This window comes from Malania oleifera, chromosome 13, assembly GCF_029873635.1.
Source record: "Malania oleifera isolate guangnan ecotype guangnan chromosome 13, ASM2987363v1, whole genome shotgun sequence".
NCBI classification, from domain to species: Eukaryota; Viridiplantae; Streptophyta; class Magnoliopsida; order Santalales; family Ximeniaceae; genus Malania; species Malania oleifera.
The window spans coordinates 16,698,359-16,766,406 of NC_080429.1; the positions used below are offsets into that span (position 1 = coordinate 16,698,359).

At 35.5% G+C, this 68,048-nt stretch overlaps 1 protein-coding gene across 1 annotated transcript; it reads right to left on the reverse strand.

Annotated features, from left to right (window-relative positions):
- Positions 1-2,861: 2,861 nt before the first annotated feature.
- LOC131145445 (glycosylinositol phosphorylceramide mannosyl transferase 1-like) lies at positions 2,862-56,929 on the reverse strand. The gene is made up of 5 exons (XM_058094524.1): positions 56,451-56,929; positions 39,743-40,139; positions 7,534-7,697; positions 7,329-7,399; positions 2,862-3,252 (listed from the first exon to the last, which is right to left on the reverse strand). The coding sequence occupies exons 1-5, from the start codon at positions 56,720-56,722 to the stop codon at positions 3,092-3,094; spliced, it is 1,065 nt and encodes a 354-aa protein (XP_057950507.1). The 5' UTR covers positions 56,723-56,929; the 3' UTR covers positions 2,862-3,091.
- Positions 56,930-68,048: the final 11,119 nt, after the last annotated feature.

Genomic DNA, 68,048 nt, shown 5'->3' on the forward strand with positions numbered 1-68,048 from the left:
GAAATTGACAACACCTTTTTTTGAATGGCAAGTGACTTTCCAAATTTAAGATAAAGTAGCGTGAGAAACTTTCAAAATTGTTTACTTAGGCTCCAAACTTTGTATAAACTTGGAAAATACTAAGTAAACTTGGGCAACAAGAAATTACTTTTAGAACTCTATAAATACATGGCAAACCAAAGGATTTTTACACACAACTACTTACAATCTAGCAATCAAAGTCTCTAATTCTCGAAACTCTCTTGCTCACACATCTTTACAGAAGATCTACTGAATTCTTACTAATACAACCACTTGGTTCTTGTGCTCTTACTAAGTTTCATTCAATCTAAAGAAGAACCCGGTGATTAATTTCTTGAACTTCAAATTCATTCTTTATTGTTAAGCTCTATTGTGAGAATGTCTTTGTATACAAGAATTTATTCTTATTTCTTGTTGTTTTTTACAATTCAGATTGTTGAATCGTTGGTTTACCAAGCATGGGATATCGCTTGAAGATGAGCGCTCTATCCTATTTGAAGGAGTGTGTAAAAGGTTTGCTTCGCCCGGTTAAGGGAGCGGTATAGTGAATTCTTGGGTGGTGTACCTAAGGCGAGAACGTAGGTGGGTATAGCCGAACCTCGTAAAAATCTTGGTGTCACTCTCTTCCTTATTCTCTTTAAATTATAGCACATATAAACTGCATGGATGCTTATTTGAATTGCTGGATATTAATTTGCTTTTGAAAATTATGAAAACAGTAAGGTAGTACGTTGATTAATCAATATTATTGCAAAAATCACAAGGGAGTACGTTGATTGATTAATACCAAAGCTCATTAATATATTGGTTGGTTGGTTACATACTTAAAATCAAGATACTTATTTGATATCGATATTTGAATTTTGGAAGTTTGGTTGAATTTTCTATTTTTGTGATATCAAACTAACTTCATTGATTGGATTGAATACAATTGTAGTTGGGAAGTTGTTGTGTGTGAAAAGTGTGATTGCAAATTAACTCAAATTGAAAAAGGAGTTAACTCTTAACTAAATGAACTTGTAAAACAAAGGGATTTCAAAAAAAATTCTAAAAACTCAATTCACCCCCTTCTTAGGAGTACACCTAACTTTTCACAAAAGAATTAGATAATCTAAACTATCTTCATTAGATGTATTGTTTTCCCATTTCAAAATTTAGAATAAATTTATATGTGATTTTATTAAGCATGATGCCAAAATTTAGAAACCAATGATGCCTAAAAAGAAAATACAGCCAATGATAATGTTGCATATGTTTGCGGCACAAGATATAATGATTTGCTATTATTATGTATCCAAAGATAGAGAGAAAAAAAAAAAAAAGGTTTATTCACACTCATAATCAACAAAAGCTCATTATTAAAGCTAAAAAATATTTTGTGCCCTGCACGTGTACATGTCTGTGTAGGCTGTATATATTATTCCAATTATTAAGAAAAGATTAATGGGTTGGCACTTGGCATTGGGAAATCCTTGTTCATTGAGAAAGTCAAATGATGCATCCTTTGCGCCCTCATCTTCAACTTCTATGGGTAATGTGTCCTTTGATTGGACCACCAGTCACCACCAGCTATCGATTAGAATAGACATAGGATAGGATAAACGTCTCCCATTTCACATGCTTCTAGAGGAAAAGTGCCCTGTGCCCCCTACCTAAACTTTGTTATATTATAGATTTTAAGGGCACAGGGAGGCCAAATTGACATAATGACCTACCCCTTTTGTCCCTTTCCCTTGCCAACATGTGGGTCAAGTGCAAAACCTAACCCATCTACGTACTTTTTAAAAGCATGCTCACCCTTTTCTGTCACACCACACCAGCCCTCTTCTTTTTTTCTTTTTTTTTTTTCTTTTTTTTTTCTCCTCTTGTGAAGTGAAGGGGCTATAGAGGGTAGACCTGCAAAATGCAATTTTTTTTTCTGTGAAGGAGCAATTTTTTTTTATTTTTTATTTTTACTTTTTTATTAATAAGTTTGATTAGATGACTTCTGGGTGGGTTTGGACTTTCTGAGATCTCCAAATGTCATCCATTTCAAATCCTTCCCATTTCAGGTGGTAGATGACTTCTGCTTGTTCCAACTAGCATTCCTACTTATGGTGGCAAAGTGAAACACAGTGAAATATGAGCTCTCAAAAATGAACTCTCATATTGGGGATGATGGACTACCAACCATAGCAGAAGTCAGAAGAAACCATATGTTGGTTTTTTCCTTTTCTCAGGCTCTCATTAAAAATCTTATCTTATATACATGTGTACATGTGTGCATATATGCGCGTTCGTTCATATTACGGATATTTGCCTGTCCTAGTACTGTGTTCAGAATGATATTGAGCTTATATCCCAACACACTTTCATGACACTTCATTTTAGGTTTAACCAGAATCACTTATTTTTAGTTATCTAAACAACAATCTCACCTTGTTCTGGATAAATATGTTTGTTCATCAATGCCAATCCACATATGGAACTCCAGTCAAGTTTCAACCTATTAACAGAGAATCCTAAGTCTCAAATATTTTATGCTCAACCAAAAACAAACTTTCATGATTGATACAGAATCATCATATCCATATAAATAGAAAAAGAAAAAAAAAAATGCTGGATCCAGTATCATTGATGCCCAAATAATATTTAAGTACTGTCAAAAATCTTTTGACGATCCTTGTTCTTACTCTTTTCGAGCAGGCTAAACCCACTTTACATTCCTAGCAATCACTATCAATCTGTCTCTTTCTGGCTCTCATAAATCATTTGGCACGATCTCATTGTATTGATAACCATTGTGCTTGATCAGAAAAAATAAATGGATACAGAACTATGACTTCACATGGACTAAAGAATAACTAGGAAGAATACATACATTATTAAATTAATTAACAGCAACAGTTTTCACAATCTAAATACAGTTTGTGCTTAAAAATAAGAAACACGTATACAGCAGGAAAGAAACAGCAACAGCATCAAATAAAATACAGTTTGTGCTTAAAAATAAGAAACACGTATACAGCAGGAAAGAAACAGCAACAGCATCAAATAAAAGCAAGACGCCCAACAAGTTGAAACAGTTCAACTACCAAAATGATTCATGTCTTGCATCCACAGCTTTTACATTGGTTGGTACAAGAGGCAGAGTTCCATAAAGAGAAATGAAATCATTGAGGCAATTGTTTCTTAATTTAGTATGCCCTTTCAGACTGCTTATGCCTGATGATCCAATTTCATATATCTTCCCTGCCACAGTGCATTACACAAATGTCTAGTCAAGAGGAGGAATGCATGCACCATGACATTTGGAATAAGCAATCTTGTAACAAGATTGATATCTGTGACTTTACGATTTGGATTATTCTAGAGATGTTATCTCAACATTTTTCCTATAAATAAGACTAGAATTAGCTGCATGAATATTGAAAATATACCTGGAAAAAGATAGAAAATTACAAGCACATGGCACACTTCAAGATATTTCTACAAGTCATGCCTCAAAAACTTTTACCTTCCCAAGTACAAGTTCATCTGTATAATGGACTGTGCCTTTATCTTTTAGTTCGGAATAAACAGAATAACCCTAATGTTTTTTAACTGCTACTACAAAAGTTACATTGTCCTTTTACTAATCTAAAGCTCCACCCACACCCAAAAAGGAGGGGAGGGGGTGGGGTGGGGAGCAGGAAGAATAATGATGCCATTGTGTTTTGTGAGAGAATATCTCTGAAGCTTATGCATTGATATTCATGATTTTATTGCCTCACAGGCACATCCTTATTTCATTAACCTATTCTGCCCTAACAAGCTTCAAAGATAATGATGACGGATGAAAGTTGAAATGTTGAATATGGTAAAATGAGCTACAGCATAATGGCTGGACAACTGGGTGGCATCCTGAACAAAGCTTTTAAAAAAAGATAGCACTACATAAATGCTGGCTCTGAGGTTGCAGTGACAAATGATAGACATCAGAAGTATGAGAAGACAAAAGTGATTTAGTTTTCTTTTTGGGAGAAAATTATCCAAATTAAGTCTAGTATATTACATGACTGTGCCAAGATGTGTAGCATTGTTCCATTCATTTACAAGCATTTAAATTTTGAGAAGCAACTGACCAGTCATATTTCAGAAATCTAAAAACGCAAAACACAAAATATTAAAAGAACGCATAGATAGCACACCAGAAAATCATCATTAGTTCAATGAGTTTAGAGTCGCTTGTGCTGTTGGAAATGCACACCAAGAATATACTATAAAACATGGTAACATATATAAATTTGAAATGATGGAAAACAATCCATGGAAATAATAAGAGGACCATCCAAGCTTCTATAATGTATATAAATCATTACCATTCATAGAAAATGCATTTGAATCATTAGTGAGCAAATTAATGTGGACTAGTATGGAGGTTTTAACTTTTGTTAGAAAGGAAAAGAAATAGAGTGATATATTGGAAAATGATAGTATAACACAGAATTTGTTTTATCATAGTGCTTCAGATGAATTCCATGAACAATTTAGTTATGTTTTTAATTCTTCTGAACTCTAAAGTACTTGGGAAAATTCTCAAGTGCCTCCTTCTCAGCTTGAAGGTTTGGAATCTATTTATTTTTTAGGAAGGAAGTTGGAATCAATATGTTTGTTATGGTAATAATGAACGTAGGGATGGGATTTTACCCACCCATGTCGAGGAGGTTAGTGCAAAAGATGGCGAAATTCTGAAGTTGTCGTATAAGATGGAACTGTGGCTGGCTGATCCTGGAGGGAAGAAGTTCGCTTGGATGGTGCTAATAGTAAAGCAAAGAAAGGGCAGTGTGAATTAGCAAATTTCTAGATCTCTATCAACTACGATAGGACGGGTTTAAAGAGGGGTTTTCTTATGTGGAGCTTATCAGGTTTTGTTTTTTTTTTTTTTGTCTTTTATTTCCTTCTCTTTTTCATTTTGTCTTCTTGCTTCGAGGATCTCTTGCCCTCTCCTAGGTTGTAATTTTCTCTCCACTTTCTTAAATTTATTTTGCAATAAAATATATGCTTTCCAGAATTTTAATAAAAATAGAATACACGGGGACCAAAGGTTATGAGTATAATCAGTTATTGCAAAGAAAACTGATGTAGGACAAAATATGGAGCAAATCAAACTGATATCTCGATTCTTATTTGCAAAGAAAAATGATATAGGACACAATATGGAGCAAATCAAACTGATATCTCGATTCTTATTGATTTTATTGCAATTTTTGTAGCCATTACTAGGGATTTCATTTGCTGATTTTTAGGTATTTTCAGAGTTTTAGTAGTCAAAATAAAATCCTAGCAGGATATGGTATGCGCCAGGTTGATTCGGTCTATAAAAAGGGCGACTATGGGGTAAAACGAGATACGCTAATTGGTTAATAAAGTTCAGTTTTTCATAATTATCTCTGTTCCAAGAAACCCTGGAACTGATCCAAGACAGGATTAACTGCTTCAGAATTAATACCTCAACACCCTACGCATTTGTACAGAACCAATTGAAAAGAGCAAGCTTAACCTGACTCTGACTGGTGACAAAAAATGGAAGAGGAAAAAACAATTCCATACACAACAATGATCTAAAAGAATCGAGTTCATGGAATATGTACAGCAGAATAAGCAAATGGTGCAAAATCTATAAGCTATGATGAGTGTTGACAAACTGAGAAATTTTGCATGTAATACGCATATGAGTGTTGAGGGACATAAGGATTTTGATTGCTATGGTAGAGTTAGTAATGATGGGATAATTTGTAAGATTATGTAAACTGATTATTTGATCTAGAAGAATTCTTTTATTATATGAATATTCATGAAGAAAAAAAAGTGATTTTTTCAAATAAACTTAATCACCATGCAGTTGATTGGGGGTATTGAAAACAACTTCAAAGGGTTTGTCAGAGCAAAGTTAAAATTAAATCATGGTGTCAAATAAAAGGATGTTGGCCATGGAATTTTTTCTCATGATTATCATGTAATATTGTCTCATACAAATCAATACCTATGGCCAATTTGGGTGTGGGGAGTTACCTTGATCAACGATATATTAGAGCACCAATTGAAGAATCAGATTTGATGATCAAGGATGCAGAGAAAATCTACCCTCTGAGAAAATCTCCAGTAAAGATTCAAATGAGCAAGAAGCTAAAAGTACTTCAACATGTTTCTCTGTAGTTCATGAACTAAAACTTGAAAATCATCATCTTGATAATTCTCCGGAGCTATTGCACCAGTGATTCAAGATCAGCTAAATATTCAGAAATTAATTGAGATCAACTATGGAAAAAAGCCCATAGCCTTCAAATTTCAATTCTTGTGTAACATTTTCGAATACGAATTTGAAACCATGATTATGAAAAGAGTGAGTTTGAACAAATTTTAATACAAAATTGTATAATTTTATTCATTTACGCAATTTCAGATTTGCAATCTCATATTGATGTTTCCAATTGCAACATTAGAAATTTCAACAAATGAATCCATTGATTTTGTCGGGATAATGGGATTGACACATTTATTTGAAAATGATAACAATTAAAAGGATCCAGTAAAAAAGTCGAAGATTGACTGGAAGGATATTCTTTTAGATTGACCAAAAGAATATTGGATGCACATATGTTGGAAAGCAAAGTGAAAAGAAAATTTAGAGTTTCCAAATATTCTAAATATCTTTTTCTGGTGGAGCTCAACTGATAATAGACTCATAAATGAGTTTCCTTCAAGTGGAGGAATCCAATGTAGGACACAATATGGGGACAAATCAAACTCATATATTGATACATATTGTTAGAAATATTATAGAAGGATTCTTACTCAGCATGCAAGTTCTATTAGGTCTGCCAAATAGCATCTATGGTGTGGAACAAGATACACAGCTTGATTATTAAACTTCATTTTTTTGTATTATCTTTTGCTTGCAGGAACCCTAGAACTGATCTAAAACGGGACTACTGGCTTCAACTTTAATATCTTAACACCCTAAGCTTCCATTCAGCGCCAAAAGCATAATGCCTACATGCATTAGACAACATTTTTTTAAATAACCGCAATTATTGGTATTTTAACTCATAAAACTTAATTACAATAATATCATCAATTTGTTAAAAAGAAATCTAAACAATAATAGAAATTATTCAAATACGACATATAGTATCGAGTATTGATAAATATATCAATTTATAACATTGAAAATTGAAAAAATAAATAATCAAAATGTAATTTACTCAATATTATTCACTCGCAATCATGTGCAGTGAATATGACAAATTCATCAATAAAATAAAATAATAAAATGGAGTTGTTACCTTTCACCCATACTGGCGGGGCACCAGTGGCATTGGCAACCAGCAAAGACATAGCAATGTCTTCACAGTTTCTGCATTAAACACAAAAATAAAAGTGAAAAAAATAAGGCTCATAGAATATGCTTTGTAAAGGATTCTTGGCATGAAAACTAAAATTGGAAAGAAAAAAAAAACAAATTAAAGGGAAATCAATAATTTGAAATACCTTTCTGTGGTTACGTAATCACGAATTGATGAGGGCATCTCAAAAGTATACAAATCCAAGTACTTCCTGTGAAAGAATGCTGCTTTTGACAGAACCATGCTGTATGTGCCCATCCACCAAACTGACCACCATCCTCCATATTTGACATATGTAACACCATTCTTCTGCATTCAGTCCAAAAGTAAAACTATCAAGCACATTCAGGAAAAGTAAAGACAGTTTTGGCAAGTAAAGGTGACATGCAAATGCTTTATTTTCCAGATCTTATTAACAAATGAGACAGATGGATAAAAAGAACTTCAGAAATATCCCATGTGGAAAAGCATAGGCATCTCTGAGTTCCAAATCTGCGGCAGTTTAAGATAATAATCCATTGCGAATACTTCAATGAATAAATAACACAATTACAAGAAATAAAAGCCCAAAAGCAAGGAAGACAGTCTCCAGGCCCAAATATGGTAAAATCTCTGGGAATAGGCCCAATCCCTTTAATCTAAAGACCCCAAATTCTCCTTCAGCCAAAATTCAATATGGGCTATTTCGTGTTGTTAAAACTCATAAAATTAACAATAGAAGTCAGGAGGTATTTCATAGCATTTGAAAGAAAGCTTCTCAGTCCCTTTCTAGCTGGGCCTAGTAACGTTAATGGCAGCGGAAAGGCAATGCAATTAGGTTTTTAGATGCAAAATGTTTTTGAAGGAAAACGACTTCGCAAGTCTCGTACTATGAAAGCTTTAAAATAAATAGAAAAAAAGGTTTTTCTCTTCAGGAGAACTCAATTGATGTTAAGAGTGGATCAGCAGAGAAGGAACAGTGGTTTGTCAATGAGATGATATACTGCAGGTGATGGTTTTATAGCAAGCGTGGGGAACATTGCAACTACCACAGGTAACTATTCTAATTTTGTGTTTTCCAACATTAACAGTTAGATTTGTGACCTCAGTGAACTATGAGAAAGGGGGTAGATGCTTGGGGATCGACAGTGATACCAAATGAAGATTTTATCCTGGAACTTTAGAGGTTTAGTGGGGTTAGATAAGAAAAGAGTTGTGATGTAGGAAAGAGTTGTGATGTAGGAAGAAAAAGATTTTATCCTGGAATTTTAGAGGTTTAGTGGGGTACATATAGGGCCCAACTAAACACATAATGACATAATTACAAATACTAAAAGAAGTCACTAAAAAATATAAAGAGGTCCTCCATACACATATTTCCTGAACCTACGCCTAATATACGTGTGCCGAATGGGTAGCCTAGGGGGTATAGGTGGTCCTCCATCATTCTCCCCTGGCTGAAAGGAACTCCGCACTGCAGAATGGGACAGCAAATATGACTCCAGCAAGTCAGGAGCCCTGTCATGAACATCATCCTTGGCAAGCCATGTAGCATCTGACTCTGGTCGACCTCTCCACTGAACCAAGTAGCGATGAAAACCACCATGATTAGACATCACAAACTCGTCATCCAAGATAGACTCCACTGTTTCCTGTGGTCGAGAAATAGAGGGAGGCATGGGCATCAAATGGCAAACCAAGAGGCTCAAAAGTGCCATAGTAAGGTGTCAAATCCTCGACATTAAAAACTGGACTAATGGTCATATGAGTAGGTAAATCAAGTAAATATACATTAGGTACAAGTTTCTTAAGGATGAGGAAAGGGCCAATGGCACGACATGGAGCTTTTTAAATGAATTTCTAGGCTAGCGCTCAGGTTATGTGAACCATGACACTATCACCTGCATAACTCTATGATGTATATCTGCAGCAAGCTTAGAATCCATATTACTCGTAGCAAGTTGCCTAACCTCAGCATGTGCAGCAAGATCAATGGGTGCATGGGGTTTGTAACCAAATACACACTCAAAACGACTTACCCATGGACGGTGGACCTATTCACAGAATTATTATAAGCAAACTCAACAATAGGCAGCACCAAGTCCCAATTGCCCTGTTTTTCTCCCACCACACACCTAAGTAGGTCACCAAGGCTACAATTCACAACCTCAGTCTGCCCATCAGTTTGGGGGTGGCAAGCAGAAGAAAACAGCAAGTGAGTCCCACACATTTTCCAAAGTGCCTTCCAGAAGTAGCTAGAGAACTTGATATCTCTATTGGACATTATGGAGGTTGACAACCTATGCAATTTGACGACCTCTCTAAAAAACAATTTAGTTACGTGAGATGCATTAGAAGTCTAATAACAAGAATGAAATGTGCCATCTTGGAGAATCTGCCAACAACAGCAGATATGGAATCATGTCCCGGGCTGTTTTGGGGAGTCCAAGAACAAAATCCATACTTAGGTCTCACCAAGGCATGTGTGGCAATGGTAGAGGGGGTATAAAGGCCAGTGTTGTGTATCTTAGCTTTGGCTAAATGACATGTGCAACACTGAGACACTATCCTAGCAACATCCCTCTTTACGGAAGGCCAATAAAACCTATCCTCAACTAAGGCAATGGTTTTATCCCTCCCTAGGTGACAAGCTAACCCTCCGGCATACAATTCCCAAACTAAAAGATCTCTAAAAGAAGTACAAAGCATGCATAATCTATTACCGTTAAATATGGATGATGAAATCTACAAAATTCCCTACAGCGGCCCTCACTCACCTCTTGAAAGATAATCCCAAAATCAGGGCAAATGGAGTAATAATCCTGCAAACAATCAAGCCCAACGAACTCAGCTCTCAAGATATGGAGAATAACTGCTATCCCACTAAGGCCATCAGCCACTTTATTCTCAACAATAGAACAATGCTTAAGAATGTTGACTTTTTGAGTCCGATCCCTGTTTTGATGCTGACAAAGCACTTGGAACTTATGTGTGTACTTAGTGCATGAACAGGTTTACATTCCAACACACACATAAGGCAAAGGGAAAATGGAAGCCAGGACAAGACTTAAAGCACATACACCTAGCGTATTCAATGAAGTTGAAGAGCAAAAGAAGAAGAGGAAGACTTATGATTTCAAATTTGTAATGCATTTTTGTCTTTCATTTGATCTGTAATAATGCATTGCATGCATGATATGAATGATAAGCTCAAATGACCATAGATTGACCATAGGGCATCGAACAAAGGCCATAGACTGACCCTAGGACACAATACCCTTAATTTAAAATACTATAACTTATTCACAAGGGTTTTAAAATGAATTTAGGATCAAAATTGGGGTCGGGTTTTTAGGCTTAATTAAAAGCCTCGATTGACCGAACTTTCCAGTTCAAATCACTTCAGTCAACCGACCCAGGAAGTTGACCAAAGTCAAAGCCTCAGTCGACCGACCCAATTTGAACTCATCTTCCCTGGTCGACCGACGCGTGTATGCTTGCTTTCCAATGCCCACGGCCGACCGATGCCTTCTGTTCAAAATCCTGATGGTTGACCAAACCACTCGAGCGGCCGACCGGTCATTTGCCTTGGTCGACCGAACCCACAAAGGGTTCCAGTTCGCTTGTCTTTAGGTCGATCAACCCAATTTCAGTCAACTGAGCTAAGCCGAAAAACTATTATCTTTGTTTTGAACGGTTGACTGACCTGAGCTTAGGTCGATTGAACCTCTCGGGTTGCTAGATTTTTACTACGGTAATTAGGGTTAAAATTTTAATTTAACATTTTTCAAAATCCCTAATATGTCCCTAAGGGTCATATTTTTCCCCAAGTCTATATATAACTCCCTCATTACTCAGATTTTAACAAGAGATCAGATTAGAAAATCCCCTCAAATAATTTTTTATTTTAATTCCATACTCTTATTCTTTTTGTATTAGAAATCTTTTCAAGAGAGAAATTATTTTGGGCATTGATTCTTTCATATCAAAATCTCTATATCCTTCTTCCCACACTCATTTGAAAAATTCTTTTGAAGGATAGCAAAACCTTTGTGGGCATTCATTCTTCATCCAAGGCATAATACTCTCTCTTGTTTTACTTGTTGAAAATCAATTTTGAGAGTATAGCTAGAAGTTTCCCCATATATTTCACTTGATAAATATTTTTGGGGATAACTAATTATAGCTTGTGGATCTTAGCATACTTATTGCAAGATTCCAAAGCTTATCTTGTGTTTATTGATAATATTTTAAGATAAGCTAATTTGAAATATATCTAGTGCTTCATATTTGAAAAATATATTTGAGATATCATATAAGGTATTTGGATCTTTGAAAAGCTTGCTTTGTGTTTTTGACAATATATTTGTTAGCAAGCTAAAACCCTAATATCTATTGTGCCTGATATTTGAAACTTTCTATTGAGATATTTGCTTAGGGTTGTAGAGAATCGTTGAGTATTCATATTGTTATTATACCATCTTGAATCAAAGATCTCACTCACTCACACATATACATAGTGATACACATACTATTGTGAGTTAATATATTGTATTTACAAGATCTCACTTGAGCTTTATATTCATATCATACGTGAGTGCGTATTGTGCTTTATTAGTGTACTTATCTGCTTAGTTAAGAAGCACTGTATAGTACACATAATTTGTGCTTATTGATTATTGTATTCCAGGCGTAGCCTGAAGATGGTGTATTCTACCCTGTGAAGGAGTGTTTGTACGGTTGGGGTCAGCCCATTAATGTGACCTGGGGTTTCCCTTGCCCAGTAAGGAGAGGGAACTTGTAACGGTGCCGCTCCACCCGTAAGTGGGCAAAGTAGTGGAAATTCTTTTGCTTGTGAGCTTGAGGCGGGGAAGTAGGCATTGTTGGCTGAACCTCGATATCACATCGTGTGTCACTTTCTTTTTCCCTTAACTCTTTAATTTCCGCACATTTATGATTAATTATATATTGTATTAATTGCCTTTCATACATGCGTTAATTTGTTGGGAAATACTGAGATTGAAATATCTGCTTTTTACATTTGCTCAGTTTAATATTGTTGGGTAATTGGCATTCGTTTAGACAGACCTTAGGTTGTGAAAATACTGAATTGTGATTTGGACCAAACCTAGGAGAAATTTTTAATACCCAATTCACCCCCCCTCTTGGGAATACACCAAAGTCAACAGAACAAAAGTGCACTTGTTGAGAAACTCTACCCAACTAGCATGCTTTGCACTCAACTTCTTCTGCGAGCTCAGATATCGCAAAGCAAGGTGGTCAGCGAAGAGTACAAACTCTTGGGGTAACAAGTAGTATCTCCAATGTTGGAGAGATCTCACTACAACATAAAACTCTTTATCATGTGTGTTATATTTTTGTTTGGCATATGAGAGTTTTTCATTGAAAAATGCTATAGGATGTCCCTCTTGACTCAAGACCCCACCTACACCTATCCCAGAGGCATCACAAGCTGCTTCAAAAACTCTACTAAAGTCTAGATGCCTGAGTACAGGTGCTTCGGTCATCTTCTGTTAGACTTCTCTAAAAGCTCTAGTAGCTAATGGGGCCCAATGAAACTCTTCTTTCTTCAAACACTTAGTACTAGGAGCCATGATGGTGCCAAAATGCCCTATGAATCGCCTATAGAAAGTAGCAAGGCCACGAAAACTACGAACCTTAGTAATAGTCCGAGGCTGAAGCCACTCTCTAATGGCTCTAACCTTTTCTGGATTAATGGCTATTCCTGCACAAAAATCACAAACTAAGAAAGAGCACACTAGACTGTAGGAAGTTGCATTGCTTGAGGTTAGCAAACAACTTTGCTTCCCTCAAGGTGGCAAAGACCTCATGAAGATGCATCAAGTGCTCCTACTGTCGACCAGTATTTCATCAAAGAATACCACTAGGAACTTTCCTAGAATGGTTGCAGAATATGTGTCATAACCCTAAAAAAAAAGTGCTAGGAGCACTAGAAAGTCCAAATGGCATGATCAACCACTTGAATAAACCATGTTGGGTCTTAAAGGCCGTTTTCCACTCATCTCCCGGTCTAATTCTAATTTAATGATACCTACTATGTAGGTCAATCTTGGAGTACCAACTAGAGCCAGCTAGCTTGTCAAGCATATCCTCAGTCTAGGGATAGGGAACCTATACTTGATGGTGATTTTTTTTATGGCTCTGCTATCCACACACATCCTCCAAGATCCATCTTTGTTTTTTTTTTTTTTTTTGGTGTTAGGAGAGCTAGTACAGCACATGGACCAAGGCTATGTCTCACAAAGCCCTTGTCAAGGAATTCTCCTACCTACTTATTTAATTCAGCACACTCTTTAGGGTTCATCCTATAATGTGGCAAGTTAGGTAGCTATGAATCTGGAATGAGATCTATGGCATGTTGAATGTCTCACATAGTTGGTAGCTAATGAGATAACTCACTAGGCACAACATAAGAGAACTCAGCTAGCAACTCTCCTACCTCAAGTGGGCATTCACATAAAAACTCTTGATCCTTAGAAGGAACCTCTCCAGTGATGACAACTAAAATGCACCTATCTAAGCTCTCTCGCTCAATAGTCCTATGATCAAGCAAGTGAATATTTCTTTGAACTAGGGCTTGACGGACTATCTTGTTCCTTAACTTAGGATCTTTGGGGGTGGGCTTGGGGGGGGTCAAAATGATGTTCTTATCTTTGGGCCTAAACACACAAGTTTTTTCCCTACCATGATTAGTGACATCATGGTCAAATAACCACGGTCGCCCTAACAAGGCATGGGCCACATCCATAGGGAGTACATCACAATAGACCCTATCCTTATATTCTCCCATCTGGATGGGTACAAGACACCTCTCGGTAATGGGTAGATTTGTCCTATTTACCCAATTCACCTTAAAAGGCTGAGGGTCAATAACGTATAGATTTGTCCTGTTTACCAAGTGCAGCTTAAAAGGTTGAGGGTGTGGCTCTCCTTTAAGGTTTAATCTTCTTAGAGCAGCCTTGGAGACCCATCAATAACAAGCTTACATGTCCTCTCTCCACAACAAATGAAAATGTGGAAAATAGTGGTCTGTTTCCCCTTCTCACTATCCATGGTAGCAGATAAGACACACCTAACCACACTATCCAGCAATCATCCTCCTCAAAATCATCTACAAGCTCACGCTCATCTCTCGAGTACTCAACAACATCTACAACCTAATCCTCACAATCAGGCAGATCATCAGTCTCACGCTCTAAAGATAAAGCTCATTGCAGACAACGGGCAGCAATATGACCACCAGCATGGCAACAATGACACTCCACAAATGAGCTACTAGCTTGAGGAATATTGGGTCCACTAGAGCGAACAACATGATGTGACTCCAATTGCTTCGCAAAACTCCCTCTAGGGGTAGACTGAGGGAAGGGAGGTCTAGGGTGAGGAAAATATTTGGACTGATGTGACTCACTCACTTGAGATGAAGACCTATGAGAGCTCTTGAGGTACCTGGCGATGGCAAACACTTTTCAATAGGCTGCCTCTAAAGATTGAAGAGAGAAAAGATATTTTGGGACTGCATTATTTTTACAATCTTTAGGTCGCTTTGGCTGGAAAGGAATGCTAGAGTTTTAAAAGATCAAAAGACTCCTCCAAGATTGTTTTGGGAGAAAGTTATTTTTCTTGCTTCTTTTTGGGCTCACTCTTTTGGGGAGTTTTGGGGGTCTTTGGCTGTCCAGCATTCAAAGGGGTTGGAAAGCAGCTTTGATGTAATTTGTTAGTTTTTAATCCTCTTTTTGTCGGGGGGATCTCTTAGCCTCATTTCATTGTCTAGAAGTGGAGAAGAATTGAAATAGTATTTCTTCTTATTGTAAAATTAGGTACAATTTGAATGTTATATAGACTATAAGGATAATCTAAAAGGAAAGAATAGAAAAAAGGAAAGAATGACAAATGCTAGCAAATCTCCTAGAATATCTCCTAAGAATATATCCTACAATATCTCCTAAGATTATTTACATAATTACATAAACTTCTCCAATAATCAAGGAGAGTTGACTAGATAAATTTTGAAACTTTCCAACACTCCCCCTCAAGCTAGTTTGAAGATGTCTTCCATAGCCAGCTTGCCGATCAAATTTTCAAATTGCTTCTTTGGTAGTCCTCTTGTAAGTATATATGCTACTTGTTCAGTAGTAGAGATATAGGGTAAACAAATCAGTCCACTGTCAAACTTCTCATTTATAAAATTCTTGTCGACCTCAACATGTTTTGTTCTATCATGAAGCATTGGATTGTGAGCAATGGCTATGGCATATATGTTATCGCAATATAGTCTCATAGGTAGCGGATTAGTGACTTTCAATTCTTCTAATAATTTTTTAATCCACAACACTTCACAAACTCCATGAGCAACTGCTCTAAATTCTGCCTCTGCACTACTCCTAGCTACCACATTTTGTTTTTGCTTCGCCATGTAACCAAATTTCCACCAACAAAGGCACAATAACCAGAAGATGATCTTTGATCGGTTATAGTACCAGCCCAATCTGTATCAGTGTATACCTCAACTTGTAGATTTCTATGATCTTCAAACAATAGACCTTTTCATGGAGTTCCCTTTAAATATCTTAGGATTCTATAAACTGCATCAAAGTGGCCAAGCCCTGGTGAGTGCATGACTTGGCTTACCATACTGACAGCAAAGGCTACGTCAGGACGTGTGTGTGATAGATAAAGTAGCCTTCCAACCAATCTTTGGTACTGGTCTCTATTGGTTACTTCCTCAAGCTTGGCAGGTTGTAGTTTAAGATTAGGCTCTATAAGTGTCTCAACTACTTTACACCCTAGTAAACCTATTTCTCCAAGCAAGTCAAGCACATTTTTCTTTGTGAAACAAAATACCTTTTCTTGACCTTGCAAATTCCATACTGAGAAAATACTTCAAGTCACCCAAGTCTTTAATCTCAAATCCATTAGCAAGCATCTGTTTTAATTTCTCAAGTTCCTTGCTGTCATTACCTGTCAAAATAATATCGTCAACATAGACAATTAGAATAGCAACCTTCCCTTCACTTGAGTGCTTATAGAACATGGTGTGAACAACTTGACCTTGGCTGTAACCATGACCCTTAACAGCCTTCCCAAAGTGTTCAAACCAAGCTCTTGGAGATTGCTCGAGCCCATACAATGATTTTTTCAATTTACACACCTTATCTCTGCCAAGATTACCTTCAAAACCTGGTGGTAATTCCATAAACACTTCATCCTCTAGATCTCCATTTAAAAAGGCATTCTTTACATCCAACTGGTGTAAGGGCCAGTTAGAATGTACAGCTAAGGAGAGTAACACTCGGATTGAGTTTATCTTGGCCACTGGAGCAAAAGTTTCTTCATAGTCAATTCCGTATGTTTGTGTAAACCCTTTTGCAACGAGTATTGCCTTATATCTCTCTATATTGCCGTCAGCCTTGCATTTAACTGTAAACACCCACTTGCAACCTATAGTTTTCTTTTCCTTTGGCAAATCAACAATTTCCCAAGTACTGTTGTTCCATAGTGCATTCATTTTTCAAGAACTACTAACTTCCAATCCAGATGATCCATAGCTTCCTGAATGGTCCTTGGAACAAATAGGTGAGAAATATTGGATGTAAAGGCCTTATGATTATGAGAGAGTCTATGGTATGATAAATATTTGGCAATGGGGTGTGTGGTACAGGTTCTAACTCCTTTCCTAATGGCTATAGGCACATCAAGGTCAGTAGATTGATCAACCGGAAGTGTAGTAGAAGGATTACCTGGGATTTCCAAATGACCACTTTTTGTAGGTGATGATTGATTCTGCTCTAAAATTGTGGGATGATCCTTAGTATTAGAACGATACCTACCTCTAGTATAAACACGAAGCTTGGAAAAGGGATTATTCTGTAGCAATTCTCTCCCTATTTGTGATTCCCTTATGCTTTGTACAGGCAGATTGGGATTTCCATTTTTTTCACTATTTAATTTCAATTCCTTGAAGGTTTTGTATAGGGATGTCAATGTCAAGGAAAACATTAGGCATTGGTATAGAAGTTTGCCAAAACTGATCTTCACTACTCTCTTTCTCCCCCTGAAGATAAGTTTGGTTAAAGTAAGACTGATTTTCAACAAAAACGACATCCATACTGATGTGAAATTTTTTTGTTTTTGGATTCAAACATTTATACCCTCTCTTATTGGGAGCATATCCAAGGAACACACATTTTTCAGCCCTAGGATCAAGTTTAGATCTAAGGTGAGCTAGAATATGAACAAAAATAGTGCATCCAAATACTTTTAGAGGCAGATCAGAAATTATCCAATTATCATGAAAGTATTTTTTTAGGCATGCACACGGGTAGGCATTCTTAGGGGTGGAAAAACAGGTCAAAATCCGACGGGTGACCCGTGACCTGCCCTTTTAAAATAGGTTTGGGTTTTATATAAGGCGACCTGTTTATAAAAGGGTTAACCCATGACCCGCCCGTATATAAACGAATCAACCCTGGTTTGGGTCAAGTCACCCATTTACATAAAATCCTATTCCACATTTTCACTTGGCATCTAGCAATAAGAGCAAAGCCCAAAAATTCTTCAACTAAATTCCTAGAAAAATACCAAAAGCATTGAGGAAACGCAACAGGCAATCGCACAAACAACAGCAACAATATTAATTGTAGGATGAGAAGTCAAAGAAGAAAGGGGAGCAAGAATTGAAGAAATGAACTGTGAGGGTTCAGACCAGGTCACCCGCGGCAATTCTTCTTCTTCTCTCGCCATGGTTGCCTCTCTCGCAGTCTCACACTGGCGACACCATGGTCACCTCTCTCTTGCAGTCTCGCAATGAGCCCTTGGCCCTTGCCCTTTTGGTTGTCTGCCCAGCACGCCTCGCGATCGCAATTCTTCTTCTTCTTTGGTCGTGGTCACCTCTTTCGTAGTCTCACGCCGATGACGCTGTGGTCACCTCTCTCTCTTGCAGTCTCGCGAATCAAACCCCTTCTTCTTCCTCCTCAACCGAGAGAGAGATCTATTCTTTTTAATCTTTTTGCTTTAAAATTTTTAAAACAATAATTTTTTTTAAAATGGGCAACTCGTGACCCGCCCATTTAATAAACGGGCGGGTTAGGGTCTACATGGTCGTAACCCGTTTAACCTCGACCCGACCTGTTAACGACCCGCCCAAACCCGGCCCGTGAACCCATTTTGCCACCCCTAGGCATTCTATTAATAAGGTAACAAGCAGTTAGAATAGCATACCCCCACAAATATTTTGGAATATGCATTGAAAACATTATAGCCCGTGCAACCTCAAGTGAATGACAATTTTTTCTTTCAGCGACGCCATTTTGTTGTAGGGTGTCACGACAAGTGGATTGATGTTGAATCCCTCTTTCTTTCAAAAAATTTCCCAAAACTTGGTTGAAATATTCTGTACCATTATCGGTACGAAGTATGCTTATTTTTGTGTGAAATTGGTTTTCGATCATACTATAAAAATTCTTGAATAATATTTCAACTTCAGATTTTCCATTCATCAAATATACCTAACAAATCCAAGTATGATCATCTATAAAAGTCGCAAACCATTTTTTTCCAGATAAGGTAGCAACCTTAGAGGGACCCCAAACATCACTATGAATCAAATAAAAAGGTTTTGATGCATGGTAGCCTTTTGAAATATAAGGAACTCGATGATTTTTTTATTAATGACACACGTCATAATGAAGAGAAGTACAATTCAAATTTTTAAACAGATTAGGCAACAAATATTTTAAATAAGAAAAACTAGGATGCCCTAATCTAAGATGCCAAAGCATTATTTGATCACGCACAGGGATTGAACTAGTACTACCACTCAAGCCCTAAGCTTGTTTATTGCTGAATAGGGGTATCATCAAAATAATAAAGGCCATCGATCATCCTAGCACTGTCAATCATTGCCCCCGAGTTCTAGTCTTGAAATTCACAGTGAGAATCAAAGAATATGATACGACAGTTAGAATCACGGGATAATCTACTAACAAACAGAAGATTGCAAGTTTAGGAACATGAAGGACAAATTTTAATTCTATTTTCTCGAAAATTCGAATTGAACCTGCTCCTGCAATGGATGAAAGACTCCCATCCACAATCCTAACCTTTTTATTACTCGAACAAGGATAATAAGATTGAAACAATTGAGATATACTAATCATATGGTCGGATGCACCTAAATCAATAATCCATTGTGCAAAGGCTAAAGAACTGGAATAGGCACTCGACATATTACCTGACTGGGCCAAGGAACCAATAGAAGTACCAGATATCATATTAGATTTCAGCAGTTGAAGAAGCTGATCCATCTGCTCTGAACTTAGAACATTGGTCTAGGCTTCATTTGCTTTAGGAATCACTTGGTTGTTTCCAGTTCCAGGTATGCTGCTCTTCCAATTTTCTAGTTTTCCATGTAGTTTCCAACAGGTTTCTCGGGTATGACATGGCTTATTACAATAGTCACACCATACTCGAGATTTTTGATTGGGATATGACCGTTGTACAGAGGCATTAGCAGTAGTCAAAATAGTAGGATTAGCAGCAACCAAAGCCGAGTTCTCAACTATTCCATTAGCCCCTTTTTTCTTTAGCATAACATTCCAGCAACAATCTTCACATCTCACTTCAAAAAATACCTCTCTGATTGGAGGCATAGGTTGTCTACCAAGAATCCTCCCCCTGACCTCATCTAACTCATCATTGAGTCCAGCCAAGAACTTAAAAATTCTTGCATTTTCCACCATCTTCTTCTTGTAGTTGCAATCATCAGGGCTCTTCCATTCATAATCGTTCAATAGATCCAAGTCCTGCCACAATCCCTTAAGGACATTGAAATACTTGTCGCACCGTCCCGGACCCTGCCAGAGAACCACTCTAGCAAAAATGTGGGTATGGCTGCAAATTGGAAAAAATGGATGTGTGATTTTGAAAAAGTATTTTTCGTGAAAAATATTGTGTGATGGAGTCAACACTAACCTTTTGAAGTGCGGTTAGAACACTTGATTGCTACCCCGTTAGGGATAGAATCGGCCAGCATTACCAGAGTCGGGCTCGGGAGTATGATTACGCGAGGGGAAGGTATTAACACCCCCTACGCGCCCGTTCTTACGAACGGTACTAGATTAATTGAAAATTATCCCAAAATAAATCTAATAAGCATTTCAAATTTACTCCCTTTCAAAAAATCAAAGAAAATGCACAAAACAGATACTATATAGGTATTCCCACAGAACCGGGGCAATCCAATACTCTGAAGAGTCCATATTCTTTGTTGCAATTATCGAGATGGAAAATCAAGAAAATAGGATACAAAATACGCTCCCGAAGTTTTGAAATCTGTAAGTTTTTTTAAGTAGGAAAATATTATTCCGGGAGATTTTCTGAAATTTGTTCGAGATAGAAATGATTTTCGGTGCCTAAAAAAAACATTTTTGTGATTTTTTTCAAATGTGAAAATATTTTTTATGATTTTTCCCGAACTTCAAAATAGCACAAGATAAAAACCATAGAAATCAAAGTATGAAAATATTTTTTGGGATTTTCTAGAAATTTTTTGATTTTTTTGAATTTTCTAAATATCTAAATAATAAACAAGTGAAATGGAGAAAACCAAGATGTGAACCGGTTCAGGGAAGGAGCCAGTTAAGCACTAACCGGACCAGGGAAAAACTAGTTTAAGGTCTTGGTCGGGACCAGCAAGCCAACATGCGGTGATTTTTGTGAGAGTGAGTGTATCGGGATGACAAGGTACCGGGGATGGTCTTCATGTTCCGAAATATTTCTTTTTTCTTTTTTCAATTTTTATCTTTTCTAATTTTTTGTATTTTTCCATCTCTCTCTAACCTCAAATATAATTAAAAATAACGAAAGCCAAGTCTAAAAAAATAATATGATACAACTATAATGTGGAAACCTATGACTATAATATTAATCACCCAACATATATACACTAATCATGACAAGATTTAACTCATATGTTAACAAATTCCAAGCAATAAAAATTCTACCATAATAATAGTCATTATTTATTATTTACGAGCATCACAACTATAAGGCATAATAACAATATTAAATCGCTAACCGGTATCACAACAAGAAAAACCCACAAATACTGCAAAATAAAAATAACAAATTAGCATCAATAATATACAATAGTGACAGCAAAAGAAAGGCAAAATAAAAACATGGATATTATTATTCTAAACAAATACTAAAATAAAAAAATAAAATGAGTGCATGTGCTTGTGTGTGTGTGGGGGTGGCACGCATGCATGCGTGAGTGGGTGTGTGTGTGAGTGTTTGAGAGAGAGTTACTGGAGGGATATTATATATGCATGAAACTATGAGTGGAGGAATACTATATGTATATACAAGGGAGTGTGGGTTCTCTGCTGCATTTGATGCAGGGTCCAAGACAATTTCAGATGGGTATGCACAAGCAAACAGGCACATGCTCTGCCTTCTTACATGACCTAGGTCATCTGTAAACAATCAAACCACATCCCTTTTTCTCCTTTTTGATCAGACTCAACAAAACTACAATCACCTCATTTTGAATTTGAATGTGAGATAAAGAAAACCCCAAAAAGTTCAGATCATATTCCTGATAGAATATTTGCACTTGCCGAAGGGGTTTACCATACGTATCATCACTGGAACCTCCACCCGCACAACCACTGACCAAGCTCGAGTTCCTCTCCTTTGTCTTTGGTTGTTCAACCGTCCCTCACACACAGCAGAAAAACTCCATACCCAGCATCTTCATCATCATCACCTTCCTCTCTCCCCCTCCTGTCTCCCTAACCACCTGCACGGGCCCTCTCCATCTTCTCCATTCTATCCTATCTCTATCATCTCTCTGACTCTCCGTTCTCCCACTTCCCCATCACCCTCTTCGCGACAGATCTCAACGACCTCACGCAGACCAGCTCACCAGGGCACAGATTCTCCCATATTCTATTTCATGCTCATCTCCTTCATCATCTCTCTCTAACCTCGTGACCACCAGCAACACCACAATCATCTCCAGGCAAGAGCAAACTAGCAGCCGAAACAAACATAGGGCCAGCAGCCCCCCATGACTACTCTATTTCCGTCAAACCCCGCCATCCTCTCCGTCAACCCCACCATCCTCTTTGGCGACACCAGCAGCAGAACTCCAGCACCTCTTGGGTTCTAAGACGGCTGGCAACAGCTACAAGAACACTCCCGACGAGCCACCAACTCCGACGTCGCCTCTCAGCTCTCACTCACCCCAGCAATCACCATCGGCTCCTATCATCAGCTCCGGCGACCTCACTGTAAGTCCCCTGTCCTCCCTGGTCACGCACGTTGCACACACTCGTCCTCACATCTGCAGACACTCATTTTTCACACCTACAGTACACTCTAATGCAGCACACTGTTACACTCAGCCACACACACATGTAAACACACGCTGATACACTCGCCTAAGCACCACAGAAAACCCGCGAAACACACACTGCAATACACAGCAGGGGAAGGCCCTCGCTGCCTCCCTCTCTCACGCGAACTCATCATCCCTGCAAGCATGCCCAAGTCCTCCACCACCACCACTGTTCCTTACCATCTCCTTCACTAGCAGACCCTCTGCTACACTCCATCCCTTCGCCGGCAGCCCCAGCAAAACCCCATCTCCCTTGTCGTCATCCCTCTACCATCTCTCTCAATTCCTCACGACAAGCCGAACTTGAGGATCCAGCCACTACCAGAGTCGTCGTCTCCGTCTCCCATTTTCTCCGTCGCGTCGTCTCCTGTCGCTGCTCCGTTCATCTTCCCTAACTTCATCCTCATCTCTCACTCTCGGAGCTCCAGCAACCTGAAGCCCCCTTGTTCGCAAACTTCACTCCTAGCACCTACACTGCCAGCTTCTCTTAGAACAAATGTCGGTGTCATCACCTTCGGCAGTCCTCGTCAACTTATGCTCCGTTACCATGACAGCGACACCCGTGTCCTGGCCATCCATCCTCCCCTCTCTTTGTTCTCGCTTATAATTTCACCAGCTCCAGTCACTTTCTAGCAAAACTAAGTTTCAGTTTTATTTATTTGATTCTCTGGGAGATGCCGATGATCATAGAACTCACGTGACGACGTCGGCCTAGGTCTTCGTTCAGCTTCATGCAACCACTTTGGCCTTGCCGGCGACAACTATTGTTGAGATATCCTTGTTGCGATCTGGTTGGTTCAAACACTCCTTCATCGGCTCTTCTGGCCATAGGTAAGTGGCCTAAAACCTTGGCATTTCTTCTACCTTCCTCAGTTATTATCGTTCAATCAGTGGCCTGGGTTTTATTTTAATGCATTAAAAAGTGAATACTTACGGTTCCGGTCATCACAGAATGCCAAAACCCTTCTGCAAGTGCAAATATTCTATTAGGAATATGATCTGAACTTTTTCGGGTTTTCTTTATCTCACATTCGAATTCAAAATGAGGTGATCATAGTTTTGTTGAGTTTGATCAAAAAGGAGAAAAAGGGATGTGGTTTGATTGTTCACAGATGACCTGGGTCATGTAAGAAGGCAGAGCACGTGCCTGTTTGCTTGTGCATACCCATCTGAAATTGTCTTGGACCCTACATCAAATGCAACAGAGAACCCACACTCCCATGTATATACATATAGTATTCCTCCACTCATAGTTTCATGCATATATAATATCCCTCCACTAACTCTCTCTCACACACTCACACACACACCCACTCACACATGCATGCGTGCCACCCCCACACACACACAAGCACATGCACTCATTTTATTTTATTATTTTAGTATTTGTTTAGAATAATAATATCCATGTTTTTATTTTTCCTTTCTTTTGCTATCACTATTGTATATTATTGATGCTAATTTGTTATTTTTATTTTGCAGTATTTGTGGGTTTTTCTTGTTGTGATACCGGTTAGCGATTTAATATTGTTATTATGCCTTATAGTTGTGATGCTCGTAAATCACAAAAAATGATTATTATTATGGTAGAATTTTTATTGCTTGGAATTTGTTAACATATGAGTTAAATCTTGTCATGGTTAGTGTATATATGTTGGGTGATTAATATTATAGTCATAGGTTTCCACATTATAGTTGTATCATATTATTTTTTTAAACTTGACTTTCGTTATTTTTAATTATCTTTTCGATATTTGAGGTTAGAGAGATATGGAAATTACAAAAAATTAGAAAAGATAGAAATTGAAAAAAGAAAAAAAATGTTTCGGAACATGAAGACCATCCCCAGTACCTTGTCATCCCAATACACTTACTCTCATGCACTCTCCCAAAAATCACCGCATGTTGGCTTGCTGGTCCCAACCAAGACCTTAAACTGGTTTTTCCCTGGTCTGGTTAGTGCTTAACCGGCTCCTTCCCCAAACCGGTTCATTTCGGTTTTCTCCATTTCACTTTTCTATTATTTAGATATTCAGAAAATTCACAAAAATCACAAAATTCCCAGAAAATCCCAAAAAATATTTTCATACTTTGATTTCCATGGTTTTTATCTTGTGCTATTTTGAAGTTCGGGAAAATCATAAAAAATATTTTCACACTTGAAAAAAATCACAAAAATGTTTTTTTTAGGCACAGAAAATCATTTCTATCCCGAACAAATTTCAAAAAATCTCCCAGAATAATATTTTCCTACTTAGAAAAACTACAGATTTCAAAACCTCAGAAACGTATTTTGTATCCTATTTTCTTGATTTTCCATCCCGATGATTGCAATAAAGAGTATGGACTCTTCAGAGTATTGGATTGCCCTGATTCTGTGGAAATACCTATATAGTATCTGTTTTGTGCATTTTCTTTGATTTTTTGGAAATGAGTAATTTGGAAAAGCTTATTAGATTTATTTTGGGATAATTTTCGATTAATTTGGTACCGTTCGTAAGAACGAACGCATAGGGGGTGCTAATACCTTCCCCTCGCGTAACCATACTCCCGAACCCGACTTTGACAATGTAGACCGATTCTACCCCTAACGGGGTAGCAATCAAGTGTTCTAACTGCCCTTCAAAAGGTTAGTGGCGACTCCATCACACATTGTTTTTCACGAAAAATAATTTTTCAAAATCACACATCCATTTTTCCCAGTTCGCAGTCATACCCACATTTTTGCTAGAGCGGTTCTCTGGCAGGGTCCGGAACGTCGTGATAGCTTGGCGACTCCGCTGGGGATAAAGGTTACTGAAGAAAAAGGTATGATAAGACTCAAATTTTGTTGATATTATCAAGGGTAATCATTGGTCAAAAATCACATATGATGTATGTCGCCTAATTTCCTTTTTTTTTTCTTTCTTTTTCTACATCTTCTTCTTTTTGCTTTCCCTTCTTGGAAGAGTTTTAACTTTACTCTCATTTGATCTCCATTTGGGACTGAACCTTTTAAAATTGTCCCAGTGTGGGGTGTGATCCTTTGACAGGTTAAATCAAGAATTGAATATTTCAAGCTCAACAGAGCTAGCAAGGGATTTTTAGATATTCTTTCTTGGTAGCATAAAGATGGTCTGCCATCGTTTTAAGTAGCTAATTTTTGCCTCATATAATTTGTCAAACCCCTAAAACCCTAAACCCGGTTTAATTTTTAGGAAAATGACTTTTTAGAATAAAAGTTTTGTCATTCAGGCTCAAGTGGTGTAACAAACGATAAATCAGTGCTTGGTTCTTTTCGTGGGAAAACTGGTCGGCCAATAATGGTCATTTGTCATTTGATCAAAACAAAAGTGGTGAGCATCACAAACTTATGGAACAAACACCATGTCATGCTGTTGGCCTTACAAGGCTTAACATCTTGTTTTGATGCTAACAAACAAGTAGAACTTAACATGGTTTGGTTAAGTGATTTATTTTCAAGACTCAATGATGAGTGCAAGGTTAAAGAATTCATGAAAACTTGTACTTCAAAGAAGGATAATTATATCAAGCTTGAGGCATGGATTAAAACTTGAAGATCATGAGAGCATTGATATTAAAGAAAAAGCTTCAAGAATGAAAGTCCAAGTGATCAACATGGAAAGCTCAAAGAAAGATAAAGCAAGCATAAAGACCACAAGGAATTCAAGAATTGAAAATTTGAAAGTCTATAGGAAATGTCATGTAAGTACTTCAAAGAATTTCAATATGGATGCATGAAACTCTTAGGTTAATTTATTGGACCTAGATACTTTTTAACATACTAAGAAAATATTTTTATAAGGTCAAAAATTGTTTCAAAAAGGTTAGAATCATTTTTGGAATGAAAAGCACCAAAAAGAGGATTTCTCAAATGCTGTCAATTTTTCTACATCCGCATTGATGTACATTTTTCTCTATCAAACAATCTTTATTTTAAAATGTGTTCAACATGAAAGTTTTAGGATTTTCTCTTAACTTTCATTTGACACCAAGAACGTCAAATTTGGAGTTACACAAAAAAAGTTATAATCAAACGAATGAAGGGTGCTCGAAGCTGACAGCCTGACAGACAACTGTCAAGAACTGGACAGCCGACTGCCAGTGCACTTTGAGGTGTCTGTTTGTGTTTGGACAGCCGACTGCCACCTTACTGTCCCTTTGGTTTAACTGGACAGACGACTGCCAAAAATGGACAGTCATCTGTCACGCGGCTGTTTTGAATTTTTCGTCACGGTCAAATTTTTTAAATGAGGTTGCTTAGGGCTCAAACTTTGTGAAAACTTGGGGAATACTCCAAGTCACATACTTTTTAAAGTCTATAAATAAGCCTCAAAGATCACTGAATCAATGAACCAAGAATTCAATTCAGCAAAAATTCAAAATCTCTCTCAATTGCTCTCAAATTCTCAAGGCTCTCTCTTGCTCTCAACTTGCACGAATTCAACTGAGTTTTTGCTGATCTTCTTCCACCGGAATTGTGCTACAAATTCTAAATCTTTCAATCATTGAAAGAATTAATTGGTGATATACTTTATTGAGTTTCGAGTTAAAATTCCATATTGTTATTTACTTTAAAGTATATAGTTCTGAATTGTTGTACTAATCAGCTCTTTGAGGAGCAAATTATTTGTACACATCTTTTGTTTGTGTTTCTTGTAGATTGACGATTCCAATGGTTGTTTAGATCGTGGCTAAGCAAGGGGATATTGCTTAGAGAGGCGGACTCTAACCTAGTTAAGGAGTGACCGGACGAGAGATATCGTTTGGAGAAGGCGGGCTCTAGCCTTAACCAAGGAGTGTTGTAAATGTATTGTTCTGCCCATCAAAGGAACAGGTTTAGTGAATCCTTTGGTGGTTTACCAAAGGCGAGGACGTAGGCTGGATATAAGCCGAACCTCGTAAAAATCTACGTATCATTTTCTCTTTCCCTTACTCTTTATTTTTAGCATATTTAAATTGCGCAAATGGTTTAATTGATAATCATATATACTACGAAATATAGAAATCAAGTAAACTTGAAATCTAATTTTGATTTGGGTTACGGAAACCGAAAGGGAGTACGTTGATTATACCATATCTTGCTGAAACCATACGGGAGTACGTTTCTTGGTTAAACATCCCAAAGATAAATTAACTGAGAGTTTATTTGAATTTTGAATATTGGGAATAGTGTGAATATTGTGTTGGATTTCATATTACACATCATATTAAAGAAGCAAATCCATTGCTACAGGGCTTAATTCAAATTTATAACCAAGGCTGACAACAAAAGCTGAAAGTTGAATTTAATATATTGATATATTGTGGCTGAATGGTTTATAGTTTGAATGTGTTTATATTCCAAAGAGTGTTAAATCTTGTATACTTCCATTAATCTAATAGTGCTGCAGTTAACTTATACTTAGGAAATTAATTGGCTGTTTGGTTTGAATATTGTGCTTAATTGATCGGTTGTTTATATAGTTGTGTTGATTGATTGAATTAAAAGAACTAAGTTCTTGTGTGATTAACAAATTAAACAAACAAAACAAGTTTAACAAATTAAACAAACAAGACAAGAATTGGTTAAAAGAAATAAAAGAAGCTCAAGGATTCTTAAAAGGAATTAAAAGAAATTTTTATAATCCAATTCACCCCCCCCCCTCTTGGGACTACACCTTACTTTTCAATTGTTATCAGAGCAGCGTTATAGCAAATCTTAATTAGTAGCTATAAAAAATCTAAATGACTCAATTAGGCGTAGCTCCCTTTGGAGAGGGACATCTTCAACTAGGCCACCAATCTTTTGTGGACACGACTATACATTTTGAAAAAAGAGAATGCAAATATACCTTCAAACCATGGATTGGAAAGCTTGGGAGGTTGTCACAGATGGTGATCTAATTCTTACCACATTAGTAGATGGAAAACAAATACCTAAGGAAAAGAAAGACATGACTGAAAGAGATTATAAAATGTTACAAATAAACTCTAGTGCTATAGATGCCAATGAATTTAATAGAGTAATGGCTTGCAAATCATCTAAAGAGATATGGGACCAGCTAGAAGTAACATATGAAGGCACTATAGATGTTAGGGATAATAGGATCAATATGCTCACAAGTGAATATGAAGCTTTTAAAATGAACCCGAATGAATCCATAACTAATATGTTTACTAGGTTCACTCACATAATAAATTCCCTAAATGCACTAGGAAAAACCTACACTACTTATGAAATGATAAGGAAAATTCTTAGAGGGCTACCAACCGTATGGGAACCAAAAGCCACTGCCATAACCGAAGGAAGAAATTTGAAAAACACTTCCTTAGATGAACTTATAGGTTCTCTCCTTATTTATGAAATGGCAATGAATGAAAAGAATGGAAAAACCAAAACCCCAATAATCAATAGCCTTTAAAGCCTTAAAAAACAACTCAAGTAGTGAAGAAGAAATGGATGAAGATGAAGTAGCCTTCATATCTAAAAAGCTAGCAATGATACTAAGAAGGAGAAACAAATTCAAGAGAAGAAATCAAGACTCCGAATCATATGAAGAAGGAGAAGAAATCAACAAAAAGAAATCTAAAAGTAAAACTCCTACATGCTATAATAGCAACAAAGTTGGACATTTAAAACCGGAATGTCCTCTACTTAAGAAAGAATCTAAGAAAAAAAAGAAAAAGGTCATGAAAGCCACTACTTGGGACATGATGAGTACAAGTAGTTCTGAAATTGAATCAAGTGACCAGGAGGTTGCTTATACGTGCTATATGGCTTGGGATGATGAGGAAAACTCCTCATCTAAATCTTCAAATAATTCTTGTAGTGATGAATCCAATGATGAAAGCATGTCATCTTATAAAGAACTTCAAAATGACTTATTCAAGGTGCATAAGATGTTAATTAAAGTAACTAAACAAAATACTTCATTGAAAAACAAGAATGAAGGAATGATGAAAGAGTTAGAATCTCTTAGAACTGCTCAAAGCGAAAAGGATTCAAGAATCAAGAAAATAGAAAGTAAGAATGAAGTTATAACAAAGGAGTTAGAATGTAAAAATCTTACTGAAAAAGAAAAAGACTTGAAAATCAAAGAATTAGAAAGCAAGAATGAAAAAATGATAGAAGACCTTCGATCCCTATCCTCTATAGAATATAAGAAAGATATATATATTTCTGAATTAGAGGATAAGATAAGAAAATTATCTCTAGAGTTAGAGAAATCTCAAAAGAAGGTTGATAACAAGAAAGAGATAGAGTTAAATGATCTCAAAAATCAGATTAAAGATAAAGAAAAGATCATTTATAACTTTACAAAAGGAAAAACAAACTTTGACAAAATGATAGGCTCACAAAGGATGACTTTAAATAAAGAAGGCATTGGATTTAACGGGGTTGAAAATATAAAGAAACAGAATCTTTACATGGGATATTTTTCAAAAGCATCCAAAGACTATGCTACCACATCTAGTAATGCCTACACTAATACAATATGCTATCAACGTAAGAAAAAGGGGCATATCAAGTTTGAAGGTCCATTCAAGAGAAATGATGTAAAAACTAAACAAGTATGGAAAGTAAAAGAAACATCCTTTATCAAACCAACCGGACCCAAGAAAGTATGGGTACCAAGATGAAAGACTAGTTCATAAATGAAAAACTCCATGGATTAATTCATTCCCCTTTAAAAATTGAGAAAGTAACTTAATTCATGATCAATAAATGAGTTTAAAAGCTTATTATAACAAATTCAAAAAAGGCATTGTTGGCAAAATCATAGGATGATTTTTTACAAAGCTTAACTTACGAAAATATTAAGAAAATATCAAATTGAGCTTATTACATAAGTACTTCAAGTTGATTCAAGTATGATTTTTTTTTTTTGAAGCTCACTAGGCAAAGGGCCTTGGAGACCTTAGTTTTAAGTCTTGGAACTTATTTTTCAAAGAAGAACAAATTGAGATTTTAAGTCTAAATAAACAAAGAAGAGAGAAATCAAAAATGTCTTGAAATGAGGAACAACTAGTTGACGGACGACGGCCTGTCATGGACAGTCAACTGACAAATTAAAGGACCTAAATTAAGTAAACAGAAACATGACAAACGACTGTCAGTGAAAATTGAGACAACTGCGTAGGTTCTGTCGGTTGTCTGTCACCCTTCTGTTCATTTTTAAAAACCTGGTTGTTTAGTGACAGGCGACTGCCCCCTGTTGACAGGCGACTGCATACTCTTAAGAGTCCATACCCTTTGTTGCAATCATAGGGATGGAAAATCAAGAAAATAGGATACAAAATACGCTCCCGAGGTTTTAAAATCTGTAGGTTTTTCTAAGTAGGAAAATATTATTCCGGGAGGTTTTTTGAAATTTGTTCGGGATAGAAATGATTTTCTGTGCCTAAAAAAACATTTTTGTGATTTTTTTCAAGTATGAAAATATTTTTTATGATTTTTCCCGAACTTCAAAATAGCACAAGATAAAAACCATGGAAATCAAAGTATGAAAATATTTTTTGGGATTTTATTGGAATTTTGTGAATTTTGTGAATTTTCTAAATATCTAAATAATAAACAAGTGAAATGGAGAAAACCGAGATGAACCGGTTCAGGGAAGGAGCCGGTTAAGCACTAATTGGCCCAAGGAAAAACTAGTTTAAGGTCTTGGTCGGGACCAGCAAGCCAACATGCGGTGATTTTTGTGAGAGTGCGTGAGAGTGAGTGTATCCGGATGCAAGGTACCAGGGACGGTCTTCATGTTCCAAAATATTTCTTTTTTTCTTTTTTCAATTTTTATCTTTTGTAATTTTCCATATCTCTCTAACCTCAAATATCAAAAAGATAATTAAAAATAACGAAAGTCAAGTTTAAAAAAATAATATGATACAACTATAATGTGGAAACCTATGACTACAATATGAATCACCCAACATATATACACTAATCATGACAAGATTTAATAGTTAACAAATTCCAACCAATAAAAATTCTACCATAATAATAGTTATTATTTATTATTTACGAGCATCACAACTATAAGGCGTAATAACAATATTAAATCGCTAACAAGAAAAACCCACAAATACTGCAAAATAAAAATAACAAATTAGCATCAATAATATACAATAGTGACAGCAAAAGAAAGGCAAAATAAAAACATGGATATTATTATTCTAAACAAATACTAAAATAAAAAAATAAAATGAGTGCATGTGCTTGTGTGTGTGTGTGGGTGGCACGCATGCATGCGTGAGTGGGTGTGTGTGTGTGAGTGTGTGAGAGAGAGTTAGTGGAGGGATATTATATAAACATGAAAATGTGAGTGGAGGAATATTATATGTATATGCATGTTAGAACCAACCAGATCGCAACAAGGATATCTCAACAACAGTTGTCGCCGGCAAGGCCAAAGTGGTTGCATGAAGTTGAACGAAGACCTAGGCCGACGTCGTCGCGTGAGTTCTATGACTGTCGGCATCTCCAAGAGAATCAAATAAATAAAACTGAAACTCAGTTCAGCCGGAAAGTGATCGGAGCTGGTGAAATTATAGGCGAGAACAGAGAGATGGGAAGATGGATGGCCAGGACATGGGTGTCGCCGCCGTGGTAACAGAGCAGAAGTTGACGAGGACTGCCGAACATGATGACACCGTCATCTGTTCTAAGAGAAGCTGGCAGTGTAGGTGCTGGGAGTGAAGTTTGTGAACAAGAAGGCCTCGGGTTGCTGGAGCTCCGAGAGTGAGAGATGAGGATGAAGTTAGGGAAGATGAACGGAGTGGTGACAGGAGACGACGCGACGGAGAAAACGGGAGACGGAGACGACGGCTCTGGTAGTGGCCGGATCCTCAAGTTCGGCTTGACATGAGGAACCGAGAGAGATGGTAGAGGGATGACGACGAGGGAGAGGGGGTGTTGCTGGGGCTGCCGGGGAAGGGATGGAGTGTAGCAGAGGGTCTGCTAGTGAAGGAGATGGTAAGGAACAGTGGTGGTGGTGGAGGACTTGGGCATGCTTGCGGGGATGATGAGTTTGCGTGAGAGAGGGAGGCAGCAAGGGCCTTCCCCTGCTGTGTATTGTAGTGTGTGTTTCGCGGGTTTTCTGTGGTGCTTAGGTGAGTGTATCAGCGTGTGTTTACATGTGTGTGTGGCCGAGTGTAACAGTGTGCTGCATTAGAGTATACTACAGGTGTGAGGATGAGTGTCTGCAGATGTGAGGACGAGTGTGTGCAGCGTGCGTGACAGGGGAGGACAGGGGACTTACAGTGAGGTCACCGGGGCTAATGATAGGAGCCGATGGTGATTGCTGGGGTGAGTGAGAGCTGAGAGGCGACGCCGGAGTTGGTGGCTCGTCGAGGGTGTTCCTGCAGCTACTGCTAGCCGTCCAAGAACCCGAGAGGTGCCAAAGTTCTGCTGCTAGTGTCGCCGAAGAGGATGGTGGAGTTGACAGAGAGGACGGTGGGGTTTGACGGAAATAGAGCAGTCATGGGGGGCTGCTGGCCCTGTGTTGGTTTCGGCTGCTAGCTTGCTCTTGCCTAGAGATGATGGTGGTGTTGCAGGTGGTCACGAGGTTAAAGAGAGATGATGAAGGAGATGAGCATGAAATAGAATATGGGAGAATTTGTGCCCTAGTGAGCTGGTCTGCGTGAGGTCATTGAGATCTGCCGCGAAGAGGGTGATGGGGAAGTGGGAGAACGGAGAGTCAGAGAGATGATAGAGAGAGGATAGAATGGAGAAGATGGAGAGGACCCGTGCAGGTGGTTAGGGAGACAGGAGGGGGAGAGAGGAAGGTGATGATGATGAAGATGCTGGGTGTGGAGGTATTCTGCTGTGTGTGAGGGGCAGTTGAACAGCCAAAGACAAAGGAGAGGAACTCGAGCTCGGTCAGTGGTTGTGCGGGTGGAGGTTCTGGTGATGATACGTATGGTAAACCCCTTCTGCAAGTGCAAATATTCTATCAGGAATATGATCTAAATTTTTTGGGGTTTCTTTATCTCACATTCAAATTCAAAATGAGGTGATCGTAGTTTTGTTGAGTCTGATCAAAAAGGAGAAAAAGGGATGTGGTTTGATTGTTCACAGATGACCTGAGTCATGTCAAAAGGCAGAGCACATGCCTGTTTGCTTGTGCATACCCATCTGAAATTGTCTTGGACCCTACATCAAATGCAACAGAGAACCCACACTCCCATGCATATACATATAGTATTCCTCCCCTCACATTTTCATGCATATATAATATCCCTCCACTAACTCTCTCTCACACACTCACACACACACCCACTCATGCATGCATGCGTGCCACCCACACACACACACACACACAAGCACATGCACTCATTTTATTTTTTTATTTTAGTATTTGTTTAGAATAATAATATCCATGTTTTTATTTTGCCTTTCTTTTGCTGTCACTATTGTATATTATTGATGCTAATTTGTTATTTTTATTTTGCAGTATTTGTGGGTTTTTCTTGTTGTGATACCGGTTAGTGATTTAATATTGTTATTATGTCTTATAGTTGTGATGCTCGTAAATAATAAATAATGACTATTATTATGGTAGAATTTTTATTGGTTAGAATTTGTTAACATATGAGTTAAATCTTGTCATGGTTAGTGTATATATGTTGGGTGATTCATATTATAGTCATAGGTTTCCACATTATAGTTGTATCATATTATTTTTTTAGACTTGACTTTCGTTATTTTTAATTATCTTTTGGATATTTGAGGTTAGAGAGAGATGGAAAATCACAAAAAATCCAAAACTTCCAAAAATGTTTTCACTTAGGAAAAATCACAAAAATGTTTGTTAGGCCCAGAAAATTATTTTCATCCCGGACAAAGTCCAAAAACCTCCCGGAATACTATTTTTCATACTTAGAAAAACTTACAGATTTCAAAACCTCGGGAGTGTATTTTGTATCCTATTTTCTTAATTTTCATTTCCAATGATTGCAACAAAAGGCATAGACTCTTCGGAGTATTGGATTGCCCCGATTCTGAGGGAATACCTATATAGTATCTGTTTTGTGTATTTTCTTTGATTTTTGGAAGGGAGTAATTTCGAAATGCTTATTATATTTATTTTGGGATAATTTTCAAATAATTTGGTACCGTTCATAAGAACGGGCGCATAGGGGGTGCTAATACCTACCCCTCGCGTAATCGTACTCCCGAACCCAACTCTAGTGACGCAAACCGATTCTACCCTAACGGGATAACAATCAAGTGTTCTAACTGCACTTCAAAAGGTTAGTGGCAACTTCATCACACATTATTTTTCCACAAAAATACCTTTTTCAAAATCACACATTCATTCTTCCCAGTTCGCAACCGCACCCATTTTTGCCAGAGTGGTTCTCTGGGCGGGCCCAGGACATCGTGACAACTTAGTCACACTATCTTCCCCTTATTGGGTCTTGCCAATTTTTTGCTATGATTCATAAATCTGGGAATAATTGCCAAGGTCAGAATACATCTTACTAACATTATACCAAAGTTCTTTTGCAGTAGGATAGCACATATAATTAGCACTAATATCTTCATCCATTGCATTCACAAGCCAAGTCATTATCATGGAATTTTCAGCATCCCATATAACATATGATGGGTCTGCTCTGTCAGGGGCCTTGGTTTCACCAATAAGGTACCCAATCTTACCTCTCCCGCGAATATACATTCGAACTGACTGAGTCCATCTCAAGAAGTTGGCTTCATTGAGACGGATATTTGAGATTTGGATTGAATGGGGTTCAGTATGGGCTACCCTGGTTTCAATTTTGGTGTTGACCACAGGTTCAGGTCTGGCCATGGTGGAAGTTTCACAAATTTCAGACATAATGGAGACTGAACAGAGTTAAGGCAGTGAGACCTAGGTTTTAGAGGCTGAGGCTACGTCAGCCAAAAAGAAAAGAAAACCAGGCTCTGATACCATCTAGAAAAGGAGAAGAATTGAAATAGTATTTCTTCTTATTGTAAAATTAGGTACAATCTGAATGTCTTATAGACTACAAGGATCATCTAAAAAGAAAGAATAGAAAAAGGGAAGGAATGACAATTGCTAACAAATCTCCTAGAATATCTCCTAAGAATATATCCTAGAATATCTCCTAAGATTATTTACATAATTACAGAAATTTCTCTTATAATCAAGGAGAGTTGACTAGATAAATTTTGAAACTTTCCAACACATTGATTATGTTTTATTAATAATTTTTTTTATAAAATATATGATGTTGAAGCTCAAGCACTTAAAAGATTGGCTTGTGGGTGTTTGCTCATGAAGGGCAAGAAATTAGGGTGGACTGTGGTAAGTCAGATCAAATAAGGTCAATATGAGCTCACCAACTTAAAGAGATCTACAGCAAGATCCTAATTATGGTAAGCACTAAGGGCTCTAAAAAGTGAACCAACTCCCTTGTAAGTGAACTTACTACAATAAAATACAACGGAAGGTGGTGACCCCCAATTGGCCACAAAGGCGCCATGATCCTCTATTGGAACTCTTGGGGGATTCGTCAACCCTGACAATCAAAAATCTAATTGACTTTCTCCATCTTTATAAACAAGATATTGTTTTCATATTAGAAATTACGTGGAGCCTTGAAATAATTAAGAAAAATTTCAACAATTTAGGGTTTAGATCCTTTCGTTGCGCCCCGCTTGTCTGTTAAAGTGGAGAGATCCTCCTAGCATGGAAAGAGTGTTGAAATTGACATTGTAAAGCATAATTCTTTGTTCTTCATGCTATAGTTAAGGAAAATGTGTTGGCTAGGGAGTAGTAAACAAGTTTTATTTATTATCTACCTTGATACAAAGAGAAGGATTCCTTTTGGAAGATGATGGAGAGTGAGAAACCTTGTAACAAGAGGGCTTGAATGTGGTGTGTTCCAGTTTAATGAAATTTGGGAGGAGGATGAGCAATTATGAAGGAATAATTTGTTTTAAAAAAGAATTTGCAAGATTAATACCTTAAACTAGATGAATATGGGGTTTAATGGATCATGTTTCATGTGGTCTACTAAGATTTAGAGCTTCTCCAATCATGGAAAGGAAACATTGAGCCTCTTGTGATGTTTGAGATGAGGTTTCAAGAGGCTAAGGTGTTCACCTCCAGGCTCTAGGTTCAAACCATTGCCTATTTTTTTTCCAAGTCCTAAATGCAAGCAAGAAAAGAGGTAGAAAGACTTTTACATTTGAAAATATGTAAAGAAGACATGAGATATGCAGGGGGATCATTGAATTAGCCGAATGTTGTCGAAAAGCTTGGGTAGGAAGGCAGGCTTTATCCAAATGGAGAGTAAAGACGTTACTAAGGAACTAGGAAGATTACAATCTACTGGCTACGACGTAGAGCAATGGTGAAGATTGGTTCAAAGTTTGCAAGAACTTTATGTTAGGGAGGAGTCGATGTGGAAGCATAGATAAAGGTTCAGCATTTCCACAAGAGTAACAGGTTCTTTCATGCTAAGACAATTATTGGAGGGACTAGTATAGTTTGTATGCTCAAAAAGAATGATGGTCAATGGGTGGAAGAGGAGAAAGACATCACAGTCCATTAAGCAAGAATTCTCCATTCCAAGGTCTAAGAGAGTGGACCTATCTTTCATCAAAGCTTGACCTACAAGTGAGTTTATCAATTGGAGGAGGAGGCTATAGGAGAAGAGATCTTGAATGCAATATAGCAAACGAGGCTTTTGGCCAAGATAGCAATCTGGTACACTTCTTTAAAAAATATTGGGATATTGTGGGGAAGGATGTTATTGCCCAGGCCAAGGAGTTTACAAGGGATTATGTTAAAGAAGCTAATAGCACATCCATAAATTTGATACCCAAGAAAGCTAAGACTTCACAAATTAAGGATTGGAGACCTACTAGTCTATATAATGCTGTCTATAATCTTATTTCTAAAATCATAGCTAATAGGTAGGCAGTAAGCTCAGACAAAATGCCTTAGTGAAAGGAAGCCAAATTGCATATAATTCTATTCTGGCACATGACATCATCCACATGATGAATCAAATGAGAGGAAAGAAATGCCAAGTAGCCTTAAAGCTGGATATGAGCAAGCCTCATGACCAGGTGTAGCTGGATTTCCTTATAGGAGTGTTGGATATCATGAGCATGGTTTTAAATAACGGTCGCGACCGTTACATAATGGTTTTTTGGGTTACTGATGCTGTTACATACCGCAAAATCGGTGGGAAGAAAAATCATGGTTGTAGCAGCCATTACGGACAGCGACCGTTACGTAAAGGCCGCTACGGCCGTTTCATAACCTACATGACTGTTACACAAAAAAAATTATTTTATTTTTTACTTTTTATTCTCACTTTTTCCCTCTCATAAATCATTCTCAATATACCATGTGGCAAGAGGGGGAAAAATTGTAATGAGGGTGACAATGATACAAAATTTACTGTTTCTTTAAATACTCACAAGAGATGCATTAATTAACAATTTGAAAATACTAACTTGTTGGGAAAATATTTTATTTTGACAATATTAGTAATGTGATATTTATGTTCTATATTTTTCAGCTTCAACCTTCTTTCTTTTCTAACTATTTTATATTTGTATTGTTCGTATGTCTTATGTGCCTAATAGATTAATGGAGTGTATAATGTATTTTGTTTTATTAACTAATTTAGCACACATAAGAATTTATCACAGCTAAGAATAATGAGAAGTATAAATACGCGCACACATAATTTTTCCATCAATGGTGGTTTAAAACAAATGTAAACTTGTTGCCCTTACCAAATAACTTAGTTACTTGAACTAAAGGATCCAAAATACACTAAAACTCTTTCTAAGAAGGGCTAAAAGTTTAAAACATGCAAGTATGCTAATATGCACAAGTTTGTGCGTGCTTCAAAAAAATTCATGGCCGTTACACCAACTTCCCGTTATGTAACATCCGCTACTCCAGCTTCTCGTTACACCCGTTACCGTTACGTTACGCTACCCACTACCGCAATTTAAAACCATGATCATGAGTTCTCCTGCATGTTTTGTTAATTGGATCAAGATTTATTTTTCACCCATTTCCTTTGCTGTTCTTGCCCATGGACACCCATCTCCTTCTTTCAAGCCACAAAGCGGCCGAGATAAATTGAACCTCCCTCCCCTTACCCTTTTATTTTTATGGGCGGACTGTTTACCTCTTGCAGTCATAGAAGCAACTAATATTTGGTCTGTCCAAAGGTATTCATCCATCTTTTTCCCCACTCTTATTCATTGATGATCATTTTCTCTTCATAGAGGCTGGGGCCTGAGGAAAGGTTTGTATCAAATATTCTTCAAATTTTAAATACAAATATAGAATTTTCTTCAGTAATAATGCTAGGCTGACTGTGAGGGAGTCTCCATCCTTAATGGAAGGCAAAGGAATTAGTGGGTACTAAAGAATATCTAGCATTACCTATAGCCCAGGAAAGCGGGAGAGTTTCAAAAAGGAATTTCTTCAATCCATTTTGGATAGGGCAGAAAATCGTATGGAGAGTTTGATAAACCATTTCTCATATCCTGCTAGAAGGGATGTCCTGGTTAAGTCTACAGTGTCAACCATACCTAACCATGCCACAACTTGTTTGCTATAACTAAAAACACCCATGAGTAGATCAATGGAGCTATTAGAGGATTTTGTTGGCAGCATTCTGATACAAGTGCGAAAATTCACCGGATGGGTTCCATTGGGTGGGTTGGGATATGCTCTCCTTACCTAAAACTAAAGGCAGGGTGGGGCTTAAGGATATGAGACCAATTCCCCAAGAACATCAACGAATAAAAACAAGGATGGATTCACCAAAATCCAAAAACAATTGAACTATAAGAGTTTGACACAGAAGGTTGACTACATTAAAAAAGTATTGTTAAACAATTGAGTATTAAAATTACTTCAAGAAAATATTCACATGATTTTTACAACAAAAATTAACTACTAACCTCTTCATCCAGCCAATGCATTCGGGGTACAAATCCTACCATTGTGAGTGGAGCACTTTGCCACACAGAGAAAGCAAAATCTAGAGTAGAACATGGAACAATTACATCATCATCGACTGAGAAGATTGCATCTGTTCTGAGGCCTTCAATTGGCTTAAATCGATTGTTTAAATTATCCTCCTCATTTATATCAAACCTGAAGTTAGGCTTGTCAGCTGCTTGTGACTTTGACAACACAGTCTCCTTAAGATAGGCTTCTAGACTCTCGGATGGTAGGTCACTTTCACTCCACACCACATGTATGGCATCAGTCCCTCTACAGGATGCATAATGAGCTACAGATTGCTTAAGAAGAGAGTTTCGTCTCCATGTGTTTATTAGAACTGTATAGCCACCACTGAAAACAAAGAAAGATCAAACTTAATCATAATAACATGGAAAATTTAAACCCCCCCCCCCCCCCCCCCCCCCCCAAAAAAACACCCTCCCCACTCTTACCCAAATCAAACAAAATGAATAAACAGGTGATGACATGGAAAGTGATAAACCAGGAAAAAACTTTTGTCCAGTACAAGGCAATGGAAATAATAGTAAACTTGATGAAAGTTATTGGCAGTGCCTTCAATGGGTGGAAGTAATCAATCAAATACAGAAAACAAGCCCACAACTGTAGAAGCATGAGTGCAAAATAATGGAGATTATGGATTTGTGAATGGTGAATAAGAAAATCTCAAATCCAAATCTCAGTATGGTAGCAAACAAGCTAACCACCATGCACAATCTTCCAATCAAGGTGCAATGAAATATACGAAGAACCTAGTTGACCAGAATGCAGCACCAAATTTCACATAAAAAATATCAAAAAGTACGCATCTAAAATTCTTACTTAAGAAAAATGTAGGGTATTTAAGCCATATAAATATGCTATCCAATAATGCTTCTATGAATTTTCACATAAAAGGTATTGAAAAGGCAGCATTAAAAGTTCTTACTCAAGCAAAATGTAGGGCATTTAAACCATATAAATATGCTATCCAACAATGCCTCTATGAATTTTTACTTAACTTTTTTAAAGATTTAATGCATTACATACCTACAGCAACCTTCTGACCAATGTCATAAATGCTTAATTAGGAACTAACTATTTAATTGGGACAGTCAATGACACTAGTGATTTCAAATTTAAAAGTACAATGGGGAACCTGTTTGATATTATATATACATATATATGCCTGTATGTGTGTACATGAGCGTGTGTATTTACTTTCTTTCTAAATATATTTTGTTCCCTCCTTTTTGAGAAAGAACTTACCCACAATGCTTAGTCAAGAGTTTCAAGTGGGTGCATATATATCTTTTCCTTCCCAGCGAGAAGTTGAGCAATAAAGAGAAAATACCCCTCGCATGTGCTCGAAGGAGGTGGAAGGTGGGGAGAAGCGAGTTTCTATTCTTATGCACTAGTACAAAGACTCTCCAACGCTCATTTGCTTTGTCTTTTGGGGTACCATGCATCAGCAACCTTCTAAACCAGTCTTTACCAATGAGGGCACAGATCATCTAAAAGAAACTATGATCCATGCTTTTATTGGCTTTAAGCTTAACAATTTCATTGCTATTTTCCATTCATTTCAATTTATTTGGAATAGAAAGTTTAAGACAACTTGGTGGAATCCAACAACTCCATGGCAACCCCTTCCTTCAATGATCTCCACAAGCCACTCTGATTCAATGGAGAGTATTCATGCAATGGGCTAAGAAGATACTATCTACCAAAAACTTATGAAGGTCATTTGGGCGGCCCTTAGAACTGAGACTACTAAGAAAAAAAAACTTAACCCCCCGTTTGGTTTGCAAAATGAAATTGAAGCAGGAAAGGAATCAAGGGAAGAATAGATCAAGATAGGAATGGAACCGTTTTTGAAACATAATTATTTTTTCCTTTTGGGTCCTAACTCGGAATGACCATATCAAATGTTTGGTATTCTTCAATGGTGGCTATAATGGAATGAAACACAAAGTCATTTTTCAAAAATATCCCTAAACAGAATTATTTAATTTTGCACTTTTTCAAATATATGGCTTCAATTCAATTTTTTTTTTCATTTTTGAGCATATTTTCTCACATTTTTAACAATAATAATGTGTATTCTCGTTTGGATTTTCTTGTTATTTTTCAAAAACAAACAATAATAAGAATAATGCTAATAAACTATTGTTATTTTCGCTGTTGTTGTTGCTGCTACTGCTACTACTACTACTACTATTATTATTGTTATTTTTGACATTGTCAGTTTTATTTTTATTTTTATACAAATAATAAATATTAGTGTAATTATTATTTTTATTGTTATTTTTATCATTATTATTTCATTATTTTTATAATAATTATTATCCATATAATAATAATAGTTATTATTTTTTGCTGTTGTTGTCATGGTATTAAATAACATTACGTAATGGAAAAACAGATGGATGATACCGTTACAGGCCGCATTAGCGGTGAGCGAAAAATTCACGTGGGTAACGCCCGTTAGGGAAACGTAACGGCCGTTACACTAACTTTACGGCACGTAACATCCGTTATGGCACGTTACAGTCAACAGCCCCTTACCCTACTGCGTGTGTACCTTCCTTATCTCCTCGAACTGCTCCATTTTGTGTGTTTCTCCTTTGTCTGGCTTAGATCTCGTCATTTGAACCCTCCGAAGAACCGAAAAGCAGCTTCAAAGCCTTAGATCTGTTGTGCTCCGCAAGCTGAGTTCCCTCTTCACTCGTACCACTCTTCGTCTCCTTCGTATAGCTTCGATCTACTGATCTGAAGCTTCGAAATCCCCAAAATCAGCTTCGGACAGCTTCGTGCCTTCGTCTCCTTCGTCATTCGTCTCCTTCGTCTAGCGTAAGAACCTAAAAATCAGCTTCGAATATTTGAAGCCTTCGATTCCTCCATTCGAAGCCTTCGATTCCTCCAAAATTTGGAGGCTTGTAGGTTGCAGCTGCAGCAGCTCTCTCTCAGCTTCCGTCAGGACTCCGGGAATGGGTGACTGGGTAGTGGCCATGGGTATGTTTGTTTCTTCAATCTTCACTCTTCACTCTTCACTTCTAGACTTCTACTTATTGGTTATTGGTTAATGGTTAATGCAATTGTAAATTACTAATTTATTATAAATTAATAATTTAGTTTGTTTTATAATTTCAGTTTATAGTTTATATTTATTATTTAATTAGTATGTAAATTAATAAATGATTGTATAAGTAGAATTTATTAATTAAAATAAAAAAATTAGTATAAAATTATTAAAATATAAAATTTATAGAGTTACTTACTCTTAGAGAGTTAAAACTTAGAACTTAGAAACTTAGAGTATAGATTTAGTAAAAAATTATTAACTAATATTCTACATATTTATTTTTTTAATACCTTGACAATTAATAATTTAATATTAGATCTATAATTTATAATTAATTCTAATTTGTACACAATTAGTCAAGTCTCAACTCTTAAGTGACACAAGTTCAAGTACACTACCACTTAAATAATTAAATTGTAAGATTTACAATTCCATATTTATTTTGTTAAATTGTAAATTTTAATATAAATTATTGTATTATATATGTATAAATCAACTAAAATTTTTAATAGTTAGTAACTTAAAGTTTAAATTTAATCCATCATTTATGTAATATTGTTATGTAATTAACTAATTAATAAATTATGTACCATTTTATTCTTAATTTATTGTATAAGGATGATAACTTTTTTTTGTTTACTTGTGTAGAAGTCATCTAATCAAGCACCAATATGCCACGTGATAAACAAGGAACTGAAGAGCTACCTAGTGAAGACATTGGTTGCCATTTTGCTACTCCAATGGAAGGTAGTAGACATGTTGTCTTGTGTAAATTATGCGGAAAGATAATTAAAGGAGGAATTACACGATTGAAACAACACTTGGCACATAAAAAAGGTCAGGTGTCTTCATGTCCAAATGTAACCACGCAGGTGAGAGAAGAAATGATGAAACTTCTGCGACAATATGCAGAGAAGAAGAAAGACAAACAAAAAAGGCAAGATGAAATAGAAGCTCAAATCAGAGGAGATTTTGAAAATTTGAACGACGAAGAAGATTCAAATGAGGAAACAATGAGATTTGCTTGACAAGAAAGCATATGAGCACAACAAGAATGGGAAGAGGCAAAGATTTAAGGCAAGAATTGATGGAAGTGGTAATTATTATGAACAGGGCGGTGGCTCTAGTAGTGGTAGTGCCGGTGGTTTTGGTAGAGCTCGGTCACAAAGTGTTCGAGAAGTTGGAGGCAATGGATGACAATGGATTAACCCTAATGCCCCTGAAGCTAGATTAAGAGCGATGGATCCTACTCTAGACAGAAGTAGGAGTGCCAAACAACCAAAAATAAATACCAAAATTCTAAAGGGTTTATGGAGTAAATTAAGAAAAGTAGTGAGCCAATTCCTAATTTATAATTGAATTCTAGCGAACGTGGCTGACTCTCTTTTTATGTAGCCGACGCTTGATGTTGTTGCAGAGGTTGGAAAGGGGGTGAAAGGCCCATCACCCTATGAGGTCTCTGAAATATATTTAGAGCAAAAGTATCAGGAATTGAAAACTTATATATCTTCTTTTGCTGGCATTTGGAAGGGGAGGAGTGTAACCATTATGTGTGATGGTTGGTCAGGGCCCACAAGAAAACACATAATAAAATTTTTAGTTTACTCCAATAGAGGCACTGTTTTCCACAAGTCAATTGATGCCTCTTATGTGTCGAGCAGAATAGCTGAATATTATTTCAGGTAATTTTCTAATTTTAATTGACTTGAGTCACTTGATGACTTGCATATTTTTAATTAAGTAGTAGTAATTGTTAAATCTATAATTTCATTTCAGATTAATGGACGAGGTGGTTGAAGAAATTAGAGAGGAAAATGTTGTCCAAGTAGTTACTAATAATGAAGCTGCAATGACGGCGGGAGGGAAATTATAAATGCAAAAGAGACCCAATCTCTATTGGACAGCATGTGCAACTCATTGCATAGACCTTATTCTTAAAGACATTGGTAAGAAAAATAATGTGAAGAAGGTCCTAGAAAATGCTAAAATAATTTCTTTTATTTACAACCACACGTGAACAGTGAATTTCATGAAAAAATTCACAAATAATAGAGAATTGTTTCGTCCTGCCATAACTCGATTTGCCACCAACTTTATTGCCTTAGAGACCATTGTTAGGCATAAACAAGCATTAAGGGAAATGTTCACATGTAATGCTTGAAAAAACTCAAGGCTTGGGATGGCAAAATTTGGGAAATGTTCACATCTAATGCTTGGAAAAACTCAAGGCTTGGGATGGCAAAATCTGGCACAGCATATAATGCGAAGAAGATTATCTTAGGGAAAGAGTTTTAGCAGAAGGCCTCCGATATAATTAAACTAGAGGAACCCATAGTAAGAGTTCTTAAATTGGTTGATGGTGATGAAAAACCAACTATGGGTTTCATATATGATAGGGCAAAGTTGGCAATTCAGAAAGACTGCCGATTCTACAAAGATTATTGGAAAATTATTGATCATTGGTGGAGTTTTCAATTGCATCAAGACTTACATGCAGCTGATAAGTGTAAATAAAATACAATTTCTCATTATTTCAACTTTTAAATCATGTGTAGTTACAACACTAATACGCTATTATTGAATATTCATTAATATATTTGTAAATTTAATTTTATGATACTTTTTGAACCCCCAATTTCTGTATGGTGCCCCAAACTCTTCTGAAGTTGCTAGAGAAGTTAAGGATAGGGTTAAAAAAGTGATAACCAAGCTGGTATCCGATATAGACACTCAAATTCGGGCTATTAATCAAGTAAGTATTGGTTCTGTTGAATAATGAATTATTTTAGCATTTTGTCATACTTTCTATAATATATATCTAATTAATTAATTGAACTTCACAATCTTCACTTTTTTAGTTGTTGCTATATCGGGATAGGCAAGAGACATTTGGAACTCCACTAGCTCAAAGGGCAGTGAAACATAAATGTAGCTAAATAATGGATGAATGGATCTATTTTGTCACTTTTATGTCCAAATTTGACTTTTCAAACATACACTATATTGACATGTGTTTTTCTTCAATTATTTATGCAACAGAATGGTGGATTCATTATGACATGTGTGCTCCTGAGTTACAAAAAATAGCAATCAGAGTTCTTAGCCAGACCATGTCAGCTTCGAATTGTGAGCGTAATTGGAGTACCTTTAGCCTCATCCATATGAAAACAAGAAATAGACTAAAGTACATGAGACTACAAAAACTTGTTTTCGTACATTACAACATGAGGTTAAAGTTGAGACATACAATGAGAAAAAACCAACAGGACATTAAAGATAGCTTTAACCCTATTAATTTGGACTATATTTTTGAAGAAGATGATCCTTTGAGTACATGGTTACAGGAAAGAGAGGCACCATTACTCGACGATCAAGACAACTCAAATTGGTTAAATGAAGAGGTCAGTGGTACTGCACAAGGAGATGATCAACCACCAATAAATGTGCATGATCTAAGTTCAAGTCCTGAACGTACACAAAGTGATGATAATCTTGGTTTGAGCCCACCAAGTGATGATGATGGTGATAGTGGACCTAGTGGTGCTGGGACTGGGGCTGGGGGTGATGGTGGTGGCGGTGCAGAATATGGTTATGGATATGATACAGGGACATCATTTGTAGGGGAAACATATCCTCAAAGTCATTATGGACTACTTGATATACCCGAAAATTATTACTTGGATATTCCTCCAGGGTACCAATCTTCACAACCCATGAGAAGGAGTGCTACTAGTGGTGACCCTAGTGAGAGTCATAGTGCACAAAGTAGAATAAATTGCCAACACCGAGATCATGATTCTGCTGAAGATTCATATGGTGCGATTCGTAGTTTTGACGACTTTGGTTTAGATGATTCATAAGGATCTCATCCAGCATACCCATCATCTCATAGTGAGTCTTCTTCTACACACTACCCAGAGCCAGCCCCACTCCCAGCCCCAACTTATGGACATTATTCAAGATATGATCAAAGAGGTGAATATACACCTCCTATATCAGTTGGATTTTCACCACCAGTACATTTTCAAGAGCAACAACTAAATGACGCAAACTTAGATTTATTCAGCTATGTATTTCCACAAGGATGGGGAGATAATTTCCAATCCCAATCTCAAGATACAAATGCAAATTATGAAGACCCTCCACGTCATTCTTTTTGGTGGTGACATGTGTTATGTTATAAATTTGTAATATTGTATTCATGTATTTTCAACTATTTATTGATATTTGATACCAATTTTTAAATTCATGTATGTGTAATGTGTATATTGAGTATTGAGTCTATTGACTCATTTTTAGTAACTTTATGTCTTTAATTAATTGATTCTTCATTTTAATTACATTTCTACATCCTTTTACCCATTAAAGTAATGCAAACTATAAAAAAAATATGCCTTTTTTTTGTAAACAGCACACTAATTTTAATATAAAAATCATAATGCCTATTAAAAAGCAATTGTAGGTTGAATGAAAGCCTTCAAAATTCATTAAAAATCATGTATTAATGGATTTCATGCTTATTTTTCGATTTTGGCATGGTTGTGCATGCGTGAAAAAAATTTATGACCATTACGCTCGTTTCCTGTTACGTAACACCCACGCCCCGCGACACCCATGACCATTACGCGATGTTGCCCGCGACCGCAATTTTGAGCCATGGTTGTTGTTGTTACTATTTTTTTTTTTTTATAATAATAAACATCATTATTATTGTAATTACTATTCTCATTATTGTTGTTATTATTTTAATAATAATAATAATAATAAGTATTACTACTATTTGTTGCTGCTGTTCAATTATTATTATTTTTTATTTTATAACAATAATTATTATTTTAATAACTATTATTATTCTTATTATTTTTTTTGTATTATTCTTATTACAATGATAATTATAATTCTTGTTATTATTATAATAATAACTATTATTATCAATAGCTGTACAGTTTTGTTTCTTTTAGAATTTATCACTTAATGAGGATTATAATTGTTTTTCAAAAAAGGAGTCTAAAATGGAATTGTGATTCCTGCCTATTAGGGGAGGAATCAACATCCCATTGAATGGGGAACTCACTATTCCTAGTAAAATGTGATTCTACCCTCATTTAGGCAAACCAAACATACGAATGAGAATTGAGGTCAGAAATTTGATTCCAATCTAGTCTTGATTCCGCAATCCAAAGATTGGGTTCGGGTTTGACCAGTTGAAAGGACATGAGACCTATCATTACATTTGGATCACGATAGTTATTCCTTAGAATAAGATGAAATACAATGAGAAACTTAGGACTAGAGAGAATAGCTATTATTTTATCCAACATGTAATAAGAAAGGAATAAACATTTCCATGATGAAATTTGATTATTCCTTGTCTATTCCTTGTTATAGATTCATAAAAAGTTTCACTTTATTATTTGCACTATAATAACAATATCATTATTTGTATAACTAATTGTAACTTACTATAACTAATCTATTTCTTTGAATAGGCATCTGAGGACTAAATGTAACCTTAATATCTCAACGAGGCAATGGTAAGGAATTATATTTTGAATACCCTCTCTCGTGATTTTTTACAATTTTACTCCATTTCATATTCTTTTTCAAATGAGGTATGGAGATGCTTGCTAGAAAAATATGATAGTAAAGAAGTGACTGCTAAAAAAATGCTTGCAGTAAGTTATTTAGATAACAAATGCAAAACAATGTGTGTCTTGATACAAGACAAGAGTTTCCTAAGATTGTTAATGAAATTTAGTTGGAAGGGATCAAGGTAAAGAAACAAATGCAAAATGCAATTTTGACATGTTGCCGAGACATGGAAGGAATTTCAAAATCAACCGCCAAACAAGCAAAAGAAATTAACAATCTCAGCTCAATGACTTGTTTAATGGGAATGCTAATGAGGTACGTTAGTTACTCCTAAAGAGAACAATCTCAAGGATTAGATTGTTGGTGAGTAATGCATAGAAATGAGCATTATGCAGCAGCATGTTGGTGAATGTGCTTTTCGGTGGATCAGGAAAGCTGTGGTTCAACGTCCTTGATGGCACAATCACAAAATCCTAGATCACTTCACAAGCACCCTGTGCTGCCGCAAGTTTTAAATAGTGTTTTATCAAATAAAAAGAGTTTGAAATGTGTAAAGATTGTAGTGTGACAAAGATAACTAAAGCACATCATATAAAAGTTGAAATAACTACAAAACTATTAGAATTAATACACTCATGTATTTGTGAATTTGAAGAAATTTTAGGTGGAGGAAGTAAAAGATGTTACATAATATTTATACATGATTATTCTAAATAGAATTATGTTTGTCTATTGAAAAATAAATCTCAAGTTTTTGAAAAACTGAGAATTTCTTCTTTTTTTTAGGTTTTGCTAAGGAAAAATTAACCATATCAATTTATGAGGCTTAAAATCATTTTGATACAGAATTAAATGATTCAAAACTGATACAAAAAAAGAATATTAAAATTTAATTGATTATATGCAATCTTAAAAAGTGATACATGAGGTAACTCCTTTATCACCAGCTCTTAACAAGGTAGTGGAACATAAGAATAGAACTTGAACAGGCCTAACAATTGCTATGTTGCTAAATTCTAATGCACCTAAAATCTTTGGAGTGAAGCTGTTCCTACCATCCATTTTTTAAATAGTGTACCTCATAGAAAAGACTCTCTTAACACCTTATGCACCATACAGAAATAGAAAACCTAACCTAAACCTGCTTAAATGTTTGGGGTTGTTCAAGATATGCTAGAAAACCAGATTCAAAAGTTCTTAAAGTCGAACTAACCAAATTGATGTTCTGGAGATGGCTTAGCTAGTAAAGCCTATATATCTAAAGTTAAAAAATAGTGAGGGTAATGAATTTAAAGATGATAATCAAGAATCAATCAATTTTTGTGAACTAATCCCAACTAAATTACCTAGGACGAAGAAAAGAGTTAAAGTGTGAAAGATTTTGATTCTAGTTATTTAACATACACATTAGAAGACTACTCACTAAATTTAGAAGAAATGGTTTGAAAAATTAAGGGAGAACCTAATTCTTTACTAGAAGTTTTAACATCAATTTGAGTCTAAATTTAGCACAGAAACTATAAATGAAATGATGAAATGGATCAGCTTTTGTCTAATATAACATGAAAATTTGTTGATCTACCCCTGGGTGAAAAAAAAATTGTAGTAGTAACCAGATGGTAGCACAGATATATTTAAAGGCAGTTATCATCAAAGTTTTTTTTTATAGCAGTTATTAAAGGTTTAAATAAAAAGAAGGCATTGGTTTCTATGATAATTACTCACCTATGACTAGAGTAACATCCATTTGAACAGTTGCAATTTGTAATTTTAAAATGCATCATATTGATGTTTAAACTGCATTTCTTCATGGAGATTTAGATGAAAATATTTATATGAATCAGCTTGAAGATTTTTAACAAGTACGTAATGAATGTGTAGTGTTTAATTAGTGAAATCTTTATATGGGTTAAAGCAAACGCAGAACACATGAGAAACTTTTGCAATGTGTAATATCATATAGATTTAAATGAAAGTGATAAGTGCATCTGTTGAATATTACAAATACGAAAGAGTGCACATGCAATCATTTGTTTGTATGTGAATGATAGCTCTTGGATCTAATTTAGAAAAAATCATTATTACAAAAGATTTATAAATAGCAATTTTAGCATGAAAGACATGACTAAAGCCACTTTTATACTTTGAATGAAAATTACTCATATTCAAATGGCATGTTTCTTGATCCATCTCATCGTGTTGAAAGATTTTTAAAGAAGCAAATCATTTTGACTGCAGGCTTGTTAGTACACTGTCTGATCCACATGTTCTTTTTTATCCTAGTGATTATAATGATGATAGGATTAATCAAAAAGAATATCCTCGTATTATTGGTACCTTAAGATATTCTTGAGAGACGACTTGATATTTCATTTGCTATCCAAATAGTTGGCGGATTTTTATGCAAACCTTATTTTGAACATTGAAATGCTCTTAATCATGCAATTAGATGCACAAAGAAAACTTTGAATTTTGATTCGCATTATAAAAAATGTCCTACGATTATTGAAGGATGTAGTGACACAGAAATTCAGTTATGCTGTATCTACCAGTGGACATTTTTACTTTGGGTGGTAGAGTTGTACATTGAAATCTTAAATAACAAATTATTATAGATAAATCTACTACAAATGCAGAGCTTATTGCATTAGCCATTGCTGGTGATGAGGCAGTGTGGTTGAGGAATTTGTTACTTGACATACAAATGAGAGATAATCTAGTACCACCAGTCCTTATACTATTGGGACATCTAGATCTATTAAGAGAAAACATAAGGCTTGTTTACTTGTGAAGAATGGTTTTCATTTCCTATTTTCAATTTTTCAAACAATTACAAAAGGACTACCTTAATTTCTAGTTTTCCACTGTAGGAAATTTGGAGAACATCTTTTTATTTCCTTCCAAGTTTTGCATATAAACGATGGAATCTGAAAAACAAGGTGGCAATTTTTAATTTCTTTGGAAAAAAATAAAAATAGTAAATGAAAATCATTTCCACAAGTAAACAAGCCTATAATGTTGTGAGGTCACGCTAGAAAAATAGTGTCATTAACATCACCCATGTGAATCAAATGAGGATATTGCAAATCCTCGAGCCAAAGCTCTAGAGAGAGAAAAAAAATCTTAATTGCATCAAATGGAGTAGAACTAATCCTAAAGATGAAACTGAAATGCCTATGGAGAAATTATAAATAATGGACAAAACAATCATACAGCAATTAGGCAGCAGATAATTTTTAATTTTGTTATGTTCCATTCCTATGGTGTTGCGTGTGTACTTGTCATGAGGCCCCTGATTAGCAAATAATCAAAAATATGTGCAGTATTAAGATTTTCTCTTAATGATGTCTGTAGCTTGTAGCAGAGTGATGTGTGGTCACAAATACATCCTTGATAGAAACACCTCTGTGAGGAAGTGGGGTCTCTCCCTAAGAGATTTTTTGGCTTATTCTCTAGAGCACTCATGAAAATCGGGAAGAAAGCACAAGGTTGTTACTTGTTAGTGCAAGTTGCCTCAAGATTATTTTCACACCTCAATTATCATGCATGTGATTGACTGTTGTCTAAAAGTCCCATTGTTTAAAGGCCAAATTCTGCTGTTGCTCCTAATACAAGGGAGCCCTAAATCACTTGGCGAGTATTTAAAAGAAATATAACTCCCATTATGCAGGACATTCTATTTTGCCCAAATTTTCTTGATTTTTTTTATTGAAAGAAGTAGGAGATTGTTGGACATTTTAATATGTGTGCATGAGTAATATATGTTCTCTTAAACAACTTTAGGTTCACTCCAGTTTTTAAAGAACTCTTTCCCCCCATTGCCTAGGCAAGAGTTTGGTGTGGGAATACATCTTCTTCTTCCCCATGAGAAATTAAGCAAGGAGGCGTATCTTTGCACATACATTGGGAGATGTGGAAGGTAGGGAAAAATGAATTTCTACTTCAGCACACCAGAATAGAGACTCTGCAAAGCTAGCTCCTACACTATTATTCTACCATATTTAACAAAAATTTTACCATTTTAAAATTTAAAACCTGGAATTTATATTTTAGCTTTTTGGAAGACCAATGTTGCATCAGTTTTCAGCTAGTTTAAGTCATCAAATGATATGTAATTTAATTTTTAGTTTTATTATTTAAAATTTGATTTAATTTCTCAAAATATTGGAATATGAATTCAATCACTTTAATTTTAGTTTGCATCTTTTTTCTATTGTTCTCTATTCATCTTCTACGTTTGGCAGAACTAACGCTACGTTTGAAATAGAGTGGAAATAGAATGTGCACTGTATAGGAAAAGCATAAATAACAACAACAACAACAAGCCTTAAGTTCCACTAGGTGGGGTCAGCTACATGAATCCTTTTCCGCCAATTCACCCAATCCAGAGCATTTTCCTTTATTAGATTAAGGGCTATTAAATCCTTCCTCACTACCTCATTCCAAGTAATTTTAGGCCTACCCCTACCCCTTTTCATGCCAAAAGCCATAACTAACTCACTCCTCCTCACAGGTGCTCTACTAGGCCTACGCTTTAAATGTTCAAACCATTTAAGTCGCCCCTCCCTTATCTTGTTCTTAACCGGTGCTATGCCTAAATTTTTGCGTATATGTTCATTTCTTACTTTATCTTTAAATGTTAAACCACTCATCCACCTTAGCATACACATCTCAACAACTTTCATTCTTTGTATATGTTGTTTCTTAATTGCCCAGCATTCTGAACCATAAAGCATAGCTGGCCTTATAGCCATCTTATAAAACTCTCCTTTTAATTTTAAGGGTATTCTAAGATCACACAACACACCTAATGCACTCCTCCATTTTACCCAACCTGTTTTACTTTTATGTACTACATCTTCTTCAATTTCCCCTTCACCTTACAGAATAGATCCAAGATATCTAAATCTATCAATGCAATTAATCTCTTATCTAGTTTAATCTTCTCTCTATTGCTACTCCTTACTTTACTGAAATTACATTTCATATATTCAGTCTTATTCCTACTTATCCTAAACCCATTAGACTCTAATGTGACTCTCCAAAGTTCTAACTTAGATTCCACTCCACTCCTACTATCATCAATCAACACGATATCATTTGCAAACAACATACACCAAGGGATCTCATCTTGGATATTACTAATAATTTCATCAATTACTAAAGTAAAACGATAAGGACTCAAAGTAGAACCTTGATGAACACCTATTGAGATTGGGAACTCTCAAGACTCTTCTCCTACGGTCCTGACGCTAGTCACTACTCTATCATACATATCCTTAATGATCTCCATATATCTACTGCAAACTCCCTTCTTTCTAATACCCACCAAAGCACTTCCCTAGATACTCTATCATAAGCTTTCTCTAGATCAATAAAAACCATATGCAAGTCCTTCTTCTTTTTCCTAAACTTTTCCATAAAACCAAATTGATATCTAAAATCTTCGTTTCAAATCTTATTCTATGTTCAATTACCCTTTTCCATAATTTCATTGTGTGACTCATAATCTTAATTCCACAATAGTTATTACAGTTCTGAATGTTGTCTTTGGTTTTGTACAGAGGTACTAACATATTTTTCCTCCATTCTTTTGACATTTTCTTGGTTTTTATAATATTATTAAATAGATTAGTTAACCAAACAATTCCTTTATCTCCTAAACATTTCCCAACTTCAATTGGTATTTTATCTGTTCTATAGATTTCCCACTTTTCATCTTTTTTAATGTCATCCTAACTTCAAGGACTCTACTTTTGCGAATAAATCTCCTATTTTTAATCTTCTCTTCATTTGTCACTTCCAAGTTCAATCTTTCAGTTTGGTTTTCATTGAACTACTTATCAAAGTATCTCGGCCACATTTCTTTTATGTCTTCTTCACCAATTACGACATTATCATTCTCGTCCTTTATACATTTTACAAAACATAAATCTTTGCCTTTTCTTTCTCTAGCTCTAGCAAGACTATAAATGTTTTTTTCTCCTTTTTTGTATCTAGCTTAGTATATAAAGTATCATAAGCTCTATTTTAGCTTCATTGATAGTCTTTTTTGCATTTTTTCTCGCTTCTTTATATTTTTCAAGATTTTCTATATTTCCACAATTTTGCCATATCTTATACCAATTTTTTTTTGTCTTAACGGCTTCTTGGACTTCTTGATCCCACCACCAACTTCCTTTCCTACCCAAGTATCTTCCTTTGAATGCACCTAAAACCTCTTTTGCTATCCTTACGATAGAATTCACCATTTTATTCCAAACAGTATTTGCATCAACCTTATCCCCTATTGTCCAATCACACTCTTTGTTCATTTTATCTTTGAATTTTACTATATTAGCTCCCTTCATGTTCCACCATCTACCCCTCTTGTGTTGATTTATGCTACTCTTTCTCTTCCATTCTTTAATATGTATGTCTAATACTAAGACTCTATGTTATGTAGCCAAACTTTCACGTGAGAAAACTTTACAATCCTTACAAGATAGACGGTCCCTGTTCTTAAAAAAAATCTATTTGGCTTTTATTGTACCCACTCTTGAAAGTTATAAAGTGTTCTTCTCTTTTTATAAAGCAAGTATTTAATATAACCAAATCATAAGATATGGCAAAATGCCAAAATATAAGATTGTATCACTAGACTCATTTTTATCTCCAAACCCATGGCCTCCATGTATCCTCTCATACCCTATATTATCCTTCGCAATGTGACCATTCAAATCAGCTCCCATGAATGTCTTTTCAGACATCGGGATCCATCTTTTCAAAATTGTCTTTTTAGATTTTCTACTAAGCCTGTTTGGGGAGCATATGCACTAATGACGCTCACTATCTCTAGGCCTAAAACTAACTTGATTGTAAAGATCCTATCCCTTATTCTTTTAACATCTACTACATTATCTTTTAAGTCTCTATCTACAATAATATCCACCCCATTTTTATGTTTATCTTGCTAGTGTACCAAAGTTTAAATCTTGATTTTTCAATTTTCCTAACTTTCTCTCCTACCCAGTTCGTCTCTTGAAGGCAAACTAAATTAATTTTCCTCCTAAACATTATTTCCACTATTTTCACACTTTTTCCCTACAAGAGCTCCTATATTCCAAGTTGTTAATCTAATTTTAGTTTCTTGTAGTAACATATTAACCCTCTCCCTTTTATATTAACCCGGTCTATTCCCTTGATCTAGGGGATTTTGGAAAGAATTCATGATAAAAATGGAATAGATACTCACAATTCACATGTTGAGATTTAGGAATAGTCATTATTGCCAATTCATGTTGGTTGAATAACACCAATTTTGTTATCATTTGCCTTAGAATTGTACCACTTTTCTGTATATATTATCGTATTCAAATATAATTATTATTCCATTAAGCGAACCAAATATAACCTAAGGGTGTGTTTGGTGAAGTTTCAGCCTTCCAAGGCTGTGCAGGTGTTGAGAGAGACAGTAGAGCTTCTCATTGTATCTTGGAGGCAGCCTTCTGCACCAGTCTCACATATAGGGGGTGCAAATCCTCTTAAAGATCACATAGTCAATGTCTCTCCCAGCTCCATTTTCCAACTATGTCATTGTTATTTTCCTGTCATTTTAATTTCTTTTCAACAGCACTAACCATTAAAACATGGAAGCATGAGTTACTGGGATTCTATAGCTTATGATATTTGAAAGATCAGCTTTAGGAATAGTCTCAAAAGTCACAATCCCATCTAATACTAGTCTAAGAAAACAATTTGTCCCCAAAGAACCAGGCATGACAGGAAATTAATAGTACAGATAATCAAAGGAAAGACAGGATAATTGAAGACCCTTTCTTCATAAATATGTGCAAAATAATGATATTCATTAAAGCAAAACACCATGAAAGCACTGCAAACGTAACGACCCAAAACACCCATTACATAAATTTACAAGACCCACATAAAATCAAACAAAATTTAAGCTTAAATTAATAACATAAACAAAATAAAAGTAAAACATTTACCTAGAAGAAGAGACAGAGGAAGGATCGGGGGGGTTCCAACCCATAAAGGAACTGATTTTGGAAGTGAGCAGAACGAGGACGCAGAGAGCGCACATACCCAGAAAAAGCTTCGCTTTGGATGCAGTGACCATTTGACGGAACCGGCGAAGGAGAAGAGGTGACCGGCAAACATAAGTGCCTCTGTTGGCGGCCTTCTCCTTCGCCGGAGAGTACATAGCGTCGTGGTTACCGTCGGCCGAGACGGCGTCGCGGATCGAGATGAGGGTCGTCATGGAAAGCCCAATCAATGGACGGTGGCGATTGGAGAGGGTATCATCGGGCGTGCGATGATCGAGCGGAGCAACGGCTCAGCGCGGGAGGAAGATCGTAAACGGCAGGGGGGCATCGGATAATTTTTCTCGCGAGTTTAATTATATATTTTGGCTTATTTTGCTACACCCACTTGATAATATTGTCAATGTGTTTTTTGGGTACAAATTGCACAAATGAAGTTAAAATATAAGGCATAGGCTGAAAAAAATTTAAAAAAATGTGTGTACTCAATAAGAATTGCTTTTAATGTTTTTGAGAATACAAGTAATTATTTCCATATTAGGATTTATAATTTGTTTTGATGAATCAAATGAAGTACTTTCATTTAATTTGTTTCCAAAATTAGCTTAAGAAATATATTCTTCTAAGCTATTTAAATACCATAATTTAGAGTCATTACCAAGCCACCATATTAGAAGTTAAATCTATGTTAAATGAGAATTCTAAGTGTCACATCTCATTCTTATTACGAAAGCAATTTTGGATTGCCTCTAGGACTTTTAGAGGCACTAACTTTACATCAATTTTCCATATGACAAATCCATCTCACAGACACATGCATCTGAATTACATAAAAACATATATTTGTAAATGTATGGATATAATTATGTTCTAGTGCTACAATCTCTTTGTGCTGGATGAATATGAATAATTTTATTCTCAATCACCTCATGTTAGGAGTCTTCTATATTATCCAAAAAATGCGTTTGCACCATTTTTTTTGCACTCCCTTGCAAAATGATGACAAACGCCCAACTAAGGCAATTGTCCAAAGAGTCATATAATGAAAAAAGTGTTTGGACAAAACAAGTTACTTATCAATTAATTCAGAAATATCAAGTCGTCACCCAAATGACAAAAAAAATGTCACACGATCATCAGGTGATGTTAATCGCCTAGTCAACAAATCGGGTAAGAAGATCATAGGTGCCCACCAAAACGATGGAGATCGCCCAGTCATCTAGGAATGCCTAACCATCAAGCGACAAGGCAAGTGAGCATTGGACAAGAATGAATGTCAACTATTAGAATTGAATGTTTAATATTTAAAAATGGACCAAATTTAATATTAGACTTTTAATGTTTAAAAACAGATAAAATTTATTATTAAGATTTATTGATTGAATTTATGGTTTGTAACCTTTGCATTGATGTAAGTTTGATCCTACAGGGATATAAATAGGAGTACAAACTATCTTATAAGGGATATTTCAAATCAATTTAGAACACACAACACAATAGCCCCTTTTTTCTCTTTATCTTGTTGTCTCCTTCGATCTTAATCTATCCCCCTCCTATCTCCTTTTGCTCATTTTCTAATATAAGTCTAGACACCTCTTTATCTTTCTCCCTCCTACGATTTTTACAAATTTTACAATTTTATCCCTATTCTTGCTCTTCTGATGTTGGTTAGCATAGCGAGACCATTTCACCTCATATTAATCTCATCATCACCATCCCCTTAATAGTTGCTTGATTTTTTTTATAAAAAAAAAAATGCTAAAAAGACTTTTCTATCCATTTTTTTTACTATCTTGGCCATTGATTGACCTTCTTAAGATGGGTCTATAACAAAATAACAGTAAAGAAATTTTTAGAAATTGAAAAGAACTTTTTTTTGTCAAAGTTTTGGATGCCTTTGGCAAATCAACAAAAAAGTGCAATAAATCTTCCAAGTATGACACCTCTCAACCACCACAATAATTTGAATTAGTTGGTACTCTTCGTAACTACAAATCTTTATTTGTAGACAACTTATCATGGAAGGCATGCCAAAAAGATTTTAAGTTTCTACGCGAACATAGTTTTCCAAATCTACTTCAAGTATCCTTATGCTAGATTCCCATTGCCATAGATATGAGAACTCTTAAGTCGATTATAAGTTGACCTTGCTATATGTCAACCATAGGCAAGATCGGATGCCAAAAGATTTTGTCAATAAATTGAGCAATGCAAGGCAAAAGGAGTAGACATAGTTCTATCGACAACATGCATTTGGAGGTAACAAACAAATAAGTTTGCCCCTACAAACACATCCTTCATTAACATGTTTCTATTGTAACATCCCGAAGAATGGTTCGGAATGGCGAGGAGTAATAATAATATTAGTTTGATGGAGTCGTCACTAACTTGTTATTTACCTAAGTGCGATTAGTCCATTTAATTACTACTCATTGATTAATTTTTAGACTAATTTTAGGGTCAAGCAACCAGTACCCTTAGTCTACATTTACCAGAGTTGATATCGGGAGTTCATTTATGCGAGGAGAAGATACTAGTACCCCTACACACTCATTTTATGAATGGTACTTAATTAATTTTGAATTATCCCTAAATTGAACCGAATGGTTCTTAATTAGCTACTTAATAGACAAATAAATATTGAAAATTTTAAAAGAAAATGTAAAATAAGGTGCGATTTAGAAATATCTAATAAGACCTCTAAAGTAAAATATCTAATAAAACTCCAAAGGAGGGGATATTATTAGACAAACACCCCTCAAAACTAATATAGGTGAGGTCTAAAGCACCTCTTTACCCTTTGTTTAATTATTGAGATGTACACACACACACACACACACAAAAATATATATATATATATATATATATATATATATATATATATATACAGATATTTAAACATGAAATATTTACAACAACAAAAAATCATCAAAATCAAGCAAAAAGTCTTTACAACATTCCAAAATTTTTTCAAAAATTTTCAAGAATTTTTCTGAACTTTTTTTAGCATTTCTAACAATTTTCTAGCATTTTTAAAGAAGCTTTCCTTCATTTTTTCATTTTTGGTATTTTATTTTTTTCATTTTTTTATCTAAATCAAAACTAACTCAAATAATTTTTATTTATTTTTTATATTTTTTTTAATAATTTTTCATGACTGTTTCCTAATTTTTTACTATTTTTCTAATTTTTAAAAATTAAAAATTAATTTAAAATTTTAAAAACAAACCAGCAGCTTAGTATGGGTCAGACAAGTTCAATTGGTCTGAACTAGATCAACCAATCTACTTAGGTTGACCCAAGTCAAACCGAACTAACCCGATTCAGGAATGAGTCTGCCACGTGTTAGCTAATGGGGATGACACGTGGAGCAAGATTTTATTATATTTTTAATTTTTAATTTTTTAATATTTTTGTTTGCCTTATAAGGCTTAACATCTTATTTTAATGCTAACAAATAAGAGAAACTTAACATATTTGGTTGAGTAATGATATTTCAAGATTTAAGAAAGAGAATGTACTAAAAGCTTATATTTCAATGAAGGTTGATCATATGAAACTTAAAGCATGAATTTCAAGATGATACTTTAAAACTTGAAGTATATGAGAGAGAGCTTGAAAGTATATCAAAACTTGAAGAAAAACAAGAGAGGCAAAAAGAAAGTAAAGTAAGAGAGTTCAAAGAAAAGACAAGCATGAAAACTCAAGTATCAAGAATGTTCAAAGTCCTAGAAGTCTTTATGTAAGTACTTCATATTTTAAATATCTTTTGAAATATTTTTGAAACTCTTTTAGGATTGAATATGGATTTAGAGACCAAATTTTTAAAATCCTGGAAAATGTTTTTGACAAGTTACATTTAAGTCTTTCAAATAAAAAAAGGGTTTACAAATAAAAAAATAAAAATTTTTCAAAAAATGGGACTGGTCAGCTGACTAACCAGAACACACTAAGATTGGCTAACCGACTGACAAAACACCAGAATGAATAAATCTGCCCAACCGATTGATAGTTTGAACTAATATCAATCAGCCGACTGACCATTTTTGGACGTGATCGAGCCAGCTGACTGACAAATTAATAGAATTTATTTTTGGCAAACAGAAAGGCCTCAGTCGCCTTTCCAGCCGACTGACCCTGTGAAATACACTACCCTTAGAACTAGTATAAGTAAGGTCTAAAACACCTCTTTACGCTTTGTTTAATCATTAGGACACACATACACGCACACACTAAATGAATATATATATAAACATGAAATAATTAAAAAAATTCATTAAAATCAAGAAAAAAATCTTTAAAATATTCTAAAATTTTTTAAGAATATTTTAAAATTTTTTAGCATTTTCCTACAATTTTTTAGGATTTTTTTTAAGAAGTTTTCCTTCATTTTTTTTTTTGGTATTTTATTTTTTCCTTTTTTTGTTATTTGAGTCAAAACTAACTCAAATAATTTTTGTTTATTTTTTCTAATTTTTAATAATTTTTCTAATTTTTACTACTTTTTTCCAATTTTTAAAAATAAAAAATAAATTAAAATTTTAAAAACAAACCATCGGACACGGATGGGTCAAACCGATTCAACTAGTCTAAATCGGGTCAACGGTTTAACTCAAGTTGACCTGGGTCAAACCGAACTAACCTGGTTCAGGAACGAGTTTACTAGATGTCAGCAAACAGGGGTGACATATGGCATAGGATTTTAATATTTTATTATTATTTTTTACTTTTTTATTGACCTTATTGTAGTAATATGACGTCAGCGCGACATCACTCGCCATGTGGTAGGACATGATGGGTCCTAAGGCTTATGATACAAACCATTGATGTGGTAGGCCCTCCAAAGAAAATACACAGTGGACGGCCAAGGTCGTGCCATGTTGCTCCTTCAATGCGCAGTCCTGGCTGCGCCACGTGTTACCGTTCGTACGATGACACGTGTCCCACTAATTGTTTTTTTTTTTTTAATTTTAGAATCTAATATAAAAATTGTTGGAATTGATGTAATCCTAAGGGGGGGGGGTGAATTTGAATTTTAAAACTTTTCTTCTAGGTTAAACCAAACATTGGCAGTATTTCGCAACCTAGGGTCCTTCTAAAAGCAGACTCAATTCACCAAACAAATAACTGAGCAAAATTCAAAGCATGTATAGTAGGCTCAGTAATTCACGGTCATACACATTAAAACATAAACATTCAAGTGCTGGAATTTAAAATTAAAATCATGCACAATAAATGTTATCGGGGTTCAGCCAACAATGCCTACATCCCCGCCTCAAGCTCACAAGTAAGAGGATTCCACTATGGCTTGCTTAACGGGTGGAGCGACACCTAATACAACACCTTACAGGATGGTGCACCTAGTTCTCCTAACCGGATCTAAACTAGTCCAGAACTTTTCACAGAGCAAGTCTCCCTCTTCTGACCATATGTCGAGAAAACAATAGATATGAAATTTTTCGAACAAACAAATATTCTTCTTTTACTAAGCAGATATGTACCACTACGCACAATCAATTAATGCACTCACATATGATAAAGATTTATGCTCAAGTGAGACCTTATAAATCTATGTGTCAACTCTCAATAATGTGTGTATGTACATATGTGAGAGTGAGACCCTTAATTCAAGATAGTATTTTCAAAGGGACTTTAAAACCCTAAGCAAATATCCAACAAAAATATTTTATCAAAAATCAAGCACAATGGATATTAGGGTTTAAGCTTGCAAAAATTTTATCAAAAGAATAATATGCAAGCTTTTGAATCTTGTAATATGGATGCAAATATTCACAAGCAAAGATTTTCTTTTTCCAAACAAGATTTATCAAAATAAAAACAATATGGGAAAATCACAAAGCTAACTCTCAAGAATGATTTTCTAAATAATATGAATGTGTGAGAGTATAAGCTTAAAAAAATGATATATGAGTTCAGCCCACAAATATGAAGATCAAACACACTTCACCTTTGCAATTGATTTGCAAAGTGAAGAGTATATGAAATAATGATGTTGTCTACTAAAAAGATTTTTGCAAGAAAGAATCAAAGAGATAGTGTATAATATGCTTGAAAAATGAAGTGTAGGCAAATGAGAGTATAAAAAATTTAGAGAGAATTTTGCTTAATCAAAATGCTAATCCCATGCTAATTATGACAAATGAGGCGGTATATATAGCGTTGGGAGAAATTTTGACCTTTAGGGTATAAAGGGAATTATTAAAAATGTTTAATCAATTCTTAACCTCAAATACCCTTAATTAATCTCAGTTACCGTGGTTAAAAAATATAGCAACCCGAGAGTTTGGGTCGACTATATTTTAAGTTCGGTCGACCCAATTTGTGATGCCTCGAACCCTTAATCCCGGGTCTAGTGCGTTATACCTGATAAAATCCCTGATAATCCATAAATCAATATATACGCAGCGAAAAACATAAACATAATATTTATATAACATAATACCAGAGTTTACTAATTCTAACTATAGTCCATAATAAATCATCCATCACCTGCATTTCCATAAATCTACATAATTCCCAAAACATTTCAGTATTTTCACAATCATTCTTTACTCAACAACCTTAAAACATAAAGACATAAAACATAAATATTTACATTCCCCAAAATTAACATAGAAATATACCCTTTTCTTTTTCTATTTCCCAATAATGCTATAAAAACCTCGAGCTCTCAAAGCTCGATTTCTAGGAAATCCTAAAAAAGATAAATTCATATTCGGGTGAAACATATCTCATTAAGGGAAGAAATAATATATTAAACACAGTGTGTGGCTAACACGAGATATATAACAACATAATATTTAACATTTGAAAATTGTTAACACAATTTCTGAAATTATTCTCTAATCCTAATCAAACACATGCAAAAGATTTAACCCACGAGATTACCCGAGGATAAGGGTGATTTCCTGCCCATACAAGTAGCACCCCTCTGCTATGATATTTAGGCAACCTAAAGGTCACAGTTCAACCATACTAGGGTACTCACCTTATTCAGTAAGCCCTCAAGTGATAAATTGATCTCGTACTCACACAGTTCATACAAAAGTTTACCGGCGAAGGCTCCCAAGAATAGGGAAATCTATCCGCTCATATAAGTAATTTCCCTCTACCTTAGCACGTTATGCAACCTACTGCTACACTTGAGACAACCAGGGCACTCGCCTTTCTCAGCAAGCCCTCGGGCGAAGAGTTTGTCTCGCCCAAACGTAACATGTTCTACCAGCATAATTACTGATAATACCATAATACATTATTTTGTTTGTCATTATTTTGCATTTCTCAACTGTTCAGGTTTCCATCTTTTACTTTTCATTTCATTTCACTTTATGTGGCTCTTTCCCCATTTTACATTTTTCACATTTCACATTTCATTTCCATTTTATTCATTTCCCTTTTCATTTCATTTCATTTCATACCCAACATCTTTCAACTGTTTTACCCAGCATCTTTCAGTTGTTTTACCCTGTATTTTTCAACTATCATACATTTACCCAACATCTTTCAGCTGTTTTACCTAACATTTTTCAGCTATTACACATTTATCCAGTATCTTTCAGTTGCTTTACCTAACATCTTTATTCCATTTTTTTTACTATTATTTATTTATTTATTTAATTTAACAATATTTAATTAATTCATTAATTAATTAATAATTACTCTTTTTTTTCATACTATTTATTTTTATTTGTTTATTTAATACATTAATTTAATAATGTTTGACTAATTAATTGATTAATAATTTTAATTAATTATTAAAATTTTTTTTTTCAAGTTATTACATAATTGCCAAGTTCGGTCAATCGAAACACTTTTGAACTAAAGGTTCGGTCGACTGACCTAGGGCGATTTTTGAACCCTTCGAGGTTCGGTCGACTATATCTGAGTTTCGATATGCTATTCTTATGGTTCAGTCAACTCAATCAAAAATAAACTGAAAGTTTGGTCGACTGAGTTGTTGAGGGGTATACACGTGTGAGTTCGGTCGACTGAGGAAGATACATTCAAAAGGGATTTGGTCGACCAAGTGAAGTCAAAATGTTGACTTCCACCTAGTTCAGTCGACTGAGGCATTTTACACTGCCTAGTTTGGTTGACTGAATTGGTCAACAAACTATTTTTGCCCCAAATAAAGACCTAAGTTAAATCCTTATAAATGTGAGTTATTGACCAATATGCTTGAGGGATTCCTATAGTCATTCTATGGTCTTTTTGAGAGTTAACCCCAAAAATTCGACGTCAGTTAACCGAAGGTGATCCTTAAGGTCAATATATTGTCTTGAGCATATGAACCCATCATGCATGAGATGCAGTTATTACAGATCACAATATTACAGACCAAATAATGAAACAAAATGCATTTATAATTAAAATGAATGTCTTCTTCTTTTGCTCTTGACTCTTCATGGAATCAGTCAAGATTATGTGCTTTAAGTCCTTTCTGGCTTCCACTTCACTTACATGTGTGTGTTCTGAATGATTAACCTGTTCAAGTACTTAAGTACACACATTAGTAACATGTGATTTGTCATTATCAAAACCAGAGATCAAACTCAAAAAGTCAACAAAAACCTTTTTTTTTTCCCTATTCTTTTCTTTTCTTTTCCTCTTCTTCTCCTGAACTTTTTTGAATTCCTCTCTCTCCTTCTCTGTTACTCTATCACTCCTCTCTTTCTCTCTCTACTCTTCAAACTTCTCGCTCACCTGTCTCTCTACTCTTTGATCACTCTTCTTCTCTGTTCTTTCTCACTCGTCTCATTTCTCTTCCTTCTCTCTTTCTCACCATTCTCTCTCTCTCTGCTCTCCCTCCCTCTTCCTTCAAATCTCTCTCTCTCTCTCTCTCTCTCTCTCTCTCTCTCTACCTTTTGCACGACTCTCTCTCTCTTAATCTCTTTCTTTCTTCTTTCTCTCACCGTTCTCTTTCTTTGATCTCACTCTCATTCTCATTTTGCATGTTTGATCCCTGGAAGAGGTAGAGAGAATTTGATTAACGCGAACCCCTGAATAATTTTTCTATTCTCTGTTATTATGCAATTATTAGGTTAATTTTCTTGTATTTTCCTATGTTTTTCAAGGTACCAAATAGGTTTAGGGCCATTTTAGATCAGGTTGGATCATATTAACTAGAGTTAGGCTTAACGTTAGGTTAGGATGGTGGACTACGAGTGAATTGGTAGGTTGGATTGCGCTTATGCTAAATTGGGCTCTAATTTGAACATGCGGTAGGCTTAGTTGGGATAGGGTTTAATTGATCTTGTTTGCTTTAAGCAGCCCAATTGGGTTGTGGACTGAGAGGTTCTGGGACAAACCCAATTAGGCTGTGAACCAAACTAATTTTAAATTGAACCCAATTGGGCTTTAAGCTCATTTTAGGATTTTGAATTAGGCCTAGATTAGATAAAGTTAAATTGGGTTGAGCCAGTTGGGCTTCGGGTAATTAGGGGCTAAAACTATTTTAATTAAGATGGGCCAATATATTTGTTGGGCTTAAAGCTTGGGTTGAATTTATTTTAAGATTTTGGGCTTTAAATTAGACAAGCTGGGAGATTAGACCAGGACAAATTTGGGCTGAGGGAATATTGGATCAATTTTACCCAGGTCAAAATTGACCTAGGTCCTGTATAAGTGGGTTAAACTCGTGTCCCTAGACTCGAGTCAAGTCCTGGGTTAGTTGAGTTGGACCTAGGTCAAGGTGACTTTGGTCCTCGGGTCGGATTTGGGTATTCGATTTTGGTTATCAGACTCGGTTTTGAATCTGGGTATTTGGGTTATTTGAGCCAAATTCAAATATGAGTATTCGAGTCTGGTGTTGGGGATTTCCACAGAATTCTATCTTATTCAAACTTCAGGCATTTAATTTGGATCTATTCCTAATTTATTTGCAAACAATTTAATCCCCAACTTAGAACAAAGATAAAAGAAATGGACACTAACCTTTTTTTGTCTCTGAATTCCTCTCCTCGTAAATTTGCTAATTATCTTTGCCCAAATGTCTTCAATTTTTTATTGCCATGCTTCTGCTGCCTCTGCAACTTAGCCTTTACTCAAACCTTTTCTCGAATATTTCAATCTCCCAATCTCTTAATTTTTTCTCTTTTCTGGACCCTATTTTCTTTCACAATTTTTCAATAACCAACTCTTCCAATTTTCCCCCCCTTTTTTAGTGAGTAGTCCCCCTCCCCCCCGGGGGTAGGGGGGAAATTCTCTATTTATAGGCCTAGAAGAGAATAATTTAATTAAGTTTAATTTTAATTGATCAATCAGACTTAAAACTAATTTGTCAATTAAATTCAATTGGTCAGTTTAATCAAATTTAACACAAATTAGTTTTTATTTTGATTTATCAATTGAAGTTTTTTTTTGTGATGCGTGTACAAGTGCAATTATTTTTCTATTTTATCATTTTTTTATGTATTCATTTTTTTTTTAATTTTCATTTCCATGTATTTTCCCATTTTCATTGTATTAATGAATATTTGCAAATTTGAAATTGAATGAAAAATTATACCTAAGAAAAGACCCAAGAGAGTACTAAAATTAAATTTTAAAAAAATCTAAATTTTACTATATAAAACTCTAAATAAAATGGAATGTCTACAATTTCATTAGAAATCATATATAGTATTGTTTAGAGCATCATGAGTATATTATCAAGCCAACCATCATATCAAAATTATCTTTTATCAATTCTACAACTATAACCATTTCTTAATAAATCAAAGCTTCTTGTGATGGATTTCCAAGCATTTGATGCATTGAACATGAGCTTGGTTAATCATGGAAAGTGTTGTCCCACCAAGATATTTGCTTTTGAAAAGTTGAACCAAGGTTTATTTGCATTAAAAATAGTTTTTCCAACTAAGCTTCCAAAGCATTAGCATATTGCTTCTTGCTTTGAATTCCCAAACCACCTTTCAACTTTAGAGTTTTTATATTCTAGTCAATAAGATGGATGCCTCTCTTGGAGCACATTCTTAGAGGTCCAAATTGATAAAGTTATACAAAGCTTGCTAAATATCATCACATATTGATTGGGTAACCAACTAGTTTTGATAATATAAAATGGAATAATAATCAATGTCATATGGGCTAAAGCTACCCTCCTCATAAAGGTTTTGTAAGTTAGATTCCTAGGAGATCAATTTGTTATTAATTAAAAGCACTAAAAATTAAAAGTCATGTTTTTTTTTTTTTTTGTTCGATTGGAGGCCTCAACTACAAATGGCATGTAATCATCCATCTCCCATGTCATATTCCTTTCCATCACCCTAAGGGTTTGAACTCGAAACCTCTAATACGAAAGGCACACATTTCAACCACTATAAACTAAAATGCATGTCACGGCACTTAGAATGAGCTCCCTCACCCCCCCCCCCCCCCTTTCTTTTTTTCCTCAACTTTGTATTTTTAAAAATAAAACTTGAGTATTGTTAAAGTTTGATATATATTGTTGGCTCACAACCTAACAGTTTAAAACTTTAGGTAAAGTGGTAATCTGACGAGTATAATGCATTTGGTAAACAG

What these genes read in the sequence shown, in the direction of transcription:
- LOC131145445 (XM_058094524.1), bottom strand. Translation starts at nt 56,722, where the DNA reads ATGACGACCCTCATCTCGATCCGCGACGCCGTCTCGGCCGACGGTAAC. An exon ending in TCCTCTGTCTCTTCTTCTAG is followed by an intron (nt 40,140 to 56,450) that starts GTAAATGTTTTA and finishes CTTTGTTTTCAG; the next exon opens with TGGTGGCTATACAGTTCTAA. An exon ending in TGCATTGGCTGGATGAAGAG is followed by an intron (nt 7,698 to 39,742) that starts GTTAGTAGTTAA and finishes GACTGAATGCAG; the next exon opens with AAGAATGGTGTTACATATGT.